The sequence below is a fragment of the Centruroides sculpturatus genome, unplaced genomic scaffold (assembly GCF_000671375.1).
Source record: "Centruroides sculpturatus isolate CEXI.00-Female unplaced genomic scaffold, Cexi_2.0 scaffold1379, whole genome shotgun sequence".
Taxonomy (NCBI): Eukaryota; Metazoa; Arthropoda; class Arachnida; order Scorpiones; family Buthidae; genus Centruroides; species Centruroides sculpturatus.
This window is the reverse complement of record NW_019385610.1, coordinates 33,224-105,312: the sequence shown is the minus strand read 5'-3', so window position 1 is coordinate 105,312 and position 72,089 is coordinate 33,224. Positions and strand designations below refer to the sequence as shown.

The 72,089-nt window shown below is 31.5% G+C and overlaps 3 protein-coding genes and 1 pseudogene across 3 annotated transcripts; 3 read left to right on the top strand and 1 right to left on the bottom strand.

The window, feature by feature from the left end:
• Window positions 1-2,812: 2,812 nt before the first annotated feature.
• LOC111640578 (cyclin-dependent kinase 5 activator 1-like) lies at window positions 2,813-5,168 on the bottom strand. The gene has a single exon (XM_023386602.1). It carries the CDS (start codon window positions 4,805-4,807, stop codon window positions 3,767-3,769), a length of 1,041 nt encoding a protein of 346 aa, XP_023242370.1. The 5' UTR covers window positions 4,808-5,168; the 3' UTR covers window positions 2,813-3,766.
• Window positions 5,169-22,795: 17,627 nt separating this feature from the next.
• LOC111640576 (major facilitator superfamily domain-containing protein 12-like) lies at window positions 22,796-37,405 on the top strand. Its single transcript, XM_023386600.1, has 11 exons — window positions 22,796-22,915; window positions 32,095-32,363; window positions 33,495-33,702; window positions 33,776-33,899; window positions 33,968-34,126; window positions 34,201-34,293; window positions 34,827-34,919; window positions 34,988-35,167; window positions 35,252-35,340; window positions 36,424-36,539; window positions 36,606-37,405. Exons 2-11 carry the CDS (start codon window positions 32,102-32,104, stop codon window positions 36,737-36,739), a joined length of 1,458 nt encoding a protein of 485 aa, XP_023242368.1. The 5' UTR covers window positions 22,796-22,915; window positions 32,095-32,101; the 3' UTR covers window positions 36,740-37,405.
• Window positions 28,152-28,855, top strand: LOC111640574 (annotated as a pseudogene).
• Window positions 37,406-60,383: 22,978 nt separating the features above from the next.
• Window positions 60,384-64,383, top strand: LOC111640573. The gene is made up of 4 exons (XM_023386597.1): window positions 60,384-60,411; window positions 62,095-62,155; window positions 62,247-62,377; window positions 63,682-64,383. The coding sequence occupies exons 1-4, from the start codon at window positions 60,384-60,386 to the stop codon at window positions 63,927-63,929; spliced, it is 468 nt and encodes a 155-aa protein (XP_023242365.1). The 3' UTR covers window positions 63,930-64,383.
• Window positions 64,384-72,089: the final 7,706 nt, after the last annotated feature.

Genomic DNA, 72,089 nt, shown 5'->3' with positions numbered 1-72,089 from the left:
AGAAGATCCTTTCTTCAGTTCACTAATGGCCTTCTACAGTTTTAAAAACACTTAAGAGCATTTATTTAGATTTATCAGCATGTATTAAGCATAATTATTTTTAAGTGCTTTTTTTTTGTAGAGAGAAAATTGAAGGAACAAATTAGAATTACTCAAAAATTATAATTATTCCAAATATTATTCTGTATTAAAAGTAAGAGATTTGAAATGTCTAAGTGTAAAAACTAAAATTGTTAATAATACAGTTATAAAATATTAAGTAGACTTTATACTGTTTAGATAAATAAATTATTAAGTTAATATTAAGCAATATCTGTATTAAAACTTATTAAATATATATATATTTTTAAATGAGAATTTTGTATGAGAAAGCCAAAATTCCACATTTTATTTACCTCTATTGGAATATAGGAACCGTAAAATGTAGGAATTCCACATAAAACACATTTCAGAGTAGTCATAAATCCTATAATTGCTTGGATATAGTCCAAATCTTAAAATAAACTTTTTGTATAGAGGGATAAAGCTATTATATATATATATATATTTTTAAATTGAATACAGTAAAAACCTTTAAGACTTAAAATTCAAATAATACTCATGTATTAATAGATAATAGGAGGCAATTCCAATTATAAAAATAATTTCCTTTTGTATCTGATATTGGATTGATGCCGTATCCCATAACTTTCTATTCTACTTAAATGTTTTCTTTCTTTTTGGCATTTTTCCAAATATTTCTCTTGAGATATTTCTATAATTCCTCAATTTTTAGATTTATCCTCCTATTAAGATTTTTTAAACAATAAATTATAAAGGATTTTACAATTTTTAATGCTGTTTAATGTATAAGTTATGCCTTTTTTTTTTTATTACAGAATAAGACTTTGAAATTAGAAAATTTAATTTAATTATAATTAAAAGAAAGGTTATTGAATTTTAAATTTACATTAAAATATTAAATAAAATTTTCTTCTAATTAGATTCTAATATTCATTAATTTTATATATTATTTAGTAGTTTGAAGTATATAATTAAGAAATTTAAACAAGTTTTCTATTTAATTTACAGAAAAATATATTGATTAAATTTTTAATAACTTAATTTGTATTCATTTTTAGTTTATTTTTAAAGTAATTCTGTTCTAATATTCAATACTTTTATAGGTTCTTCAGTAAATCTAATGTAGTTTTCTGCATGTGATTAAGGAATTTAAACAAGTTTCCTGTTTTAATTTATATGAATATTAATTAAATTTTTTAATATTTTAATTTGTAAATATATAATTTATTTTCTCAATTAATTCTTCATGTTTGTTGATTAAAAAAATAAATTAAAAAAAAAAGGTTATTCAGAAATAGACAAGATCTTTTATTATCAATATTATTGTTCAATTTGATCTACACTATTCAGAAACTGATGAAAAGTGTTTTGAATATATATTTTTTGAACATTTTTAAAAGTCAAAATTCACATTATTTTGTCAAAATTAATACATTTTACTATAACTTTTTTTAAATATACATAAATCTTAAAATTGTAATATTTTTATTTTTTTTTGTATTTAAAATATAAATTAATTCATTTACAGTATGCATTTTCATGTTTCTGTATGATGACAATATGGTAAATTTTTCCTCTTTCATTAAAATGAGTCCTTATGATTATCTTTACATAATTTATGTACTGGCCAATTAGGAACATTTTTAACAAAAAAAAATGAATCCTTTAAAGGTCAGTCAAGTGTATTTATCAAGAGTAATAACATTAGCTATAGGCCAAGTTTTTAATTTTTGTTAATATCATATTAAAGTAATATGATAATTGAGAAGAATTGAGGTTTATTCTCCTCAATGTTTTTCTAATAGAAGGTAAGTTTCTGTCAATTGAATATGAAGTCTTCACTTAATACATGTCATATCAATGTTGTATTTGAATCATTAATCTTTAATGATACATACAATAGACTACATATTATATTTCGAAATAGGTTTAATGTACATTATATACAAGAATTGCAATAACCACGGATCTTTACTTCACTTCACATATTCATTCATAAATCTCTATATACAAACAACACAAAATACTCTTACAGACATGGAATTAAAATTTGTTTTTTTCTTTTTTTTTTATATCCTTTTTTTTTATACAAGCACAAGGGAAAAATTTCTATTGGCAATTGCTAGAAAAAAAAAAAAACATTTTTTTTGTCTTTAAATTTACAGCAATAACTTTGACAGACTCTTTTATAAACACTATTCTAAAACTACTTAATTAAATGTGTTTATTTTTCAAAATGACAAAAAGTAGGGAACTATTACACACTCTGGCTTTTTTCCAACCGTGTTCTGTGATGGCCAATTATTATATTTTTAAAATATTTTAAGGATTAAAAAATATTAATAATTAAATTCTAGATATATATATATAATTAAATATATCAACCCAATTAGAAATTTTTAGGTCAAGTTTAACGGATACAAATTCAAATCAATATCACGCACACGCACACGAACATGTAAAGGTAATCTGATTAATGTTTAATAAAAAAATAAATAAGTAATAGGATTTATATTTTAACATAAGCATTTTTTTGTCTTTACTTTAAAATTCAATTAGATATTTTTCTCTCTTACAATAAACACATCATGTTTAATGTTGGATAGAGAATAGGATGGCTTGGATCTTCATTTTTTTTTCTTTTTTTAAATTTAAAGAATAAGAATTAAACTTAAAATATAATATTTTGTCTTATAAATGGACATTATATATATCATATGATAGTAAGATAAAACATTTAATTCTCTATCTATAAATTAATTATGAAAAATTATACATTTATGAACTAATTTTTTTTAAAATTAATAATAAAGTTTAAAAATAAATTTTTAATGTTAAAAATATATATGTATGTATATATATTTTCCTAAATGGCAACATTTAATTTGGACGAAAACTTTTCTTGATCAGAATTGGCTGGCAATTGCTTGAGACTGTTTAACAATTTGGGCTTTTAAAATACATGTTTTGTTCAACAGTATAAATAAGAATTTCAAATTAAAATGAGAATTTTAACTAAATATATTGCTTTTAGATACCAAAAATATCAATTTTTTTTTCTTATTTTTTTTTGTACTGAAGGTTTTTATTCTTTTTTGGATTTTTCTTTTATTTTAAACTATACATTTAACAAATGTATAATATACCTAACAGGATAATTTATCATTATAGATCAGTACAAGGGATATATTAAAAAGAGATTAACAGTAAAATCAACATTAATTATATCCAACAAATTTTAACATTTATCATCACAATGAACGCATTTCAATGATTGAAATACAAAAAAGAGATATTGTAAAGTTTTATATATATATATGCTTATTTATATATGTATATATATATATACTTACTTCGTATACTGCTTCATAAAACGATATATGACGATAATTTCACAAAATTCCGGACGATTTTAACTATTATTAAAGATTGAGGAACGGTAAATACTCATTATACTCCCGCATTGCGCCAGAACTTAGCTTCCCAACAGAACACTAAGTCCTACAGTGAAGCACGCTTTACAGGGGCACTCACTTTTTTTCGATGAACATATATCAAACCTTCTATTGTAGAAGAAAGATAAATATTATGGGATATGATTCTACAATTTTCATTTACAGTATATTTATATTTATATATATATGTGTGTATGTATATATAAGTAAAGTTTTTTTTAAACCGTTAAACTATTATTAAAGTCTGGTTATGCCGTGATCGAGCAGCCTTTCAATTCGGTAAAAACTTCAGTAAAATAGCTTGGTTCACTATTGATTTTCAACATCTTTCCACTCAGTAAATTAATAATTAATAAGCATCTATCCCAGAATTTTTCTTTGCTATCTTCTACTAAGAAAGGCTTTAAGGGATAAGAAATCTCGTTACCCATATAAGCGTAAGATAAGTATAGACAGGTTAATACGATAGCCTGAAGTTCACGTTCAGTTTCGATATCGTCGTTAACTAATTCTCTAACCAGCATATAAAGGAAGACTACGTTAGCTGGATTTATAAATGCTATATCTTGCCAACCTTGTAGAAGTAATGATCTATCTACGCTTCTTAACCACATAACAGCATCGGATGGTTGAAGTTCTCTCATCTTTTTACACTTTCGACAGAGATATTCCCCTAAACATCTTAACAATTCCGATGTGGATGCCTGTATAACTGTCTTTTTGTGCGGGCTAGGAACGGTATGATCCCCTGTAACGTTGTTTTTACTTACTACATTTGGTGGTGCTCTCAGGGAAGGGCCGCATGCAGTAAAGGCATTGATGGCTCCGGAAGTAGTATGAGTAATGGGTCGAACCAAATTATGAGCCGTCAAAATTGCAGGTTTCGGTGGCAATGGAGGTGGTAAAGGCTTATGAGGTTTGTTGTTATTCCTGGCAACTACATCCAAAGGCCCAATGGAACTGGATTTCAGGTTGTAACATGCCAGAGAGTTCTGGATATTTTTGTTATTATCCACTAAAGTATTTATATTATCTAGGGGATAACGTAAATTCTGGTTTTTATTCTTTTCGCTCTTCTTCTTGTTCGAGACGTTGAAGTGTTTCCAACTAAGAGCATTGATGAAGAGGGAATGCTTCTTGAAGTTATGGTTATGGTGATTGGCATTCTTCTCAAGCGTCTTCTCCTTGTTTTTCGCATTATTCAACTGCTCGTACGTGTACTTATTCAAGTTATAATCACCATACGACGGCTTACGTTCCTTTGGTGAAAAACTCAATACCGTGCCCATAGCTGGATTAGAGAAATCAGCATTTAACTATCCGAAGTGGTAACAATACCCGTTGATGAATTGCACTATCATGTATGAAATTGTACGATTGTTCACCTCCATCCAACGTTGAAAGATGACAATCCACAGCACCAAATGGTGTCTAATGTTCAAATGGACACGTCGACCTTCGTCTAGCCTGCAACACTCGTCAGCCGATCGATGAGCCTTTTCCTAGTTGCTATGACTACGAGCTGCAGTCGATGACGTCAACTTAGTTGTATTTCATTGGTAGAGTAACTTAATGCGACGATCCTTAGTGATCGATGGAGTTAACAGAATGGCAGTTTAGGATAAGGGCGACTTGTAATGTGTAGGAATGGATTCTCATTATTAGTTATTAAAATAAATGTACCTTTTCTATTACTCCATACAGCTTACAATATTTTTCAATTTTTACTAGAGGAGAGGAAAGCCAGGAAAGGAACGTCAGCCAATAGGAACCATTTAAAATTCGAGAAAACCAGAAGAAAAAAAATAAATAAATAATTTCATTACAACGTGTACAGAAGCTGCACTTGTCTGGAGGAGCGAGAAGCGAGTAGGAACAGCATTAAATTTAAGAGATCTTGTTTAAAATAACCCTAAAGTTAATTGCGTGACGGGTAATTTGCATTGGCGTGCGACTGTTTTACTCAACAGCAAATTTGATAAAAGGTTGACATGCAAGTGAAAATTTCGTATTCAAGTAATCCAAGTAATTAAAATAAAAATTGAATAATAATAAAGGATTGTTACAAAACATTTCCTATTATATTCCGAACCGAATATGTCGTTTGATGGAAGACAAACATTAATAATTTCCTAAGTAATTTTAACAAGTTATGGCAATCCATTTAACCGTAACATTTTTCCATTTGCATAAATTGTATCCATCACGAATAAAAGTAATCGTAACGAATTCAATTCTGTTATAATAACTTCATTATGCCTTGGAGTAGAATTTGTAATTCGAATTAGACACACGCCTGAGTACTGTAGTGATTAGTCAAGGAGTTGAAATACGGAAAAAATCTTGTAAAATTTACTTTTTTTTTAAAAAAAAAGAAAAATAAAATAAAACGGTTGTTGCGAAAACACTCCTGTAGAAAAAAATTCCCTGTAAGTTGTCCTTTTTGGTGATTTTTCTTGTTGAAACGTCTTCCTGAAAAGACTCTTGTAAAATGTATCTTCTTAAAATGTCTCTTCTAAAAAAATCCTCCCTTAAAAACGTCAATCTTAAAAATATTTCTTACAAATTCCTCTGTAAAATATATATTTTTGCAAGATTTTCACAAAATATACTGTTAAAACGTACAATACGCGATGATAACTTACCTATAAAAAAGCTATTCTTGTAAAATTAAAATGTATCTTCTTTAAAAAAAAATCTTTTTTGTAAAATATGTACAGTAAAACCTGTCTAAAACGGAAACCTGCCAAACCGGAAAACGTAGTACTGGTCCTTTTTACACAGGTTTCACTCTACTTACAATTTTCTTCTTAAAATATCTCCTGTATTTAAAGCTAATTTTATAAAATGTCTGCTATAAAATGCTATTTTTTTAAATAAATAATTTCCATAAAAAGACTCTTATAAAATAATTTACAGTAAAAATTTCTTTATAAATTATTTTTAGTATTTTTTTATTATTATTATTATTAGAGAATAATTTTTAGTCGATTTTCCTTTGATAAAGATACCCATTCGAGAAATTTTAATTATCTTAAAAGAAAATATGGAGAATTAGATTAATTTTAAGTATTTATTAATTAAGTATTTGTTATATTTAATTTATAGAGTAAAAATCCAGGAGTTTTACGTGAAACGAAGAAAAATGATAGGCCTAAACCTGGCTTCATTCACAATGAAGAAAAGGACTTCTCTAGGTTTCATTCAATCGATAATTTGTGTAGCAAGTTTACACAAAAGCAAATAGTCTGAGTGGATGAATAATAAACTCGATTCTAGGCTATTAACTCTACCTTTTTACATAATTAAAGAGCTAATACGCAATAAAACCTGTCCAGAACGGAATCTCGATAAAATGTTAACCTACCTAATCGGAAAAAATCCTTAGAAACTCGGCCATGTTAAAAAAGAAAAACCTGTTTAAAACAGAAACTACCGCACGAGTCCGTCTTACACAGGTTTCACTGTAAATATTTATCACGTATAGGCCTAAATAAACGAAATTTCCCTACAAATTACTGATTAATTTAGTATCTTGTACCGGATTTTTTCCACAATTTTAGGGATTTCTTCCTTGTTTTTAGGGATTTTCCATTTATTTTAAAAGGATTTTAGGAATTTCCCCCTCGTTTTAAGGCGTTTTAGAAATTTTTTCCTCGTTTCGGCGATTTTCCCCGTGTTTTTTAAGCAGCTCATTTCATATTCTGATAGTTTAGACACAGAAAAATCATTGTTTCTGTATTTCAATCAGGAATCTGTTTAGTCCGGAACCTCAATAAAACGGAAAGCTGTCTAAACGGGAAAAACCCTTAGAAACTCGACCATTTTCTGTAAAAAAAGAACCTGTTTAAAACGGAAGGTACCGGCTTACACAGGTTTTACTGTAAATACTTATCAAGTATAAATAAACGAAATTTCCTTACAGATTACTGATTAATTCAGCATCTTGTACGAGATTTAGTAGTCCATGTTTTTAGGGATTTTTCCTTTGTTTTCTAGGGATTTTCCCTTTGTTTTTAAGGATTTATAGGGATTTTCCCCTCGTTTTTAAGGATTTTTATTATTTTTCCCTCATTTCGTATTCTGTTAGCTTAGACACTTAGAAAAATCAGTGTTTCGGTAGTTTAATCAGAAAGCGATCAGCTGTATCGCGTGTCGAGTGAGGAAATAATCAAAAACTCGTAAAGATGTGTGATAGGGATGTTTATAAAAGTGTAAATCTGTTGACGTCACCGGCGATAAGATAAACAGAGAGAATCCATTGGGAATTTCGTGACATTAAACCCGCTACCGGAATTGCTTTGATCGATAGATGACGTCATCTCGCCGCATCCCTCCCGAAAAAAATTAAAAAAAAAATTTTTTTTTAATTCTTAAAAATAGGAAATGTATCTTGGCATCTATATTATCTTCATATAGATGGATTTTTATGTTGTATGCCCACGTTTCGCTTGGAAGCATAAGTAGAGTAGGAACTTATGCAAATATCCTTGATGTTTAGCTGTTGTGGCGTGTGTAAACTTATGATAAATGGCAATTTAAATAGTAGGAGATTGGCTTTGCTGGACTCGAGCCAGACTCTTGTCTCAGTTTAATGCTTACTACTCTAATGATGCTTCCTAAATTTAAATTATATATAAATTTCTCATGCTTGATCCTCTTTAAAACTATGTAGAAAGTGTTTTAAACTGGATTTTTTTTTATCATTTTAAAAAGTAAATGGTGTTGAGATACTTCTTTAATATGGTTTAAAATATATTAAAGTATCTTTTATTTATAACTAAGTAGCTGTAAGTCTGTTTATCCGCGTTTAAAAATTAAAATTTATGTTTTATTTACTTTGTTTTTCAAATTTATACGATTTTTTTTACAGGAAAATCTGTTTAATCCGGTATTTCGGGGTACCGAAAATTCCCGTTTACACAGGTTTTACCGTTTTCCAAATAGTTTATTCCGTTTTAGGCAGGTTTACGTTTTATTCGGGTTCCGTTTTTGACAGGTTTTGACGTATTCGTAATGGTATTTTTACGCAGAATTTTTTTTTAAAAATTTAAATATTTATTTAAGAATAAAATTTTTATAATGTTAAAATGCTAACGTCTTTATTAATGTATAAATTATTCAGATAATCGTCGGTATGTGTGTCTGTTCGACTTTATCTCGAAAATTATTAGAATTAAAGTTATTAAATTTTTATTCCATTTTCTAATTGTGAATTAAAAGGAATTTTCTTATCGTTTATCTTATTTTACTCAAAAATTAGAGATTTGGAAGAATAAAATTCCACTCGTTTAAAGAGAATTAAATGAATTTAGAAACTTTATTTACTTATACAATAAAACCTGTCCAAAACGGAAGAAATATTCGGTACAGTACGAGTCCGTTTTACACAGGTTTCGCTGTACATAAATTTATTCATTGTTAAACCCTAATTAGAGTACAGTAAAACCTGTGTAAATTGGACATACGTTACCGAATATTTTACCTGTTTGTCATGTTTCCGTTTTAAACAGGTTCTTTTTTAACACAGAAAATCGCCTAGTTCCTAAGAATATTTCCAGTTTAAGCAGATTTCCGTTTTGGACAGGTTTCACTGTATTAATAGTTACAAAAGCCAATTCAAACAAAAATTCTTAACGTCGGATGGAGGAAGTTCTTTCTACTTTACCTTAATTATAATTAAATTAACTAATTTTAAAAATATTTTAAAACAATTTATCGCAAAACCTGTGTAAACCGGACCCTTAAAATACCGAATAGTTTGGCAATTTCCGTTTTGAAAAGGTTTTTTTTAACACAAAATCGTTAAGTTTTTAAGAATTTTTTCCAGTTTAGGCAGGTTTTCGTTTTATTTATGCTCCGTGTAAGACAGGTTTACTGTAATATTTTTCTCTGCACGTCATTTCAGTGAAATAATTTTAAAAATAATTATATAAATGGGTTATATTTAAATGGCGCTAAACGTAGTTATAGTAAGTAAGGTTAGACTTTTTGAAAATGGTTCCAGGGTCAACTCGTTCCATTTATTATCTTGCTTCAGTGAACGACTTTCGATTGGAAAAAAAGAATCTTCTTCACTGACAAAAGGGAGCCTGGAGCAAAATTTCCAGAAATTTTCCTCTTGCTCCTGTTCAAAAATAGAAAATCGATCCCTTTTTGCACGCCGGAGAAACATTCTACGGATAATTTCTCCATTAAATTCTTCTTGGTTGATAAACCCGGATAAAAAATAAATAAATAAATAATAATAAAAATAAATATGCGTTAAATCGGTTTATAGGCAGATTAACCTCTTCTACAGCGATAATCGAGTCTCGTTTCGTCGTGATAACCGTAGATGAACGTTAATTGGGGGGTTTTCCTTCTGTATCTTCGATAATACGTTAATAAATCTTCATCTTTAATACCTCGTTAAGGAAAGAAAAACTATATTATATAACTTGTATAACAAAATAAGGTTATTTTAAATAAGTTAAGTAGGGATTATATATAAAATTTTAATTAATATTAATTACAATTTCTCTTTAACTAATGGAGTAATTTAATTAATAAATTCGAATTCCATTTGTAGAAATAAAAAGGAAACAATTTATAAATTGTATATATAATTGCTTGGTTTACTGTCTTAAAATGTACGTTGATGTGTACAGGAGTGGACCAATAGTCAGTTAACTGTCGTAAGATACTTTATTATCCGTTCCGCACAAAATTACAATACTTTGACGAACTGAATTACTTTTTTAAACAGGGCCGTCGACAATCTGTATGGGGCCCGAGGGTATAACGGGCCCCTTTAGCAATTTTTACGTTAAAGAACGAAATTTTAGGCGCGGTTAACTGACTTATGGACCACCTGTTTAGTTAAATATGTATATATTTTATACCAAGTCGCACGTTACATTAAACTATGCAAAAACTTAGACAAGCGTACATTTATAGGGTTGCCCAAAAATCAATTACCCGTTTGTATAAATTGGTGTCCTACATATGTAGGACGCTAGGCAAATACAGCAGACGTAAATATCTCGAACGAAACTCTAATGAATCTTTAGAAAATTATAATTTTATTCATATAAAAGTAAAACAGCCATGCATACTATTAATACAAAGTTAAAATGCGAATCTTCTTACCATAATTGATACAATTTACATTTTTGTATAAGTAATGAAGCACTTTGCGTATAATCCACATCTTGTTGCACATTTTGCATGGCATTTCCTACGTTTTTTTTTTATTTTGTTGTTTATTTTCTTGTAGAACAAAATGATCTACAAACTATGAATCGATTTTCAGATTTTCTTTTCGAATGTTCAACGTTTCTAGAATGTGCTTTGACGAAAAATCTAATAAGTCGCATTCGAGTCTTCGGGGATTCTTCATCAATTATGTCCTTTCTTGACAGGTTGTATCAGATTCTCACCGAAAACTTGCATTGTAAAAGATTTTTGTTGAGGCACGAACCCGCAACTAGTACGAGTTCGTGCCTCATCAAGAGCAGACTCACTAGTGACCGAGTGGATAAAAATTAAAAACCACCGAACACTGGTAGTTTAGTCGCGGGTTCTCACCTCTCAACGGCCCAGTTCCGTGTTTTCTTCGCGTGTTTAACGTCTTAACAGAAACAAGTTTCCTGTATTAAGTCCTCATAGAAGATACACCCTTGACACCACGTGCATAACACCCGAACAGGAACTTGTTTCCTAGAGAAAAGTCTTTCCGGAAGAGACTCCTTGGCATCACGTGTCTAATATCTAAATGGGACTAGTTTCCTGTAGAAAGTTCTCTATGAAGAGACCCTCTTTTAGCAGTTTGCCGATGTGTTGCCATTAATCCTAGAATCCTTGAGGTGCTTTGCCCTGTCAGATATATTAAAAAATTTTATAATACAGCGAAACCTCTGTACAACGGCCAATGATAAGAACATAAAAAACTGGCCCTCTTTAGGAGGTATCATTATTTACAGTCTATTTTGTACGCGTTTTTTTGTTCGAATGAAAAGTTCCTGGAAAAAATGGCCGTTGTTTAGAGGTTGCCGTTGATGGAAGTTCTACGTATTTAAAAAAAAATTAGAAATAAAAAGTTTTCACCTTCACTTGATTCCAGTTAAAGAGTAATCAACGGCTTTTATTACGTATTCGGTACAAATTTCATGTTCGATTTTCCAGCTGAAGTTTTAAATTTCGTGCCTGACTTTATTCTAGGTTGCACGCAATGTAAAATAAAGTTTTCACACGAGAAAATTAAGCCATTCGACATATGTAAACAAAATATTACAAAATGCAACACTTTAATGACTTTCTATAGCCATTTTCCTATAGAAATATTACGAAATCCTAACCTGGCTTAGATATAAATGTACACTTATCTAGGACTTAAATAATATATGAGTTATATAAACGTTCTTTTCTTATTTAAGCACATAAATTACATCGAAATACTGAGAAATATTGAATAATTTTCATTATTTTTAGCGTCACAGAATTTAATTGAATGTATATTAATTTGTAGTNTTCTGTTATCAAAGCCGTCGAGAGGGGGAAAGGTGTAAAGTACTTTACACCTTAAGGTAGAAAATACTACAGGCCTCTTACTTTTCGTCGAGGGGGAAAGGTGTAAAGTACTTTACACCTTTCCCCCTCGACGAAAAGTAAGAGGCCTGTAGTATTTTCTACCTTAAGGTGTAAAGTACTTTACACCTTTCCCCCTCTCGACGGCTTTGATAACAGAATTTCAGTTCTAAACACAGTCGAATCTCCAACAAAGGCCAGTTTTTTTATATTCTTCTCAGAGACCGTTGTTCGAAGGTTTGACTATAATAAAATAATCTTTGGTTTTTCATACACATAAGCTTTCTTTATGTTTTAAATATAGTTTACGTTTAGTTTTACTTTTTTCCCCCTCAGTTTCTAAGCATTATCACGTTGTTAATGTATCAATTTCGATGAAAGGCACGATTGTGTTGAAAGATAGTAGAACTCGTAAAACTGTAAGTTATTTTGCTCTCCAGCCACACGTCTAGAAATCAAAGATACCTCTATCCAAAGAGGGACATTTAGAAATAGTATATTTTTACTTAATTTATTGAAGATATAAACTAATATAGTTTAAAATATTGTAATTAATTGTATATTATCTACAGTCTAAAGTTATTCCTTCTATATCATTTGTATTACTCCCTCGGTGATGTATATGTTTCTGCTTTTACTCATAAACTAGAACGTTGCTTCAGTAGCAATTCTAAGCAATTCAGATTATAATAATTTAATGTGCCATAGTGGTTTAATTTAGAAATGTCTTATTCATAATTTACTCCGCTACACTAAAATGGGGTTAATTTATGAAATTTATATAGTCTAGTAATATTGATAAAAATTCTAATTGCTGATGTAGTAACTTAATAATGTTATAATTTATTAATTAATTCTGGTGCAATAAATGTTTGTTGCAAAAAGGTTAATAGTTAACTGATATAAAGATCATAAAGAAACTCATAATTACAGATAGTAATTCCTACTCCCATGCTTTATGTAATTCGTAAAAATATATAATAAAATCTTCATTAAAAGTTTGCAAAATGCTTCAATTTAAAGTATTACTTGGCTTTAATTTGAGTATGTTTTTCGCGTTGGAACGAATTATTTGGTTTTACATGTAATCGTATGGGAGAAGATGATCCACCTTACGACATTTTCATGATACGATCTCAGTTTCGGAACGGATTAATTTCGTATCCTGAGGTACCACTGTATTCGTGAATAAAATTTATACATTATTGTTAGGAAAAATTTTTAAATTGATTACATACGGGGCCATTGAAAACTAAACTTAAGGTCTAGGGATTGAAACGGGCTTCTTTTGTCTCTTATCGAGTCTTTAAACCAGGCCCTCCATTGATCTGCTAGCGGCCCGCCTCGCCATTATTTTAACTATTAAATAATGCCCGCGCTCTAATATATTTGATCATAGCTTAATTAATTAATTAAAAATTAATACGAAGCTACAAATTCCCGCAATAAAAGTTATTTACGTTCTATCGGACGTCTTCTATGTGCTCACAAAGTTTCGTAATTATATATCCAATAGAAATTTTGTTTTTGACTTTTTCCCGCCTTTAATAATGCTGTGGATGACTGAATAATCGGTAATCTATTTAGGTATACTCTGCAAAGTCAACACATACAGTAAGATAGATAATCTCTACGTGGAAATTTTTGAAGCTTCCAGCAAAAAACGATTAACAGTTGTGGTAGATAACTTTCAAGTACTCTTATTGGTGGACCAACCAAAGTCCTAACAAGTCAGCACATCCCTGCTCTAAACTATTTCTATATCTATAATTTATAGGGTAGAAAATACTACAGGCCTCTTACTTTTCGTCGAGGGGGAAAGGTGTAAAGTACTTTACACCTTAAGGTAGAAAATACTACAGGCCTCTTACTTTTCGTCGAGGGGGAAAGGTGTAAAGTACTTTACACCTTTCCCCCTCGACGAAAAGTAAGAGGCCTGTAGTATTTTCTACCCTATAAATTATAGATATAGAAATAGTTTAGAGCAGGGATGTGCTGACTTGTTAGGACTTTGGTTGGTCCACCAATAAGAGTACTTGAAAGTTATCTACCACAACTGTTAATCGTTTTTTGCTGGAAGCTTCAAAAATTTCCACGTAGAGATTATCTATCTTACTGTATGTGTTGACTTTGCAGAGTATACCTAAATAGATTACCGATTATTCAGTCATCCACAGCATTATTAAAGGCGGGAAAAAGTCAAAAACAAAATTTCTATTGGATATATAATTACGAAACTTTGTGAGCACATAGAAGACGTCCGATAGAACGTAAATAACTTTTATTGCGGGAATTTGTAGCTTCGTATTAATTTTTAATTAATTAATTAAGCTATGATCAAATATATTAGAGCGCGGGCATTATTTAATAGTTAAAATAATGGCGAGGCGGGCCGCTAGCAGATCAATGGAGGGCCTGGTTTAAAGACTCGATAAGAGACAAAAGAAGCCCGTTTCAATCCCTAGACCTTAAGTTTAGTTTTCAATGGCCCCGTATGTAATCAATTTAAAAATTTTTCCTAACAATAATGTATAAATTTTATTCACGAATACAGTGGTACCTCAGGATACGAAATTAATCCGTTCCGAAACTGAGATCGTATCATGAAAATGTCGTAAGGTGGATCATCTTCTCCCATACGATTACATGTAAAACCAAATAATTCGTTCCAACGCGAAAAACATACTCAAATTAAAGCCAAGTAATACATTTAAAAAAATAACTGTAGTAAGAAAAACAAATGAAAAATGCGAANCTTTTGCAAGTGTCGCAAACATAAACGGAACTGAGGTCTTTGGAGGTCCCTCCAATGCTCCGAGCACAATTCTTATGAACTCTCATCGCACACGACGAACATAATATTACGTGTGATTCATTCAGATTGCGTACACAAACAGAATAAGTTTCTTTCTCAAAATTTCCCTTCTGACTTTCGTTTATTTCCTCAAAGACTTCACGTTCTAAACTGCTTTCCTTAAGTTCACCAAATTTTCTTCACTATGAAGAGTGTAAAATTTCTGGTGAAATATTCGTTGACTCTAATCCTAATTTTGGTTCTAAACCAGAGTGCTGTATACGATATATAAATGTTTAGTAAATTTTGTTACGAATAGATAAAATAAGCAGATTTTAATGAACTTCGAGCCATTCAAAACTCTTGAAAACTAAATAAATTTTGTAAATAACATTGTAAATATAATAGCATTTAATTCAATTTATTATTCATGCTTCTTTTGTAGAATGTACAGTTAATAATATTTTAGTTGTACTGTACATAAGAGAATTGCAGGGAAAGTATTCTCCCGCTCCATTAAATTACCGCTATTTTATTTCAAAATGGAAGTTATTTAATGAGGCAAATCATATCGTTCCGAAATAAAATTGCAGTCATTTAAAAGAGTATTCCTTGTTGCGATGTGGCATTAGCTCTTAAAGAGTAGCAATTGAAAACTATGTAAAACGAATTGCGTCGATCTGAAACAATCAAAGTACAGTGGTACCTCAGGTTACGAACGCCCCAGCATACGAAATTTTCAGGATACGACATGAAATTCGAACATATTTTTGCTCCACGATACGAACAAAAACTCACCATACGACGTTACATTAGTTCGCATTTTTCATTTGTTTTTCTTACTACAGTTATTTTTTTAANTTTTGCAACAAACATTTATTGCACCAGAATTAATTAATAAATTATAACATTATTAAGTTACTACATCAGCAATTAGAATTTTTATCAATATTACTAGACTATATAAATTTCATAAATTAACCCCATTTTAGTGTAGCGGAGTAAATTATGAATAAGACATTTCTAAATTAAACCACTATGGCACATTAAATTATTATAATCTGAATTGCTTAGAATTGCTACTGAAGCAACGTTCTAGTTTATGAGTAAAAGCAGAAACATATACATCACCGAGGGAGTAATACAAATGATATAGAAGGAATAACTTTAGACTGTAGATAATATACAATTAATTACAATATTTTAAACTATATTAGTTTATATCTTCAATAAATTAAGTAAAAATATACTATTTCTAAATGTCCCTCTTTGGATAGAGGTATCTTTGATTTCTAGACGTGTGGCTGGAGAGCAAAATAACTTACAGTTTTACGAGTTCTACTATCTTTCAACACAATCGTGCCTTTCATCGAAATTGATACATTAACAACGTGATAATGCTTAGAAACTGAGGGGGAAAAAAGTAAAACTAAACGTAAACTATATTTAAAACATAAAGAAAGCTTATGTGTATGAAAAACCAAAGATTATTTTATTATAGTCAAACCTTCGAACAACGGTCTCTGAGAAGAATATAAAAAAACTGGCCTTTGTTGGAGATTCGACTGTGTTTAGAACTGAAATTCTGTTATCAGAGCCGTCGAGAGGGGGAAAGGTGTAAAGTACTTTACACCTTAAGGTAGAAAATACTACAGGCCTCTTACTTTTCGTCGAGGGGGAAAGGTGTAAAGTACTTTACACCTTTCCCCCTCGACGAAAAGTAAGAGGCCTGTAGTATTTTCTACCTTAAGGTGTAAAGTACTTTACACCTTTCCCCCTCTCGACGGCTTTGATAACAGAATTTCAGTTCTAAACACAGTCGAATCTCCAACAAAGGCCAGTTTTTTTATATTCTTCTCAGAGACCGTTGTTCGAAGGTTTGACTATAATAAAATAATCTTTGGTTTTTCATACACATAAGCTTTCTTTATGTTTTAAATATAGTTTACGTTTAGTTTTACTTTTTTCCCCCTCAGTTTCTAAGCATTATCACGTTGTTAATGTATCAATTTCGATGAAAGGCACGATTGTGTTGAAAGATAGTAGAACTCGTAAAACTGTAAGTTATTTTGCTCTCCAGCCACACGTCTAGAAATCAAAGATACCTCTATCCAAAGAGGGACATTTAGAAATAGTATATTTTTACTTAATTTATTGAAGATATAAACTAATATAGTTTAAAATATTGTAATTAATTGTATATTATCTACAGTCTAAAGTTATTCCTTCTATATCATTTGTATTACTCCCTCGGTGATGTATATGTTTCTGCTTTTACTCATAAACTAGAACGTTGCTTCAGTAGCAATTCTAAGCAATTCAGATTATAATAATTTAATGTGCCATAGTGGTTTAATTTAGAAATGTCTTATTCATAATTTACTCCGCTACACTAAAATGGGGTTAATTTATGAAATTTATATAGTCTAGTAATATTGATAAAAATTCTAATTGCTGATGTAGTAACTTAATAATGTTATAATTTATTAATTAATTCTGGTGCAATAAATGTTTGTTGCAAAAAGGTTAATAGTTAACTGATATAAAGATCATAAAGAAACTCATAATTACAGATAGTAATTCCTACTCCCATGCTTTATGTAATTCGTAAAAATATATAATAAAATCTTCATTAAAAGTTTGCAAAATGCTTCAATTTAAAGAAGTGTAATTAAAATAAATTAAAAAGAAATGTCAGGTAGATTTGTATACAGATCAGGTAGGGTTTATTATTAAATACGCAATCACTGTATACAACAGAAATTTTCTCTTGGGATTATGTAAAATATTCCTTGTCGGGATTTTTGTGCTGCAATTTTTTATGGACAATGTCAGTGTGGTATTATGTAGTTTAAAGTTTATTTCCACGAATGGAATCTCAATTTATAATGTCAAGCTTATGAAAAAAATCAGAAAAAAAATCATAAATTGGGGCCGTGTAAAACATGCTTTCGTAGCCATTACGGAAATTCCGGATAAAGGTTTAACCGCCGTCCTACAAAAATATAACAATAAATATTATTGTTGTAGGCGAATTGGAAAATCAGGCTCATTTAAAAGAGCGCAGTCATTTTACAATAAGTCTGGCAAATTGAAAAATCATCTATTTACTATTCAGCCTGACGTTTCTTAGGTGTTTTGCAATCAGCCCATGCTATTAAGAAAGTGAAACTTCAGTTTGTTCAATTAGCCTGAACGATTCTAGACTTATTGTAATACGCCGAATAAACGGAAGGCTTATTAGACAAACAGCGGACAGATGTGTAAGAAAGATTATTATTGTAAAGTAATCTTAAATAATTAACATAATACAACATAATAATGATAAAAAAATGAATACTATATACATACGACTGGCAAATCTTTGTCCCCCAAACTTTAATTCTTTCTCATAGATATACATATTTTTCTGGGATTGCTTCAAGAATTTGAGTTCCAGAAATCTGGAAATCACTTCTACTGAACCAGGTCTTAATTATGCCACCTATTGTTCCAATTTGATAAACATTATTTGTTACCTCCAGAATTTTTACATTTAGGCAGTCTAATGGCTCTCGGTTAACCTTTGGAACGTTTAATAAAATAAAGTCCCCAACTTCAATAGGTTTTAGTGTTTTTATAGTAATTTCAATCATTTTTTCTGCTGCTTTGTGTGATTGTTAACATTCCTCTGCAATTTTTTTCTTGTCTTTTGCAAGTGTCGCAAACATAAACGTAACTGAGGTCTTTGGAGGTCCCTCCAATGCTCCGAGCACAATTCTTATGAACTCTCATCGCACACGACGAACATAATATTACGTGTGATTCATTCAGATTGCGTACACAAACAGAATAAGTTTCTTTCTCAAAATTTCCCTTCTGACTTTCGTTTATTTCCTCAAAGACTTCACGTTCTAAACTGCTTTCCTTAAGTTCACCAAATTTTCTTCACTATGAAGAGTGTAAAATTTCTGGTGAAATATTCGTTGACTCTAATCCTAATTTTGGTTCTAAACCAGAGTGCTGTATACGGACTTCTGCCTATAACTCGATGCTCAGAAGGGTTCTTTTGCAACTTGACGAAACGGAAGCCATTATCCAGTTTGTACTACTAGTATTATCTATACACGCACGTAAGATATTTTCAACATAATGATTGCATCGCTCCTCTACACTCCCCTTGTATTGTAGATGTCGGGTTCTTCCGTGCACTATTTTACATTCAGACCGTATAACTGGAAGTTGCCCAATGGCACTCTCTTCCGTTGTCACTCTGCAAAATATAAGGCGCACCAAAGTCTAAAAATATTTTCAGTAGTTCCAGTGCAACTTCTGCTACACGTTTTGTTTTTAAAGGCAAAGATCACAACATTTTGTTACATGATCTTGATGGATCATTAATCATTTGCAGTCTCTACAAATGATTAATGATCCATCTAAAAAATGAATACTATATACATACGACTGGCAAATCTTCGGGGCCAAGTTGTAGTCTTTACAGGGAGTAGATTTTCAATCTACTCCCTGTAAAGACTACAACTTGGCCACGAAGATTGAAATCCTTCGTAGTGATTGGTCGTTTGGTTTCATTAAGTTATAGCAACGCAATACTTGGGCGATCTGCCTAGAGAAATGCCTTCCGGGAGGTCTTTTTAAGGATAACTGGTCCATATTCACGTGGAGAAGACCCAGAAAACTCCACGGTGTCAGCCCGTCCTAGCGAGGCGCGAACTCATTTTACAATAATTATTATTTCTTGAAATTAATTCGATTTTTACATAATTATTTTAAGTGTAACCCCTAAATCTGATCAAGATTTTATTAAGATACAATTTAAAACAAACGAATAGCTACGGATATTTTAAGTGTAACCCCTAAATCTGATCAAGATTTTATTAAGATACAATTTAAAACAAACGAATAGCTACGGATATTTTAAGTGTAACCCCTAAATCTGATCAAGATTTTATTAAGATACAATTTAAAACAAACGAATAGCTACGGATATTTATAAAAGTAACCAATACTTGTTGAGTTTTCATTTAAAGAGATTTTGTTCTTATTCGACGGGTACAGTGGAAGAAGGCCGGAAGGCCGGAAGGCCGAACGGTTACGATAGCACCTTATCGTTCTGGTGTACCCGAGATCGAATTCGGGTCGGTCACCAAAATTCTAACAATTATTCGGGGAGACCCGTCTTTCAATACCAGGCTTCATTGTAAGCCTGCCCGAACCCAATGGGCTTGTTAAAATGCCTAGTTGTCCACCAGTAGCCGAGTGGATGAAACCACCAAACACTGGTAGTTGGTCGCGCCTGGCCAACTCGTTGGCAGGAGCGAACACACGACCTTAGTGCAGTGATTTTAACCATTCGTCCACTGTGTGGGCTTATAACATGAGAATAAAGAAAACTCTGCTTCGTAATTTCATTTTTCTGGTAATTTTTTCTTGTATAACCTAATTCATAGCTCTCATTAGACGAAGCGTATTTAAATGATTTTCGGATGATCAATACCATTAACTGAAATTAATTTATTTTAAAATGTTTTATACCTACTTTTTTGATTTATTCAATTTCATTTGATTAACTAGATTTGACTTTTTTAAGTTTATATATTACTTTTGTCTTTTTAAAGGATTTTAGCAGTTTAAAAATAGTTTATTTGTTCACTTCTCTGACTTAGTGTTTGTTGTCTGTCTATTCTCGAGATTTAATGGAAATATATGAAAGCTGAATTAATGAAATTTTCTGAGATAATTACTGGCGCAATCCCCACTCATAATTCTATATTAGATCAAACTTCCATTTCACAACTAGCATGTTTTGCTAAGTTTGACTGTAAAACGAAAATGAAGTATTGTGCCATGAATAACATGTGTTAGTAGCTTAAAAATCAAATCATTTTAAGTAATTGTTGTGTAACGTAATTTGCCACTTTGTCTTTATTCTATTTCGACTAATAAAATTCAGAAGCATTTTATCACTTCTAATATTTGTCAGTGACTTTACTCGTATTTTTTTAATTAGAGAAATAAATCTTTGCTGGAAACTTCGGAGTAAATGAAAAAGTTTCATAAAAGTTTTAGAGATCCAAAAATAAAAGCATTTGTTTGGGACATATTAGTATTACTACTGCTGCTGTTATTGCTTTTATTAGTACTACTGCTGCTGCTTTTATTATTACTACTGCTGCTGCTGCTTTTATTATTACTACTGCTGCTGCTTTTATTATTTCTACTGCTGCTGCTTTTATTATTTCTACTGCTGCTGCTTTTATTACTACTGCTGCTGTGTTAAAGCTTGAGGAACCCTCCACTGGGCCGATAAGTCAACCCGATCTTACGTTTGTGCTGCCACCACGCTGGTATATTCTATGACCAGAAAGCCGACATCAGTAAACGGCCCCCCTAGCACTAGGTGAGTGGTGCCGTGATGGCAGCAGCCACACGGCACCACTCACCTAATGCCATAATGGCCATAATGACCATAATGGCTTAGCCCGAAGGCCAAGCTAAGCCTGAGCATGCGGACTATAGGCCTCGACCAAAGGCAGGGCGCAGAATGCTTCCCGGGCCCTAGAACTCTACTACTACTGCTGCTGCTGCTGCTGCTCTTACTGTTACTATTACTACTGCTGCTGCTATGCTACTAATAATGTTATTCCTTTGCTAATACTGTTTAATATTACTAAGAATGGAGTGTCTGACCTCATCAAATTTTTTTCATTTTAATCTATTATTGCCTTTCTTTTTTTAATAAATTATTTATCAATTTATTAAAATCGAACCAATAATGAAGCGAGGACATTATTTAATCAGGTTCCTTCATACTGAAATTAATTCTCCTTCAAACGAGTTTCAATTCAAATTTTCCTAGTTAAACTAGTTAACGAGCTCTTCTATTAAAGTGATTCAATTAAAAAATTAACTCACGGTAGCTACAAATTTGATTCAAAGATAATAAATGAGTAAAATTATATTGAAATTAAGTTACAAAAAATATGTTGACACCGTCAAAATAAATCGAAACAAGTCTATTTACATATAACACAATTATTCTGCCATTAAATCTTTGTTAATTGCTATCAGTACAAGTAAAAACATTTAAGTGTTCTCTAAAATGTCCTTTACCTTAAGTATGATTCAAGAACATATCTTCCTCTCTTAATTTTTTTTCTAATTATTAATATTTGCTATAGGAAACAATAATTAACACGTGTCAAATGCCTAATATTTGTCTATCTTCTCTCATCATCCTTTTGTAAAATATAACACTTGTTTATTTATTTATTTCAATGATGACGATAACTCAGTTTAAATAAATAAATATTTACATTTGTAAGCATTTATTTGATATGATTTATCATCATTAATTTGTATTTAATAATTTACTATATGTAGTTTATTTAATAAAGATATATGAGCCAATTTTTAAGTTCTATCTGATGTATTCGATTATATTTTAAGAATGTGATTTGTACATATATTTAATAACTTTATTCTGTAATAATACTGCCAAATTATCCCATTTTCCTTTCCAAATTACTATAAATAGAAGTGCAAAACGTCCATCTTGAAATTTAACTGTATTTGCTAATGATTAATTTATGAATTTCACTACATATTTGCATAAATCGAGGACAAGTAATTGATATAAAGCTAACATTTCGACTATATAACGAATGAAAACGAAGGTATATTTTGTTTATTATTTATATATTAAGAATGCATCCCTTTTCCATTATTAAATACTAACGAACTCCTCTCCAATTTTCCAAATTGCAATATATCATATGCCAATTTATGTTTCATGAACTTCTGAGATTGTTGCTGCACAGATTGTGTTACGTGAGGCCTTTCAGCGGAAGTTGCTAGTCAAAGTCACGTGAGGCCTTCCTTGTGTCCGGTAGTCGTCGTTTGAAGGAGCTCTTCTCGAAATTTAATTCTCGGATAATTCGTGCGAAATTTTCTTGGATATTCTCATCTCATTTTCAATTGTCTTTGCAGTTAACTGTGATTTTAAACGAAGGATATCGAGAAATTGCAAGGATATAAGGTAAAAAAAAAAGTTAGGATAATCAATTTATAAGAGAGAAAAATTATATTTCTTTTTTAAAATTTAGTTTTTATTCCTCATTTCTATAGTTTTTATTCTTTCATCCTTTCATCTTTTATTTCAATGTAGTCTTCATTCTTTTATGCTAAAAATTCGTAAGCTATGGCAGGCCTATACATTAAGAAATCACCAATACACTTTCGTAGGTTTTAAGTATTATTTGCGTTTGTTTGTATGTCTGTAGGTAACGATTAAATCTGTAATAATATTAACTGAAAATGCGCTTAAGACTAGGTTTTAAAATAACTCTTAAGATCGCCTAAATGATCGGGTTATAATTCGGCAATTTTAAATAATTAATTTGTATTAATTATTTAAAATAGCCTAAAAGTAATAAGATTTTTATTTAGTAATTTGTAGTTTATTATTACCTGTCGTAATATACATAAAACTGGTATAATTTTCGTATATTTTACTATATAATTTGCATATTATTATTAGTAAATTATATATACAGTATAATTTGTGTATATTATTACTTAATTATAGTCCTGTGTATAAGATTTTGACTATTTCGCAATCATACTGTTCTTGGGGTAATCTAGCTGTTCTATAGTTATAACCACATTGTTCTAAGGAATAAACACAATGTTCTAGGAGGTAAATAAACTGTTCTAGGGGGTAACCACGCTGTTCTGAGAAATAAACACGTTCTAGGGGTACACAATGTTTTAGGGGTAACCACGTTGTTCTAGGAGTAACCACGTTGTTCTACAGATAAACCACATTTTTCTAAAGATTAATATCTTATCATATTACTGTATGGAAACAAAATTCAATTTTCTTTCTACTTTTTCTTCATACTCTAAGAAATTGTCATCATTCTTTTTCTTATCTTTGTTGGAGAGAATGGTGAACTGATAATACTTTCTCGATTAAACCTGACTTTCTCACGATGAGAGCTCAAGCCTTGCACATTCAATGCACTTGAATCCATCATTTTAACAGAGCAATTACTAATTAATACCTTACACATAATATATTATATTTTTTATGTTATCAATGCGGAAATATGTAGGAATATTATTAGATTTTCAATGCGATTTGTTTCGAAGACGTTAGATTAAAATTTATATGAACTTAATTGAAGCACAAGATAGGTTATTAAAAATATAGTTTTAAACGTCTCGAATTGACTTTACAGCTCTCATGGTTTAATTGATGAGAAACACTTCTAGTGTAGATCGTATTGTCCTGTTGCTTACCTCCTAGAAACTATTTATATCAGTGGTTCTTAATTAGAGTACACGTACCCCCAAAGGCCTGTAGAAAATTTTCGGGGATCCGTGGACTTTGAAGTGTAAAAATTAATATTTAAAAACATTATTCCGAGAAGGGGTCCGTGACTTTCACCTGACATAAAAAGGGTCCATGGATCAAAGAAATTAAGAACCCCTGCTTTATATTTCTGATGGTATTTAATTATTGTTATATTATTCAATTAAAATTAAAATTACGTACTAAAAGAAATAAAAATACAGCTCAGAAAGTCGAAAGTTAAAATGAAGGACAAAATTTAAACTGGATCCTGCAAAGATATTTTGCTTTATATTGTTTTTATTGGAATTTAAAGCGTTATCTCGCACCTTCGAGATAACGCTTTTACACCGTCAAGGGGTCAGATATGAAAATGACAAATGGACTTTTGTAACGAAACTCTAATCTATGATTTATTATTAAATAAACAGCTAACAAAATCGTTAAATTTAATTGTTTAATTATATATTTTTTTTAGATAATTTTAAAATTCTGCCTGTTTATCACATACTGTACATACGAGTAAATCCGATACTGCCCTTCACTTAAGGTCAAAGATAACAATCACCCAACCTGTAATTTTGGGAAGGCTTAAAAAATATATTCAAATTTTAACGTGTTTAATCAATATAATATCTTGTTTCCATAGTTTCCATTAATGTACAATACATTAAAATATAGAATTAAATATTGTATAAAGTAGATCATAAAATAAAATATAATATAACGTCAACACCTGCAAAGTTAAACTTTATACAGATGCCTGGGGCTAAATTCTCTGCCTTCTCGAGTATCCGTCAATTTAGATTTTTTCAGACGTAAAAAGCATGAAACGTTGACGTGGCATTAAAATTTTTTATCGAAAGAATTAATTTTCTAGAAGAAAATATTATAAATTTATTATTTGAGTCTTTAATTTACTGATTTAGAATGTATTCAAGATGCTCACCTTTAAATGTTTGTGAGGGGCTAGCCGGGAATAAGGAGTAGTACTCGTGTACCACTCGTGTACCACTTAAAACTCGTGTACCACTTAATCGGCAACTATTCTTGTGAACAGCCCTCTGTTTGTCTGAAAAGGGTGGTTTATCTATTTAAAGAAATCGAGTGTGGAGGGCTTTAACGAAACTTTTAAAAAGAAAGATCTAGACGGTAAGGTCCATATCACATCAGGATCCTTGACACCAGTTAATCAGATTTATACCACGCGGATTAACACGCGATAACCCTAACTTGTGAGTAAGAGGAGCGAAGGAAATTTAAAAACAATATTAACCAAACCATTTTTCATATAATAAACAAACATTTAATGAATCAGAATATAAAACTATACATAAGAATAAATCTAAACCTAAACATAAATCACTATCTTATCCTAATATTATGCTAAACCTAACGCGTGAGAGAGAGTTCACATCGATCTGACCTTCCACAGGTTTTTCATATATTCTCTGTATCTATATGAGGGTATTCTTCTTTTCTTGATTACTTCTCCTCTTATATTTTCTATGGACAGTTCTTTTAAATCTTCTCTTTTAACAATCTTGTATACTTCGAATGTAGTACAATGTTTTATGATTTCCTTACGGATTCTTATAACAGCCTTGTATGACGATATCTTATTTCGTATGGCAAACCTCTTTTCGACGGACTGCCTTTGTCTTATGGCTAGTTCTCTTCGTGTGACAATACCTCCCTTCGACGGACTGCCTTTGTCGTATGTCGGACTTTCTTCGTGTGGCAACCTTTTTCCAACGGACCGCCTCGAGTGGCGAGAAAATGTCCCTTTTATTTGCTCTCCAGTAACGTGTGAAAAAACTCATGCGACTCATCATGAGTCGGCCTGGGAAAGGAAATCAACTTCCTTTCAAAATCGAAAGTTTCATCCGTTTTTTTGTAAAATTCGTTGACTTAGAAAAATATTATTTTTCTATTAATTTTCTAATCTTTTCTTCACCTTGTAAATCTTCAGAATGACCCTCTCTGAACTTCCCGACTCTTACATGTTAATTAAATTTTAACTGATTACAATTACATATTCAGCTGTATTTCGTGTGTAAGTATCAATATTGCTAGTGTATCGATGTGATAAGTCGATCGATGGGTCAATATTAATTAACGAAACATTCATCATACTATTGACATATCTCTAACCCGAACCAGATCTGTAAACGGCCTAAGCTTAGATCCTCGCCTCTATAATTTAGGCCTTCTATTTTTACACGTAACTTTATTTGATAGAGGAGAAGGCCCTGTAATGTTACAGCTTAGAACCACACAAGGCCAGCCCTCGATCAAAGTCAGTGGTTCTAAAACTGGATGTCACGAAATTTTAAATTAGGCTCCATTTGATGGAATAAAAATAAATCTTCATTTGTTCTTCTGTTCAGTGCGGCGAGTATTATACAAAAATCATGTGTCTTTTGACATGAATAATTTTTTCATTAAAAAAAGGTGAAGATTCTAATGATCAATAAGTGACTTCAAGTAGCCACTTCTTGAGCATTAAAAACTTCACTAGCAAAGCTAACGAACCAATTAGCACTAGTAAATCATCAGAAACTGGTGGCTCTATTAGTTAAGATTTGAGTATTTTTAACGTTAAGCAGCAAACAATCACTATTGAAACAACAGAAACAGAAACGAAGCCTCATACAGCAATTATGAGAACAATTTTTGGTGCCGAAGCAGAAGAAATAATGAAGATTCCTTTGTCAAACGACACCGTGAATAGATCGATCAGTTGATATTAAAAAATTAGTTATAAGTAAAACAATCGAATCGAAATTATTTAGTTTGCAATTGGATGAGTCAACTGATATCGGTGGTAAAGCACAATTACTTGTTTTCATTCGATATATTGAAGATGATAAAATTATGGAAGAACTTTTATGCTGCTAGGAATTCGAATAAACTACGACGGGAAAATATGTTTTTGATATGATGAACACATATTTTAATAGAAATGGTCTATCTTGGAAATCTTGCGTGGGTATATGTATGTATATGTATAGATGAGGCCCCTTCTGTGATTGGAACTATAACAGGGTTTGTTTCGTACGCTAAAAAGCAAAATGGAAACATTGTAAATCATTGGTAGCAAAGACAATAGGCCTGGAAAGTATATTAGAAGAAGCAAAGACAATAGGTCTGGAAGCCTAAAAAATGTATTAGAAGAAATCATTAAAATGGTTAATTATATCAAAGCTAAACCATTAAAATCGCGAATACTTGCAAAACTTATGTGAAGAGATGTAATCTCACTCCAATAACCTTCTTCATACCAAAGTGAGATGTTTTTGAACTCAAAAAATAAATTAGTGACGTACCAAAAATAAAATCATTTATGTATTAAATACAGTGAAACCTGTTTAAAACGGAAATCTGCCTAAACAGAAAGAAACATTCGGTACCGATTTACACAGGTTTTACTGTATAAACAAAGTAAGTTATGATGATGCTTTATTTTGTAATATCTGAGGCCCAAATTATCCACATTGCTTATATAATCTGATGGCAAAGTCACTGAATATTTTTTCTACGGTAAATCTTGAATTTTCCCCATATTTAATGTTATTATGTTTGTTTTTAATCACCTTACGCTGAAAACCTGTGTTAGAAATTCTCATTAAAGACTCATTCGGGGCTCTGGATGACAGGAATTTAAGTCAAGGTAAAACCCTCAACGATATTTTATGAGCAGACACGTCATGTTTATCTCATTTTTTATCATTCGGCGGCTTCTATGTGAGTTTGTTCGAAAATGAAAAATGACAACGGGCATGGAATTCAATGTCTGGAAGAGAATTTGTATATGAAATGACTTCACTTTTGTAACCTAGATGAAAGTCTTTACACGGAAGAAATTGTTATGTATAAAATACTAGTTTATTTAGAATTCCAGCTAAAAACCAGCTATATGTTTTGCTGTTGGAATCTAGATTTTTCCGACTTACGGCACTTAGCTTATCAGTTAACAGAAAAATACGGATTGAAACATAGATTCAATAATGAATCTCAACTGGCCGGATGGAAATGGTATTATAAATTTATGACGAATCACACAGAAATATTCTTACGCACTCCAGAACCAAAATCAACGGCTCTCTGCAAAGGATTCAACAAAGAAACGGTAATGGGGTTCTTCGACAAATATGAATCAATCTTAGATGAAAAAATTTATAACATGGACGAGACTGGTTTAAGCACGGTTCATAAACCTTCTAAAATTTTGGCTCAAAAAAAAAAACACCAGGTTGGAACTGTCACTAATGGCGAACGTGGTATCAACACCACACGCATCTGCTTTATGAACGCTGCTGGAGAATTCGTGCCACCCATGCTCATGTTTAAACGTAAAAGAATGACAGATGACTTAAAGCGTGGAGGTCCACCGAATACATTGTACAGTTGTTCAGAAAGCGGATGGATTCTGAGTACATTATTTGTCGAATGGCTTAAACATTTTGTGTGTCTGAGACTGCAAACATTCAAGTTCTCATCTTATACGGTCATTCGACGCACACGAAGAACATTGATGTTATTCATCTTGAAAGGGACTATGGAATAATCATGCTTTCTCTGCCAGCACATACCACACATAAGTTGCAACCACTAAAATAGGTTATTTTTCAAATCACTAAAACTGAGTTTTAGTGCTGCTTGCTCATCGTGGATGCGAAACCATTCTGGTTCCTTAAATAAAGCAAGCAAACATCGCGGAAATTTTGGGAGAGGCATATCCTCGAGCCGTTTGTATGAACACAGGCATGCATGGCTTCGAATCTTGCAGATTGTGGCCTCGCAATCGCTTTAAGAGCAGAGTTGAGGAATATGTTATTCTTGACGAAGATACTAATCTAAGTGAATCGGCGGAAGTCTCCCAGAATCTGGCAGCAAGAACAAACAGATACTTTAACGTGTGTGGCACAATCCAATCAGACTACTGAGCAAGAACAGACTGAAGAAGTTGAGTACCCACAACTTCCTGATGTGCCAACGATTCACCCTTCGGTAAAACTGCAAGATCAATGTCTAGAAGAGAAAGCGAAGGAGTGTCCTTTAGGTATCAAAGTAAACATTTCTAATATAGAGACAGTTCGAGCGACACTTGAAATAATATTTCCAATACGTGCTATTCTTGGAAATTCAAAACAAATAAAAAGAAGAACTACAGGCGCTCTTGTTCTTACAGAAAGTCCTTATAAAGAAGAGCTCGAGAATAAAATAGAAGAATTCAAGAAGAAAAATGTATCAAAGAATCTTGATGTAAAGCAAAGTAAAACTACTAAAATATCACAAAATGAGAATAAAAAAAAGAAACAAGAAGAAGATGAAAATAACAGTTGGTACTGTAAATTATGCCAAGAAGACTTAAAAAAAAAGTATAATCAAATACACGCAATGTGAAGAGATATGGGTACATGTACTTTGCACAGGAACCAATAAAAAACAACGGATTACACTGCGATAACTGCCAATAATTAATGAAGACCATCCACCGAATTTGTTAAGAGTAAAACTACACACGTATTAATACATTATTGATTAAGATTTTGATTCTTAACATTGCAAACCAAAGTACGATTTCAGATGAATGGTCCTAAATCGTACTTTTTTAGTGTTTTTTTTAAATTGTTTATTTCTCAGAAGTTTATAAGATTTATTGATTATGGTAGTAATAAAATATTTCCCAAAATAAAAGTTACTTAAAATAAAAAATAATAATTTGTTTATTAATCTCGATAATATGATGGATGGTTTTTTCTTAAGGGATACGAATGAGGCAAGTGTACCCTAGTTCCATGTCCTTGAATTCGCGTGATACGTAAGCGTTGAAAGTAAAGGATATGTTTTCCTGTTAGACACGAAAACATTTATCAAACTTGGAGAGACGTGAAAAACCGGTTTATCATATAATATAACATCAAGATATTTCGGTTTGTAGCTTTAATTAATCATTTTTTTATTTTATAGCTCTTAAAAACTCTTTACCTGTTTAATTGCATTTCAATTTCCAGAAATTATATCTTCTGCATTGAAATAAACAATAAAATTTTATATACTAGAATGTCTTTTCTATATACTTCTAAACTCTTTGCGCGACGTTCGAGTATTACGTTAGCAGAAATTTGCCTTTTTTGATCCCCTCCCTGCTATCATCAGACATCATAAATCAAGGTACCTTCCCTTATTATGCAACAGGACAGAAATTAAAACTATTAGCTACACTGCTGGTTATTAAAATCTCTACACCAGGAAGGAAAGACATACCATACCATAATCATGTTTATTGTACACTACAGTATAATAGGAGGAAGACGTGATTAAATTGGCAGGTAATTTTGAGGTACAGAGCATCCAGCATGTACCTTTTATGCAAATTTCGTGTTTGTTGCGTGCCGCCTTCATGGTGTAGCAATTTTAATGGCCAGCAGTGTGTTTTCAGCTGTATCTGTTTATTGAGGCAGCTACAAGATGGTAATGAACTGCACGCGCGTGTATCTTGACTGCAAAATGCATGCAAGGTACACGCTGCAAGATGCAGACAAGGTGCAAATAATAATTTTAAATCCACAGTGGCAAATGATACTTTTTCCCGAATACCATCTCGCCTGTATCGTTGCTGGGCCAAATCCACTTCCCACAATGAGTCGAACCATTTATTGAAATTGCCATTTTCAGCTTCTCGATTGCTGAGAAACAAATTTTATTTATTAAATATTTAAAGATGAATTATAACAAGTTGTATGAATTTTTCAGAAAATTTACTTGCCATGCTTCGTTGCAGACTGACAGAAAACACAACTTCTTATGGGGATATGAAAGACTCGTTATAAGCCTACGATATGTAATTTAAAAGGAGTGCCACAATAATATTTCAGCCATCTCCTGACAAAATTACATGACAACCGAAGAGAAAAATAAACGACAGGTGCAATCTTACGTCATAAAAAAACTCCTCTTTCCTATCTTCAGCAATTGGCAGATACGAACTAATCCCTTTTCCCCATAAACTAGTGACTCAATAATTAAATGGCCCCTTGATAGATCTGCATCCATTTTTTTTATTGTGACTCCCTAGGACATGCAGAAAATATAGATTGCAGTGTAACCTCGAAACTCTCCCTCTCCTATTGATATTTCGTAATAAACATGTAGGATAAAATAATAATAGGGTGAAATAGTCAACGGTTATAATACGGTACCGACCGCTTTTATTTTAATGTTGCCCTTACTATTGTTTTGCTCGGGCGTATCTGTTAGCAAAATATATAAATATGTATAGTAAAACCTCACTAAGTCGGACACCTGTGATGAGGATCCAAAGTGTCCAGGTTAGAGGGGTTTCCAACTTTTAAACTTTTACTGTATAAAAGTCAAAATGTGTATGTCTGTTAGGTAAAGGATTCTATACCGTTCAATGTATCGGCACCAATGGCACGGATATTCTTCGATAACCTAGAAAAATACTATGGGAATTCCCACCCCAACAATCTCTAATGGGAATTCCCACCCCAACAATCTCTAATTCCCATTCCTTTTAGCAGTTTGTCTTGCAATTTCATTCTTGTAAATATTCGGATCAATAAATGTACTGTACATTTTAGTTACTGTTTAGCCCATTGTTTTTATCCCTCCTTCTCCAACCTAACCTCACCAATTCCTCATCCCTTCAACAGCCCGAGCAACACCGAACACACGCAGCTAATTCAAAATAATTCATGTACTGTACGTCTGTATGTATCTTAACCCATTTATACCTTTATATGAATTTATATAATTACATAGATCTGTCATTTACGTGTTAAATTTTAATAAGAAATTGATTCTTAAATTACATAAAATTAATTTCGTTTCAGAACAAGCATGAGATTGTCGTGGAACACGCGAATATCGTTCGGAGTGGGACATTTTCTAAACGATTTGACCGCATCTATGTGGTTCACTTATCTCTTAGTCTATCTGCAATTCGTCTTGTGTTTCGACACTGGAGTTTCCGGTTTCGTTCTGTTAGTTGGTCAAGTGACAGATGCCATAGCAACACCCTTACTAGGATACGAGACGGACAGTTCTCATCATTTAGGAATATGCAAAAAATATGGAAGAAGAAAAGTATTATATCTTTTCGGTTAGTGTATATTAAAATATAAATAAATACGTACGATTAAAATTAAATTTTTATAGTTTCTAATACTCTATTATTTCATTTGATTTTATTATTACAAATCAAAAATAGATGAAAAACTAATCTAAAAATCTGTATAGAAAATAAACATTTTATGACTTGAAATGAACATATGTCGTCTTCTGCGATATATGTAAGATGTCAAGTGTAAATGATTTTAATCTCGATTTTGACCATATTAATGACTTAAATCTTTAGTTTTAAGATGAAATTGGTAGAATTGTAACCGTTTTTACACCTGAAATCTACCAAAATTTATTTTAAGCCGTCCCAAATCTCGATATCCGCTCACTTTTCGAGCGAACATAGATTTAAATGACTTTTTCTATTCGTGGATACATTCCTTTAGACTTATTTACTAACCTGTTTATAATGCTTCGATCGATCATTTTTCAATTGAGCGATCACTTTTTTAATTTGATCGTATCGTTAACTATCTTTTCGGTGATCATTTCAACATTTTTTTTTTAAATTTTTATTTATGGAAAATATCTTCACACATAGTCCAATAAAGTGATAAAAATACTTTCTCCTTATGCAATTTAAATTACTAACCAAGCATTCGACTTACTTATAAACAAACCTGTTTAAGGAGAGTAATTAATATACAAGTAAAAAAGAAATAAGCAAGAGTTTAATTACTTTAATTATACGAGGTTTTCCAGATAAGTATTTTGTTAGTGTAGTGTATAGTACAAGTATACAGACGTTTAAAAAATAGTAGATTAGACGGGTTGTATAATTAGTTACACGTGGATCATACATACTTCAACATAAAGACCATTAAAAAAATTTTACTGTTACAAAATGCAATTAAAACCGATCGCCTAGTCTAATGCCATTAGGAATTTTTTAATCTGGCCATGCAAAAACAGTCTTAAGATAATTAAACTTTGTTCTATAGATGATTTTTGTAATAAGATTATAAAACTAAAATAGAAGTTAACGTTTCCCGAGTTCATAAATCGAATTGAATGTTGTATCACACGTGATGGGGTTATTATATCGGGGTTTAAAGTGTAAGCCTGATTTATAATCTTTGACTTAAATGATTTTATCTATTTTTTTTTTTAGGTGTTTCTTGCGTATTATTTAGCTTTCCATTTATATTCATCCAGTGTCCAGGATGTAGTAATAGTAGTCAATGGGCTATGGTGGTCTATCTGGTTCCTCTAGTGGTAATCTTTCAAACAGGTTGGGCTGCCGTTCAGGTTTCTCATCTGGCACTCATACCGGTCATCACAGATGATTCTTCCGAGAGAGATTTTCTAAATGTTATAAGGTAAAGCCAAGAATTCCAATTAAATTATGCTACTTTATGATAAAAAATTTATGATTTCAATTACATTTTTTAGGAATGCATTCGATGCGGTTGCCGATTTTAGTGTTTTTACAATCGCGTGGATCATTTTTGTTACTACCGTCAATGGCCCTACCGATGCTCTGTCTATTGCTGAAGATGATAAGACCAAATTTATGGTAAAATTTGTAAAAAATTAAATTATAATTTATCGTTCGTTAATTAACATTAAATCACTTATTTAAAGATTATTGTTATGACGATAATCTGTATTGGATTTTCGACATGCGTTATATTCTACTTGGGAGTGAAGGAAGTAACACCCGTTCAATCTTCTACCACCTCGATTGTTCAACGTCGAACATTAAATAATCGGAAAATATTCAAGGAAAAAGAATTTTATAAAGTATGTTTCTATTGAAATTTCTTTTATATTTGCAAAAATATGAAGGCCTAATGTCAACGTTTTCTCTCCCGCAGATAGCTGTTATATATACCACAGCGCGATTATTTCAAAACTTTAACTTAGTTTTCATCCCTCTTTATTTACAAGAATCTTTAGGAGCAACTCAGGTTAGTATATTGTTTATTTTACAGCATTCTTGAGCCCACTGATCGGTAGATAAACATTGAACATAAAATTAATCACGGGTTTGTGCCTGGTCGTCGAGTTTTCCGGGTTTTCTTCACTCGTCTAACACTTGAAAAGGGCCCTCTTTCTCATAGAAAGTTCTCTAGAGAGGCATCTCCATCTTGAAGATGTATTGTTGTTGCCATTTCTATCCAATCCATTACATTCCTAAATGTAATCTTGCTCTTTAAATTATTATTATTTGACAGCCAAAAGCTTCTTATATGTTATGGCTTAAAGCCACATCGAAACAAAATCTGATCCAGTTTACAACTTTCATTAAGTTTTACTTACTTTAATGATCTTTTTTTTTTACTGTCACATTTTATTGCTCCTTCATACTTTCAATTTATTCGTCGGTTCCGTTTACCTGACCAGAAATTATCGAAATAAATCTTAAATAATTTATGCTTTCGGGTTATTTATTTATATCTTAACAGCAATATCTTACTTGTTGAATTTTTATTTAAATTAGGATTTTATAGCTAAAATACCACTCCTAATCCATGTTGCTGGGTTTGCATCATCATTCATAACGCGTTATCTTATGAAGTTCTGCGGAAAGAAGGTGAGAAAAAGTTTTAAAATATTTTATTTCCTTGAATAAATATTGAATTTTATTTATTTAAATTGTAGTTATCATTAATATTTGGTGCAGTGATTGGTACAGGAGGGTGCACTTGGATATATTTCGGAGAAGGCCCATCTTTCTGCTCACAGTATATATACGTGGTAGCTATTCTTCTAGGAATTGGCTCCAGTATATTAGTTGTCACCAGTTTGGCTTTAATACCGGATTTTATTGGACTCGATACTGTAATTACGAAATTATCATAATTATGTTTTTCCTAATTACATTGGAAGTAAGTAACTTTCATGCATAATTCATTTCCTTTAAAGGATATTGGTACTTTCGTGTACGGAGTGATAAGTTTCTTTGACAAGTTAGCAAACGGAATTGGTATATTAATTATACAATATTTACACGAGTAAGTCCACTTTTTTATTACGTGTACGCTTATTTATTATATAATTAAATATAATAAAATATAAATACAATAATTGGATCATTAGTATTGTGATTAAACATAATATTCCATAAGCTAATTTCATTGAACCAGGGAGGAAGGCCTGGAACTTTATTCGAATCTTAATTAAAGAGCTCTGTGTAGAAAGAATTATTAGGTAAATTGCGACCAGATTTGATATACATAATGTCCCGAGTATGCAATTTCGATTTTCGAAAAAATAATTTTAGTTGAAAATTAGGCCGTCAGGATGAAATTTGGCGTTGCTGTTTTCTTAGCGTGCATATTGCGAAGCGCAGTAATTTTATTTCAATTGCATATGTGGAATGTGGAATTGATGCACGATCATGCAAATTGAGAACCATGATTGTTCAACTGTCCAGGATGGTGAAGATTGCTTTGCGACCCCTTTTACATCTTCAATTTGTTAGAAAACGTACGTAATAATACATTAAAGGGAAATCGGCGCCAAATTTTGCCTCATCGGCTGAATTTTCTATTCAATTTTTCCCCAAAAATCGAAACCGTATACTCACGATCAGCAACGCCCGCACACTAAATACTGTAAAAGGAGGCACAAGCTACAAAAAAAAAGGCATCATACATTATGCAAGAGGCTTTAAACTATGATTCAACGTCGAATCAGCGCTCCTACAAGGTGGTACTGGTTGCAATTGGAGCCAACATGGCTTCGATTGCAACCAGTTGCTCGAGTTTTGGGACAATCGACAATTATAGTTTTTTTTACACTTCCAGAATAGGCTAGAAGTCTAAATTTTTTATTGTTTGTTGATAATAGAATTTGGGTTTCCTTGGGTATTAGGAAAAAGGGCAATACAGACGAAAAGGGCACGCGCTCCAAGTGCCCCAATGTACGGGCATCCTTACTCGGGACACTACATTTCACAAATATGATCAAGATTTGCCCAACAGTTCTTTCTGCAGGGTGCTCCGAATATCTATTATTTAATTATGATCATCCTGTATTTTCCTTCTGTGAAACTTAGTTTAATATTCTACAATTTTCTCTAATTTTTATTTTAGTATAATGTGTGATAAATGCGACTGGTTTTATCGTCACATAATGTCTATTGGAGTTGGAAGTATAGGTGTAGCAATGGTTTTAATGATCCTATTAGAAATTAAACTAATACACAGAGGTATGATTTACTCATATTTTTATTTATTAATTACATTAAAATATAAAATATCTACTTTTCTTGCAGAAAATACTTGCAGAAAACGCTTTATTGCGGAGAATAAATTAAAAAATGAATTCGTAAACAACAAATCGGAGATACAACCATTGCTGAGAGAAAATGGCATGACTCATTTTGCATTACATAGTTCTGAGTGCTGAAACTTATTTATCAAAATGTGTTTTTATATATATTTTACTAACTCAACGCATTAATCTTTTATAGAAGAGAAATTTAGCCATAATTACCTATAGATATTTCAACTATTCTTCTATAGTATTCAGTCGGAATTAACTGAATATTCTAATACACTCTTCTAGAGAATTCAATCAGAATTAACTAGAATTTCACACTATTTTTCTAGAGAATTCAACCACAGCTACCTGTATCAAGCCAAGTAATTTTTTGAATTAAATTTAATTCACCTTCAACTTTAATTCTTTCAATTGTGGAACGTCATAAGAAATCATAAAAGATCATACCTCGATATAGTATTCCCCTGAATAGCGCCACACCATAAAGCACCAGTTACTTGCGAATCGATCTTCTCTGTGAATATAAAATGGAGAAGACTTCATTATCTGTGAATTATTAAATGCATGATTTTGCATTGTTAACAACTTTATCTAATCATATGATTTTCGAACCCGAAATCATTGTACAAGGTCTCATTGTTTCAGCTTTATGATAGTGCCATACTCGATTTAATACTAATTACAGGCGATTCATCAGCATTTATCCGTTCAGAAGGCTTGCGCTTTACGAAGGTGGCGTTATTTAGAGAGACGATATATCGAGATTTTATTGTACAGTACTTTCTAATTCGTTTACTTTGTATATTAAGGTATTATAGTAAAATTTCATTTAAAATATAAATTGTAAAAATGAAGGATCCCTTCAATATAACAAATTATTTACTTTTAATTTTATATAATTTACAAATTTTTTTGTAATTGTTTTAATACAATGTTTAAATCGTTTAATAAATTTTATAATTGTTAAATTACGTATTTTATATAAAACTAGTCGTATATATAACAATTAACTCATGGTCAGGTCACAATGCCGTGCTGCAATTTTTAATCATATTTTAATTTAAAAAATCATGCGACTTCCGATCCAGACCGAATGTTCGTATACAGTTAATATACACAGATTCTTATGGGGCCCATGGGCGAGTGTCCATCAGTCCCATGCGTTAATACGGCCCTTCTTGTGAATACCGCTGTGGAGGTCATTCAGTACGAAGTTATTAAACGTGAAGGACATTTCAGCAAATGAGACCATTTACCTGACACAATTATTTTTTATAAAGAGTAAATAAATTTACATCTTATAAGAACATTCTGAAAATATTTTTTTCTAATTTCTTTTGCCTTTAATTCGAACTTGTACAATAGTTAATGCAATAAACTATACTTCACCGTGCTCTACCCATTGTGGTAATTGGATATCTTCCATATCTAATTACCACAATGTTCTGTTTTTACTTTCTAGATTTTTATGTATACATAACAAAGAAAAGTATTGGAATCGTGTGAAGTTTGACCTTTTGGGTCTTTTGCAAATCTCCTCCTGAATTCAAAATGTCAAAAAAAAAAACAGGAAATTCTCTGATGTGTGTGTTGTGTACAGGAAAATGTACAAGGTTCTTCTTGAGAATAATTCACAATTACTTTTGCACTGGATAAAATTCCAGTTTAGGGAAGGATGAGTGATGTAAACAAAGTTTGCCTTTAGTAGGAACAAGATTAAAANTGTAATTGTTTTAATACAATGTTTAAATCGTTTAATAAATTTTATAATTGTTAAATTACGTATTTTATATAAAACTAGTCGTATATATAACAATTAACTCATGGTCAGGTCACAATGCCGTGCTGCAATTTTTAATCATATTTTAATTTAAAAAATCATGCGACTTCCGATCCAGACCGAATGTTCGTATACAGTTAATATACACAGATTCTTATGGGGCCCATGGGCGAGTGTCCATCAGTCCCATGCGTTAATACGGCCCTTCTTGTGAATACCGCTGTGGAGGTCATTCAGTACGAAGTTATTAAACGTGAAGGACATTTCAGCAAATGAGACCATTTACCTGACACAATTATTTTTTATAAAGAGTAAATAAATTTACATCTTATAAGAACATTCTGAAAATATTTTTTTCTAATTTCTTTTGCCTTTAATTCGAACTTGTACAATAGTTAATACAATAAACTATACTTCACCGTGCTCTACCCATTGTGGTAATTGGATATGGAAGATATCCAATTATTACAATGTTCTGTTTTTACTTTCTAGATTTTTATGTATACATAACAAAGAAAAGTATTGGAATCGTGTGAAGTTTGACCTTTCGGGTCTTTTGCAAATCTCCTCCTGAATTCAAAATGTCAAAAAAAACCAGGAAATTCTCTGATGTGTGTGTTGTGTACAGGAAAATGTACAAGGTTCTTCTTGAGAATAATTCACAATTACTTTTGCACTGGATAAAATTCCAGTTTAGGGAAGGATGAGTGATGTAAACAAAGTTTGCCTTTAGTAGGAACAAGATTAAAATAATTGAAATATTTATAAATATTTTCAAATTTTCTCCCTTAAAGATACCTTTTTATATAATTAAACTTGTATTCTTGTATAATATATTTATTTATGCGAATTAAAATTAATCCGGTCGATAAACCGAGTGAAACATTCGTCCATCCTGATAACAATTGAGGAGGGGGGCTGAACTTCTGTGCCTGGCGGTCTGTCGGTCGGGGTTAAGTTATATAATTTTGAAAATCATATTTTTTTTCCTTTGTGATGATAAATTATATAAATATATATTAAAACATTCTATGATATCAATTTTAAATAGAAATCATGAGACGACTAGTTAATTTTGATTTTTAAAAAAATATTAACAATAAAGAGAGAAAATACAAATTTACCTACGTAAAAATTACAAATATAAATATGAAAATTATATAACAAAAAATGCTATAGGCCGATTATTAATTAATGCAAAACGATCTACTAGGCTATATTAAGGCTAGTTTAATAATTAGATATAAAGTAATTTGGCTAAAAATAGGCGGTTATGCCGCCATCTCATGGTAGATTTAATAATTAGGAATAAATTAGCATTTTTAATTTAAATTAGAATATTGCGGAAGAATAATTCGGCCCGGAGTGGGATCTGAACCCGAAACTCTTGCTTAAATTAATTTAAATGCAACGTAATGGTTACTCAGGGACTACTTTAGCGCCCACGGCTCATGCTGGAGTAAATCAATTAATTAGTTGCGGGTTCGAGTTCCTCTCCGGCCGATCTTTTTCTCAAAATAATTTAGATTTAAATTATTAAACTAACCTTAATATAGGGAGATCATTTGTTATCAGTGTTACGTAAAGATACTTGGAGCTCGGCGAAAGAAGGAATCGGATGTCTCCTCTTTTACTTGGATAAGATATGATGGATGGAATAAGACAATGCAACACTTGAACGATTTGACAAGGAGGAGGTGCCTCCCGGGAGGAGTTTTTATGAGAAATCCTCCCCTATACAGGTGTTAGACAAGTGAAGAAAACCGGAAAACTCTGCGTGACCTGCTTATTGGTTGGTTTACTTATTTACGTGAGCGATCTGCCAAGATGGGATGCCTCCTTTCTATGAGAAACTGGTCCCTATTTAGGTGTTTCTAACGTGAAGGAAATATGTGGCTAGCCCGCTGGCGCGATGCTATAACCCACGACCAGTGTTCACTGTTCTGTAGTTTCATCCTCTCTGCTACTGGTGGGCCTGCTCGTTGGTGAGGCCCGAACCCTCAACCAGTATTATGTGGTTTTATCCACTCGGCCACTGTTTGTATTTTTAATGTGTAGGCTACACGTTAGTTTCATAACAGAATTTTTTAAAATATTCTTTCATGTCTCAAAAAGGAATTCCTAAAGGAAAGATGATGATAATTCTAGATAAGAAACGTGGAAAATATGCATTGTATGTGACTTTATACCTAGAATATTTCTAGGATAGTAGTGCCAAGGTCTAGTTACTATAGGTTACTATAAATTACTATAGTAATTTATAGTAACCTATAGTAACTATAACTAGAATATTTCTAGGATAGTAGTGCCAAGGTCTAGTTACTATAGGTTACTATAAATTACTATAGTAACCGTTGCGTTTCACCGCACTGATGAACAGTCTCATGAAAAATATATTTAGCGCTCATAAAAACATAACATTCTTCTATTAAATAAAATTACTTAGTTTCTGGTCTTTAATATATAATTTTCCATGTTTTTAACATTTTTTCGGGTACTTCAAAATGTATAATATATTTTTAAATATTATTATTAAATGCATTAAAATATTTGTTACAATTATAATTTAAATTTGTTATCAGTTCATCTATTATCTATTTTTATTGAGTTCAGTCACATTTCTTAGTGTTATAAGATAATATTTTCGGAGAAAAATATAAATTTCGAGTATAAAAAGCTGCAATTTTTTTCAATTATAATGTGAAAGAACTCTTGATATATTGCACATTATTACAGAAATAAATTGCAAATACGTATGCTAAAAATATTAACGACGTTAAATTATTTAAATTTGAATCGATTTTACTTTTGAACTATTCTAGAACACGTAAATTAATATGTTTAAAATAATAAATTTCATGCGTGTTTCTATATAAAAATGCATTGATTTGTTTTATTTTAAAGTACAGAAAGGCCCTCGATNTCTCGAACAGATTAGATCCTGTTTATGCATGTGTGTGAATGTGTTTCTGTTTCCATGTGCTGCTTTAACTCTATAAACTATGATACATCAACGTTTTCTATGGATGAAGTTGTTATAAAATATCGAATTTTTAGAAAGTTTTTCGAAGGGGAATACTGGAAATGATACAGAAAGGAAAAATTAACAGTATTTATGAAAAGGTGGGTTCAGTTTCTTTCATTACTCTTACTGGGTTCGAGCGGAGGAGTTGGATCTCCTCCTGGTCCTGGAGAGTAATTATAAGGAATTTAGTGCGGAATTTTAAACTGTATAGAGAAAAAAACGTACGAAATAACTCTCCCTTTTGTATATAAGTCCCTCCTTTTCAAAAACATGGGCCCTGATCGTTCCATCAATTAAGAATTATATAAATGAAACAGGTCCTTCTAGCTATGTAAATAGAAGAAATATATTCCAAAGCTTTCGTACACAGCAAAACCTGTGTAAACTGGACTAGCAGGTTTCCGTTTTGAACAGGTTTTGCTGTATTTAAAACTAATTCAAATGAGATATATTATACCATTTAATAATAACGCCTTCGTGAGGACCTACTTTACAAATAAACACATTGCATCTATGTAAACTTATCTAAGGTACTTTAATTTAGCGTTTAATGATGATGCTAAATCGAAGGGTGGATGTAGTTTTGTAATTATTAATCGTCCTCGCTCTAATCTTTCTCTCTCTCTAAATGAAATTAGTGAAGAAGATGCGGGATTGTCTCGCCTTTTGTACGAGTAATTAACTTAAATTTACTATAAAAAATTAAGCTGAGTACTGTTCTAATTTCAAGGCTGTGTCCGAATATATTTTAAACTATGTATAGTTTTGGTTTACTATAATCGATTAGTATATAAATCCATAATCCAGTTGTCATAACTGGAAAGAAAAAAAAAGATATTTAAAAGGTTTCCATGGTGAATACATTAACGTTTCACGTACGATGATTAAAAATTACTTAAATATTTAGTTTAAAATTGTTTTAATAATCGATTAAGCAGTAATTATCTTTAAAAAAAACGCATAATTAATTTTCTTTTACGAAGATTCGGTCTTTTCCTTTCATAATCACGATTAATGTAAGGTTAAATCGAATCTAGGTCAATGGAGCAAGTATGAAACAGTCTTTATATAGTAATTTACATATATAGTCTATACTTATCATTAAAACTTGTGTAAGCCGGACTCAGCTATAATAATTTGCATATAAACACTACTCGTTATCTTTCATACGTATTTTAAATACAGTAAAACCTGTGTAAACCGGACTCGCACGGTGGCCAATATTTCTTCCAGGTTTGGCAGATTTCCGTTTAGACAGGTTTATTTATTTATTTTTTTTTTTAATACGGAAAAACCTTGCGTTCCGAAGAGAGTTTTTCCCGTTTAGACAGGTTTCCCCCCCATACTTTCCCTCTGTCAATATATAACAGCCNTTTAAAGTACAGAAAGGCCCTCGATTTTACGAATCAGGGGGAAGAGATTTGGGGGTACTTTTAAAGTACTGTACTTAATAATTTATTAAAATGTTATTATTCGATACAAAGTGTATTGAGCAAATATATTCATTGACATTTCAGTATTGGCTCTAAATTTTTTGTCCGTTAAATCGGAGTTCATTAAATCGAGGGCTTACTTATATGCAGGAGTAGTTGATCAAATATATTCTACGCATTTATTTTGATGAAAAATGTTAAATAGACATACAAAAACACGCTTTCCTTCGCACATACGGCAAGTTTTCTAATACAAAAATGCGTCTTACAGATAGGAAGGACCCTCTCTATAATCGTATTGTTCTGAGATACGTTGCCCAAATAAGGCCCACTTATCACATTTGATGATGTAAGAGAAAATAAAGTGGCGTAACAACGATGATTGAAACAGATATATATTGAACCATGCGCAAACAAAACGTACAAAACAGTCATTAGTGTTATAGAAGTGATGTACTGTACTATACAGTACCAACTGTGCTTCAGCAGTGACCTTTTCCCCAATCTCATATCCTGTTTACCTGTTTTTAAATGGCTCCCTATAGTTTTATGAGTTAAACCTTCTAGCTACATTTCATATGGCCGTCTTTATTTTGACAGCATCCAGGTCCTTGCCATATCCTCACGAGTCCGGTTAACTTTTTTTCCTGTAGCAGGTATGGTTAACTCTGGAATAACAAATTTTATATTGTTTCTAATACGCTACACATCATTGAGGTGAGCCTTATTAGGAACACACACAGTGCTGTAAATTTTAGCCTTAACGAATATGGAGTGTCTTCTTTCCTTCATGTATACACTACTACTCTTTCTCCTAATTTCATCCACAGCCCAGATATTTTATGACCCCTTAAATGTACTAAAAATAATTTTGCAGACAGATATAACAGCCTGCCAGGATCTCCATGAACTTTGGATAAATGTAGACAGTCTCTTGTTCAACAATGAAACTATCCACACAAGTGACGATACTGCAGTATCATCTGCTTGCAGGCAACTGCGTAACGTGTTAATACATCATTTGGGTCTTATTAGGAGCTGGGCCTTGTCTCTGTTAAAAATCTACAAAATCAATCGATATTTTGGTAAGTTAACTTACACAGGGCGCTTTTACAATTAATTTGTAATAACTTATATGTAATTAAATGTAAGCTATATTGCTTATTTATAGGAGACATGTTCGTAACAGTATCCACCCATCCACTTATCGACTTTAAATTTGATTTTTCTCAGAAACTGTTAAATAAATTAAGTTTATACTTTTGATATTGCTTATATAAACTAAAATACTTGACTTAAAACTTAAAAAACGATTTTTAAACCTTTAAGAAAATATTTTATGACACTTTAAAGTGTCTCTATTTAAGTAAAATGCTTAACTCTTATACATAAACACAAGTATAATTTCTTGTGTCATAAATACAAATATACTTTATTGTGTTATAAGCACAAGTACAAGTATATTTTCTTGTATTTTTAAACACAACTACAAGTGGAAAGTACAGTACAGTACAAAGGATACTTATGTTTACCACATACAATACACTGTATTTTACTATTTAAACAGAATATTTCTATTATTTTTTCTGTTTATAAAATAATATAATCTCGTCTTCAAACGTGCGGATATTTATATTTTAAGATTAAAATACATATTCTGGTACTTTTGAAACCGTGCTTGTAGTTATTAGTAGTAATTCATATTAAAATACATAGAATTCTAAAAGTAATATTCGAGTAAAAAGAGATCAATCAAAACATTAGTTTAATGAGATTGCACTGAAATGAATATTTTTGAATAAAGTACAGTAACCTTTGAGTACAACGTTTCAACATAATATGAATAAAGTAAATGTTATAGGCTAGAGATTCCCAAAAGGGTCGCTATAAACCCCCTGGAGTAAATGGAATTTTGTAAGGGGGTGTCGATGGAACTTGAGAAATCAGCTGGGGATCGATAGAAGTCAGGGGGTAAATGTAATATCAGATAATTATTGAAAAAAAATATTTTCTTTATGGGGGTCAATGCAAGAAAAAGGTTGAAAACCCTTATAGATCTATAGGATTTATTTATAAAAATGCATTAATCTGTAAGGGAAAAATTTTCTTTTAAATAAAACTAAGCGTTAAGAATAGATAACTTTTTTTATATTTTAAGATAAAAATACTTTATAATTTTTTTTTTCATTTTTGAACTGATAAAGTACATCTATCGAGCATTAAAATAATTCGTTTGATTTATTTGAAAAGGCTGAAGACGTTCATCAAACAGCTACCAGTGGCCGAGTGAATAAAACTACCGACAACTGCCGGTCGTCGAGGGTTCTCACCTCACAACGAACTTCGCGTGGAGTTTTGGGCGTGTTTAACATCTAAATAGGGTCAATTTCACCATAGAAAGGCCTCCAAGAGTTACACCCCTTGGCAGATTTATTCACGCTTTCCGTTGCCTTTTATCAATCCCATTAAAATCTAATCGTTCATCAAACCGAAGATAGTAAAGTTATTTCGAAATTTCTATTTTACCGTACTAAAGTTAAAGAAGATTTCTTAAAATAAAATCATATTTAACATAAATTAATTAATTTTTTTTAAATTTATTAGCATTTAATTACAATAATTTTAAATATTTTAAATGGTCCACCAATCTCGAATTTTAGAAGTAATTATAACTAAATTTAATTCATAATTGAAAAGGAATATTTTTAAATAAATAAACCAGCAATAAGTTGCTAAACTTTCCAGGCAACGTTTAAAATTTTGGCGGCGCCATCTATTATCATGTTTTATTTTAAAAAAACTTTTTATATTTCTAACTATTATAAAATGGCAAAAAGCTTAATTTTGACAGTAGGGATGTGTTTAAAAAATTGTAAATGCTAATAACGAGTAATTAAGTTCGATCTTACTGCAGATACGCGCCACCCCATTTATCTATCAATCCCCTCGGCGTTTAACCACCAAAACTTAATAGCATCAAACCCCCTAATACACGAACCTTCCTGCAAAATTTCAGAAATTTTCGACAAAAACCACGGGAGTTATTAAGCTACAAATAGGGTGAACAAAATCGTGTCCCCATACACACTTAACATTCATACATATAGAAATAACTCACGAATTTCTTTGAATTTCTCGACGTTTCAAGGTGTCCTATGTCCAAAAATGTAAAATCCTTGAGGGTCAATTTTTTTTATCAATCCCCCATACTTTCCCTCTGTCAATATATAACAGCCGGGAGAGTAAAAATTCGTGCAATAACAATTTACCTTCCATAAAAATTTCTTAATGTTTAATTTGAACGTTCTTGAACTTTATAATTACTGTAGGGTATACCTTTCTACTAAGTTATAATTCAGTAGAAAGATAAATGATGATTCTAACGATGATAAATTGTATTAAATGATGTGGTTCTTTAGTCGGAGTCTATAAACCATAACGTAATCAGATTCAAATCTATGCATTATTTTATTCTTTTTTTTATTAATACTGATCAACTGATGTAGATATTGCGAATTGATAAACACGTTACAACACACGAAAAACTAAGAAATTAATAAATAAATACGATACAATTCTGGGTTATTTTAGCCTACCGTTATTATGTTTGCCACAAGTGCCAACGGGGATGAAATCGAGGAAAGGAGTGGCATATTCAGGTTTCCTGGTAATCTGTTTTCAGCAGGGTCTACAGAGTAATTATGACAAATTTTGTACAGATCGGTTTAGAATTGTACAAAGTATATACAGACGAAGTTATAGGTCTATGTAGGCTATATTATCCACTAGACTCTAGTCAACAAAGTAGTTTCATTATAGTCTATTCCCGCAGGGATCCTAGAGAAATTTTGTGCATATCAGACAAACAGACAGACGAACAGACATTCTAGATTATCCACTAGAGAACCTTACAGTAATAGTTTAATTCATTAAAAATTATATACCCAAATTCACAAAAATATTCAAATAAGCAAGCTTTCTTCAAGATTACATTAATTATTCCATCGCTTTATAAATTATCGGATCTTACAAAGGGATTCGAATACGGCGACACGTTATAAAATAATAACGCACCGCAAAAATTATCACTTTCTTTTGTATCTACCAATTAATTTCTTTTTTCTTCGCACGTCCATTCGCTTTTCAATAATCTGAAGTCGTCATAGCAACAAGAACGTCAACAGTTATTCACCATTGTCTATCCAACTGGTCCATAAAACTGGATAAACGTCGGATCAATGTTACTAGAGCGCCATCTGTACACTAAGAAAAACTCTCGAACAGATTAGATCCTGTTTATGCATGTGTGTGAATGTGTCTCTGTTTCCATGTGCTGCTGTAACTCTATAAACTATGATACATCAACGTTTTCTATGGATGAAGTTGTTATAAAATATCGAATTTTTAGAAAGTTTTTCGAAGGGGAATACTGGAAATGATACAGAAAGGAAAAATTAACAGTATTTATGAAAAGGTGGGTTCAGTTTCTTTCATTACTCTTACTGGGTTCGAGCGGAGGAGTTGGATCTCCTCCTGGTCCTGGAGAGTAATTATAAGGAATTTAGTGCGGAATTTTAAACTGTATAGAGAAAAAAACGTACGAAATAACTCTCCCTTTTGTATATAAGTCCCTCCTTTTCAAAAACATGGGCCCTGATCGTTCCATCAATTAAGAATTATATAAATGAAACAGTCCTTCTAGCTATGTAAATAGAAGAAATATATTCCAAAGCTTTCGTACACAGCAAAACCTGTGTAAACTGGACTAGCAGGTTTCCGTTTTGAACAGGTTTTGCTGTATTTAAAACTAATTCAAATGAGATATATTATACCATTTAATAATAACGCCTTCGTGAGGACCTACTTTACAAATAAACACATTGCATCTATGTAAACTTATCTAAGGTACTTTAATTTAGCGTTTAATGATGATGCTAAATCGAAGGGTGGATGTAGTTTTGTAATTATTAATCGTCCTCGCTCTAATCTTTCTCTCTCTCTAAATGAAATTAGTGAAGAAGATGCGGGATTGTCTCGCCTTTTGTACGAGTAATTAACTTAAATTTACTATAAAAAATTAAGCTGAGTACTGTTCTAATTTCAAGGCTGTGTCCGAATATATTTTAAACTATGTATAGTTTTGGTTTACTATAATCGATTAGTATATAAATCCATAATCCAGTTGTCATAACTGGAAAGAAAAAAAAAGATATTTAAAAGGTTTCCATGGTGAATACATTAACGTTTCACGTACGATGATTAAAAATTACTTAAATATTTAGTTTAAAATTGTTTTAATAATCGATTAAGCAGTAATTATCTTTAAAAAAAACGCATAATTAATTTTCTTTTACGAAGATTCGGTCTTTTCCTTTCATAATCACGATTAATGTAAGGTTAAATCGAATCTAGGTCAATGGAGCAAGTATGAAACAGTCTTTATATAGTAATTTACATATATAGTCTATACTTATCATTAAAACTTGTGTAAGCCGGACTCAGCTATAATAATTTGCATATAAACACTACTCGTTATCTTTCATACGTATTTTAAATACAGTAAAACCTGTGTAAACCGGACTCGCACGGTGGCCAATATTTCTTCCAGGTTTGGCAGATTTCCGTTTAGACAGGTTTATTTATTTATTTTTTTTTTTAATACGGAAAAACCTTGCGTTCCGAAGAGAGTTTTTCCCGTTTAGACAGGTTTCCGTTTTGAACAGTAAAAAGATCGATAAATAATTTGCATTAATGGATTTTTTTTAAAATAAAAACTATTGAAAATGTTTTTAGTAATGTGTTAATAAATAATTATGAATATATTAATTTTAATTGCGCTTATAATAAATTAACGAGAAGTAAATTTATAATTTATTATAAATTCGCTTTAATAATACTAATAATAAAATAAGTCGCAATTTAATGACAAAGGAGTGTAATTCCTATCGACTTTCATTTTGTAATGTTTACTATATAATCGATCAATTCGTTTATCAATCTAACAAGCTGCTCGATCTGTCACGTGATACGCTCACAATGCTCTTTTATTATTGTTTTCCTCCTCCCTACCCCTTCATTTATTTCGGTCTACGAAGCAATAAACGACGTAATTTGCATTAATGTTTATTGCATTAATGCAAATGCGTCGCATGCGCAATGCACGTGCCATCAATAATTTTCTTACTGATAATTTTTTGCGAGTAATTAAGCACGAGCCTAACCTGTTTTACCTCCTTAAATACGTTAAAAATATGCTACCCCTCAACGTAACCTCGAATCAATCTGATAAGTAAGAAAAAAAATGAGTTATTCATCACCTTTAGTCGTTACATTATTTTATTTTTTTTTATACGAGTATACGTTAAAATAATTAATTCTTATATACAGTAAAACCTGCCTAAAACAGGACCTGAATAAAAAGGAAACCTGTCTAAACGGAAAAAAGTTTTTATGTTAAAAAACACCTCGTTCAGAACAGAAACCTGCCAAAGCGGATAAAATATTAGGTACCAAACGATTCCGGTTTACACAGGTTTTACTGTAATTGTATGACCCGTACTTTAACGTTTAATCGCCTCTAAAATTTGGCCTCCTTAGGCAGGTGTTTAATGGGCATTTGAACCTCTAATAACGACTTACATTTCGTGTTTTCGCCAGTGGCCGTTGTTCATAGGTTTGACTGTAATACACAAGTTTTACTGTTCTATTATGTTACTTTCACGTTTTATCACTTCTAAAATTTGTCCACCTTAGGCAGGTGCTTAATGGATAGTCGAATCTCCAATAACGACCTTCTTTTCCTGGTTGCTTTTAACAGGTTTGACCGTAAAACTTTGTAATGCCATACTACAAATACACAGTAGGCCTACATGTATGTAGTAGCCTATCGTATGTTTATATTTCGTTTTATGTACTGTACAGTACTGTACAGTACATATTTATATACAAAGCTTAAAATTAATTTTTTTAATTTAAAATTAATTTTAAATGTTACATTTAGTGTTGCTATAGTAATGGTAACACCTCTTTTTAAGAAGACTTAATGATAGGCTCCATCAATCATTTATTATTAAACCACGCCCATTTTAATACAACTGGTTTTTTCGTGTTAGCCAATAAGCGATACGAATCGATAAAAAATCTTTCCAATTGGTCGATAGACATTTTAAAATTTTTATACTGTCAATAGTACATTATCCAATTAATTAATTCGTTTTATTTATTATTTTATCAATTTATATTATGTTATATTATTAAATATGATTTGTAGATATTTATAAGGCATAAAACTGAGAAAATTAATGTTTTAAATTAAACAAAATACTAAATACTAAGTTCGGAAAGACAAAATAAGCTGAGAATGGCTACGGGAGGACCGAAAACGTTTGTTTTTTTAAATTCTCTCCACCCTGTACACACTAAATAGGTCTTGTTTTTAGCAAGTCTATTATGGGTTCGGCTAGGCCCACAGTTATAAAATACAGTATTGTATCTATACAAAAAGATAGACATCGTCCCATGGTTTAGTGTGTAAGGTTACACCCTAAACCATTATATTCAAATTCCTTTTATGGAATTATTATTCGATCATAGGGGACAAGTGTTCCTTTCCACCCCTCTGCGGACGTCCATGGTGTCAAGTTTCGCATAGTTTCGTGTTTTTCTTTTTTATAAGTGGCGACAACCTGTAATGAAAGGTTCAAGTTATGTCCTAAAAATTATCTTAAATTAATTTTTTATGTAAATTATTTTTGGTCTTTATTGTGTTAAGTTGTGTAAGATCCTGTTTAATATTATGGGGAGGCAATTTTAATTTTAATCTTTTAGAGAGGAATAAAAATTATTTTAAAGAATTTTCATTACAAACGACATTAAACTTTTGTGATTACAGAATGTCTGTCTGTTCCCTTTAGGGATTACAGAATGCCTTTTACAAAGTCTGTAGAGACTATAGAATGTCTTTTAGAATGTCTGTTTCTTATAAGGTCTATAGAATACAGTTTATAATGTCTCTCTGTTTCCTATAGAATCTACAGACCCGATAGGAAACAGAAGAAATACTAAAAGGCATTCTACAGTTCTAAACCCTTTGACCGATCTGGATCAAATTTTCTGTAGTTATTCTCTAGAACACCAAACTATATGAAACCTGGACACTCCCTGATTTTATCCCCATGACATTTTTTTATAATTTAACTTTAATGAATATTACGTGAGAAAGCATTATGTAATAATTAATGAAACCCTATGGCGCCTTCATTACACAATAAAGGCGCCACAGGGTCCATGAATCATATTCATAGTGATTATTTCAAAGAGGGTCTTCAAGGTCTTCTGGATTTGGAAGCTTCTCCGAAATAAACCTAATTGATATGTTAGCCGAAAATATGGTTCATAATTATAATGTTTTTCTTTATTACTTTTCTCCCAGGCAACTGTTACGACTTAGTTATGGATCAATACGTAACAATCGTACTGTATATTGTTAGAATGACGTAATTAATCCATAATCTATAGGTGTAATTTCATACTTTTCTACGTGTAGTCGAACCTCCGTAATGTCCAACTATAAAACACTACTAAGTAATGGACTCTGACCACTAAGCTTTCAGTATGTGATTTCTCTGTTCTGTAGATTAAGGAAGAACGGACGACAATGAAAATTTGAATTACAGTTCAATGGTAAATTGCAGCTTTTAGTCGGTAATGAAACTTCTGATTTTGTTTTATTGGTTTGCTTCGTTTAATTTTATGGCTTTCGGAGTAGTTGGACCCTGCATACGTGACAAGTCAGGCCCTCTCTAAACACCTGAAGCATAAATTAACCACATGATGTATTAGGACCAAAACGTGTTAGCAGGACATCCGTCTAAATCTATAAAAAAAAGTGTTGACAGTATATGAAATATAATTACAGAATTTAGACTTTAACACCTGATAATTAATGATATGAAATTTTTTTAAGTGTCATGAAAAGGGTGAGGCATTGTTTCCTAAATTATTACCACGCTTACAAACAATAGCAATTACATTCTTATAATTTCTGATTATAAAATATTATTACTCATCTTCAGATCAACGAATGTGGGATGAAATCAGGTGTCAGATTTAAGTGAAGAATTGTCCTGAGATACAAGATATATAAACAAACAAACTCACTGTCAGTGTCATAATATGTTACTAATTTAATAATTATAAGATATTGTCTTGTACTGTACTTGAGGATAAAAATGCAAGACTTGTATTTGGTTAGAATAGAGATCTTAATGCAAGAAAATGCAAAAAATTTCTTTCTTAATCAATTTATTAGCTGAATAAATAAATGTTTCCAGATTCGAATTACAATTATTCGTCCATATTAATGAGGATCATTCGGGATTATCTCTCAGGAATAATAATAATTAGCCTACTTTTGTTTGGTGTTTATTAATTTGTAGTAGCCGTGTGTTTGACTGTTGAAGTAGCCATTATTGTAGACGACCTTGGAACGTATACACGACACACGTCACACTTTTCAGTTGTTGTTTCCTTCCATTAAAATTACATATAGAGAATACGTTTATGCCCTTGTACTGTACTGTACGTGTCGTTTAATGTGTTTAAATTCGTCGCACACGTTTCTCCGACTGTTAAAGTTCTATGCACTTTTCGTAGCCTATAAGTAAATATATAATTAAACCTCGATATAGATCTCTCCTAAATAGAGCCATTCTCGTGAAGAACTAATGAATATCTGAGAATGGATGTTATACTAAATATTAAATAGATAACCCTCCAGTATCTGTGATTTTGGAAAATGGCTATGTATCACCAAAACCACACTATACGTAATTCTTATTGTATAACATACTTCGGTTTAGTGCTAATTTCAACGACGGCGCTAAATCGAAATGTGTGGCTGTAGTTTCGTAATTATAGACTTTCCTGGCTTCAACCTGGCTCAAAATTAAATTAATTATTAATAAAATAGATTTTTAAAAATTCATTTTGACTGTTTATTTGTTTAAAATGAACTTTACGACGGACAAACAAACGGGACTTTTTCATCGTATTTCTGTCGACTCGATCGATTAATTATGTAAACACTAGAATTTCATTAATTCCTTTCTTTGATTTTCTTAATTTATTTTCTTTATATACATATAAATATATAATAAATTAAATTTCTGCCGTAAAAGTAGAAAAATCGAGTTAGATGCCTTCACTTTATTTTTTTTTTCTTCCTGCAGGTTATAAAAAGACATAAATTTTGTTTAGGGTGTCTGCAATGAATCATTATCATCCTAATTAATTAAGTTTCATCTGACACCGCTTGACACGATGATGATGATAAATTATTGCTGTTTCTTCTATAAGGTTTGATGTAAGCCTTTGATGTATCAATTTCTAAGGCTCTGTAAGCTTTTGATCTACGAATTCCCCCCTTATTATAATTTGTTTACCTTCTTTGAAACATTTTTTTTCATTTAAACTTACTTAAAATCTTTTCTTTTTTTTAAATTTATTAAAATTCAACTCTAAAACACGCGAATTAACTGAATTAAGTGTTTTTTTAAGGCCTCACCTTAATTGATTTATTATAAAATGATTCAAAAGTGAGTTAACCGAAAACGTATCATTCGTGATAAATTTGGAGATGAATAGAGATGAAATTTGGAGATGAAAAGACAATGAACCTCGGTTAAATGACTTTCGAGCCACCCTTTGTATATTGATAAAATGCCCGCCAGATAAAAATGAAAGTATGTTTTCGTTAAAAATGTGTCTAAGGAAAAAGTAGGAGCCCATGATGAACTAAGCTTTCTCGATTTTCATCTCTCTAACCCCGTTCTCGAGACTAACGAAGGACAAACAGACAGGCAACAGTCAAATACGAACGACAGTGAGAAAGTATAGGTATGCGGTTTGAAAATTGCAGACCAAAATGATGTGAAGTAGAAGATCTCAAAAAAGAGTGCCCAGTGCCTTACTCTCTTCAAAGTTTCAGGTCGAGCTTGCTGTCAGGAACCATACCTACTTAGAAACGTGCATTTGAATGTACTGAGTAGGGTTCAGCCCTATTCAACACAATATATATTAGGGTTTCAGCCGTATTACGTGACATTTTCGGGTCTTGTTCAACAGCCATTAAAGCCACCGCGTTCAAACCGTTAAAATTGGGTAAAGCGTCATAAAATTGTATTTGGACCAAGTTTTCATCGGTATCGCATAGGTTTTAGGGGCACAGAATCGTAACGTGTGACAAAAATTCGTTCATAAATACGCGAATATCTCGAGAATCCTTGAATCCGACTAATTCACGTCATTCGACTCATCTCCTTGCCCGTCTTTTGAGACGAGTTCCATCAGTGGTTTGGGCTTGAACCCGTGATGACATTTTACCATTTGTTTGAAATGCCTGTTATATTCAAATACAAAGCACCAATTCATTTTATATGGCTGAATTTTAGGAAGGCCACTCCAACAAAACAAAATAATTAGTCGAAATTGTACTACTGAGGCCTGAATAATTTGGATTTGAAAGTTTTCTAGCGTTGTAGATTTTAAAAAAAAGACTTAAAAATAGCTAATTAATAAATTATAACAACCCTTTAAACGAATGCATCAAGGCTATTGTTTTGACCGAAGTTCTACTGTAAACAAAAATCTCCTAGTGACAAAACCGTGAAGTTTGCGTGAGGAATCGAATTTGATTTATCGATAAAGTAACATTTCGAGAAGTCGAAATAAATAAATAATTTATTCTCTATAATGTTAACTCTTCTAAGATCATCGCACGGTTATTTATAATTTTATTAATACCAAAAAGAAATCTATTTAGTTACTCCTTTCTAAACAAATCTTCCCACCAGTGTAATGGCGTGTTAGAGCGTCGTGGGGCCCGGAAAAATTTGAGTTAGGGGCCCCACGTATAGTATTTATTTCAGACATTTTTCTTCGGGCGAATGTTTCCTTATAAAAGATTGGTTTGGGGGCTCCCTGCTGGCAGGGCCCCAAACAAATAGAATAACGCAAGTGGATGAAACCACTGAACATTGGTCGTGGGTTCGTGCCAGGCCAATGGTTGGCCACGTGTTTTCTTGTTTTTTTTTACGTTTCTAACACTTAAATAGGGGCCAGTTTTTCGTGATAAAGGAAATTTCCACGCTGCCTTATACAAAACAAACAACTAAACAAATCTGTTTTCTGTTTAATTTGCTATAAGCTTTCTTTATATTGTAGATTTCTGTATTAAACAATTCGCTAAGAAGTCAGTTGCAAGTTATTTTTTTCTGTCTTCTGTTGTGTAATCAGAGATACGATCTCTCTACGTTAACAGCAGTTAAATTGATTTGTTTCCTCCATTATTTTTTCTGGTCAGACATTTCTACGTTGATAAACAGTTAATGTATGGCCAAAAAATAGCCTTAGTGAAGGTCGCTGTCGTCTTCATTTATCATTTATTTAAGTATTAACAATACTTAATAGAGTTCTCATCCATCTTTAGCACAACCGATCTTATCGGTTTCTTAAATTATAGTGATAAAACCATGAGTTATTGTGACAAGGGGTTATTTAAAACTTCTCAAAAGTAAAATATTAGCTACTACAGAAGAATATTTTTATATTAAAATTTATTATAGAAAGGTAGCATGTAAGCGAAGTAAACGAGGACAGTTTTTAAAGAGCGAGTGAAAAAATGGGCCTAAAAATTAATAAAATTAGATTATTTTCTTAAAAATTATTTGTATATTGACTCGTGAGTTGATTCCATTTAAAATTTAACACGAAAAATCAGAAACCGTCTTGGATTTTTCCTATTCTTAACACCGAATCTTCAAGGGGGTGGCTGATTGATGAAGCGAGGTTCTACTTATCTGGGCCCAAATATACAGTAATTTTAATGTTTATTTATTAATTAAATTCATAATTTTCTATCGATAGATGCCAGAGAAGATTAAATTTAAAGAGTTTTGTACCACGCCATTTCGATTTTTGCATTCATTTTAAATTAATGTCGTGGAACTTGCTTACAAACATACAACGAAAAAATAAATAAAAATTAAATAAAATGCTCATTTAAAATGCAATAATAATCTAATGGACACTTTACAAATATAGCATGGAAGCTTTAAACTAAAGCGTGGCATGATTGGTTAGGAACTAGAATGTCACGACAGCAGCTTTAAAAATTACATGTGGTACAGTACATTTATAATTTTTAATATTAAAAAAAATATTAATAATTCTAAATAAATTTTTACATTTCATAATAATAAGAAAAGAATTTCGATTTTCTTAAAGCGTATATTAAACAATTTGTAGAGGGTGGCCCAAAAGTCGTTTAACCGTGTTCCACTCTTAGTGAATTTGAAACAATGCTTGTTTTTTTTGTCATATTTTGGGGTTTTTTACGGAAGTTTTCTTACGTGACCGGCTCTTTTACGGTGCGAACCCGCGACTAACCCTCAGTGTGTTCGGTGGTTTCAGATTGGAGTGGATTAATGGTGTAAGTGCCAAGGAAAAAACATCTCTCGAGTGGACTAGACACGTGAATAAACTCGAAAAAGTCCACGTGGGCAGGCTCAGGACCCGCGATCAACTATTATTAGTGTTCGGTAGTTTTATCCATTCGGTCATCAATGGATTATCTTAAGAGAAGATATTGTCATGAGTAAACTTTTACTATTAATCCTGAAATTAATTTATTTATTACAACTGAATAATTGTATAACATAGGATAGCAACTGAATGCATTAACTGAATGCATATAAACAAAATTTATCATTAAAACAATTCCTAAAAACAAGAAGAAAAACCAAGAATGGAAGGCATTATCATCGTTCTCCATTATATCAAAAAGCGCTTATATAAATTTAGTGTGCCCTCCAATAACCGAGTGGGCATACTAGTAGATGGTCGTGGGTTCGCGCATGGCCGATCACGTGGAATTTTCCTGGTTTTCTTTACGTTTGAATCACCTAAATAGGGGCTAGACTATGGAAAATCCTCTCAGGATATAAAGAAAGTGCAATATTTTATAATTAAATCAACCGAAAGCAATTTTCTATAATTCGTTCGACATAAAAAACATGTTTTCATTGGAGAAGTAAGCTTCGTTAATGTAATTTAATGGAAAAAAAAATACATTTATAGGATAGATCAAAAGCTCCACTGAAGAGTTACAGTTTCCAAGTATCAGAAAAGTTTCTAAATGAAACTCTCCCGTTTGTGGAGATAATTGAGTTTATGGCTGATAAATACCTTTAGGGTCATCCTATATTTATCTGTTATATGAGAAAAATATAATAAAAATAATAATATTCTACACGAACGTGGTCTCGGGTTCGTGCCTGACCAAAAGGCTGGAGTTTTGGGTGAACTTCCAAAGGGGGTGCTCCTCGGGAGGCACCCCTTTGGCAGTTCACTCATGTGATGCGTTGCTTTATCTCATAAATGAGCAAAAGGCTGGCCCAAAAGTCAGTTAACCGAAATGCACCTCTTTTAAGAACAGTTAAAGCCGATTGGGAGCAGTTAAATTCTCGATTCGGCCATTTCCAAAAAAGTACAAGTCCATGAGCACTAACCTTACTCGTAATGGAATGCAATTAAATATATAGGTTAATGATTAATAGTAAATATTATCTAATTAATTATTAGCGCTATAGAGGGGTAAATGGAGGTATAAAATGGCTCAGTTATATAATTGGAAGTTTGGTTTATTCCCTAAAATTTTCATAAAAAATAAGTGGGAGAAGATATTTAATGTCAGTAGGGTGAAGCACGAACAGAAAAAGAAGAAAAATATACCGTAACAGTTAAATATATTGATAGTAGTCTATTATTAATTCAATTTCTATTGTGTTTTGAAGGTTTCGATGACGTTACATTACAGGATATGCTGCACACGTCATTGTTTACAGGAAAACAAATATTATAAGTCACGTAATATAGGGTCTGGTGTAAATAAATCAAGAATATTCAGAATTTTATTTTAATAAAAATGAATAGAAAATCGAATAAATTTCGGTCAAATCTCTAAATAACGGCCACTGACGGGAACATGAAAATGGCCGTTTTTACAAAATTATTTTGTAAATAACCTTGTAAAAACGGCCATTTTTATAAACAAGAAATTTAACAAAAAAGAAGCTTTTTATAAACAAAAAAATTTTTGTTTATAAAAAGCTTCTTAAAAAATTATCGCTGTTTAATAATGGCCATTATTGGAGGTTACAACTATTTTAATGTAAATTGCAGTTATAAACTGAACTCCAAGACATAGCTGTAAGGAATATACAAGATACACAATGCCTAAAGATTTGGCGAGTGACCGTGCTAGATATAGATCTTACTATCGATTTAGGTGCTAGTGGACAACAATAATCGATTGTTCTTTTATCTGTAAGGATTGTTGTCCGCTGGGGGTCAATGAATCGGACTTCAATCGTTGACCATTGCGAGAATTGTCTCCTTAAAAATACCATAAATTAGGAAGGGATATGCAAACTGCAACTAAAGCTAGGTATGTAATAGAGTAAATGAAGACATAACAGTAAAAAAATTAATGAAATCGATTCCATTAGCATGAACTTTGTAAGGGTTAAAATACTAAAAGAAAAGAAAATATGGGTATAGGAAATCAGTAAATTGTTAATGGGATATCGATATAAGTCTAGAAAGTATTGAAGTAAGTTGGAGATTGGTGATAAGAGAAAACAAAGAGAAGTTCGCATATGACACGTGAAATTCGCGAAAATATCAATAAAAACTTTTTAAAAAGTTGGTAACATTGTTGACAGACTTTCCAGGCATTCTTTATTTGTTTTCGTCTCTAATAATTACTACAACTACCTTTAAGTCTTCAGATTAGTTCGGGAGATATTAAAGAGACAATGTCTCTCGAACCAACGGTCCGATTTTCCCGAAAATTTCTAAAAATATTTTCCCCTAATACGCAAACCTTCCTAAAAAATTTCATAAATTTTTGACAAAAGGCACAGGAATTATTAACCTTCAAAGCGAGTGAAAAAATCGTGCCTCCCCTCAGGCCTAATACTCATACATAAAGAATAATCTCCCAACTTTCTTGCATTTCTCGTCGTTTCAAGGTCCTCTGAGTCCAAAAATGTAAAAATCTTGGAAAGGGATTATTTATTGACCGATCGCCGTACTTTCCCTATGTTATATATACATAACAGCCAGGAAAGTAAAAACAGTTACTCGGCTCTAATTATAGAGATAATTCGTCGTGAACTGAAAAGAATTTCTATTTCCACAACACAAATAGCATATTAGAAGTTAAATAAAGAACAAGTAAAAAACTTATATAAATTGGAAAATAAAATAAATAAATTGATTGGAAAGAAAATTAGTTAAAGAATAAGTGAAAGGTAAAATTCTTTTAGTTACGCTCTAAATATTTACAGAACTATTAAAAATCTCTAAGTATGGAGTTAGTAGGAAAGCATTGTTAGTAGGAAATGATTGATGCATTTTGTTTCTACAAATGAAAACTGATGGAACTGCTTTATATATATATTTCTTTGCTATTTTAGAACTATAAGTCGATATACTACTGATCAGTGAGATGCGAATAAGTCTATATTTACTTTATTTATCATATATTTGACCTTTTCTTTAACTAATTTTTAGTTTTTCTATGTAGAAAGGTGAGAAATAATCACACACTTAGTTTATAAACAAACAAGAATCACTCTCCTTACAACATACTAAAAGCCAATATTTAATCTAACAATATACTTGTATAAATCACGAATTAATCTAATTTATGCAATTTTTACAGTCAAAAATAAATAAATAAAAAAAAACAGTTGGCAAGGGCTCTTGTTCGACTTTCCAGGCCTTCGAACAGGAGGTTAACCATTAGGAAGTCCGACAATTTTCAAATTATACTATGATATAAAATTTAAGTAATAACAAAAGTTTAAAAGGAGTAGTTTTGTTTAATTATAATAAAAACCTCTCTATTTAAAAGAATATTTAAGTTTAAAATAACACTCTGACACTAGCTCAAAGTTAAAATCGTATCTAGTACCTATGTTACGAGACGTTATTAAAAAAATAACTTTTATATTATTAATTATTATAAAACGTTAAAAGAATCTTAATTTTGAATATAGAGATGAGTTTTAATGATATTGTTAATGCCAATAACGTGTAAAATTTCATTAAATCTTACACCACTGGAGTATGACACGTGACACCCCTATCTCGAGCTCCGTATCCCAAAATTAAATAGCATCGGTGCCTCTTATATACAGATTTTCGTGCCAAACTTAGCTTCTTAAACTTTATACCCACACACACACAAACACACACACCCATACACACCTACACACACACAAATCCAGGGAGTTTATTTCCTTTTTTCACTTTTTATGGTTCAGGGATACGTCGATATCTGCAAAAAGCCGGAGGGTCAAATTTGACACGATTACAATACTTTTCCTTATAGGCTATAAATACTTTTATTTTTACTACTTAAATTATTTGCAATAAATCAATACATAAAATGTTTTACAACGCTAAATGTCGAATGAACTCTCACGTCTTGAGCGTGAGTCGAAATCTTAATGTCGAGTACGTTAAACTACCTTCAAAAACTTCGATTTATCGCCACGTTTCGTTTAATTTAACTCCGAAATCGGCGCTAAATCGAAATACAGTACTTCAAATAATAGGAATTATGTAGGCTATACTACAATAAGGAAGTGTACACACAAGTTTGAGTTTAAGTTAGCTTTCTATTTAATATTTATCAGGTATTTAGAGGGGCGTTATATCGAGGTTTAGTCATATACATATTGAATAAATTTCTAGTTTAAAAGTAGGCACAATACCGGCAACTTTATATAAGTTACTGGTGTGAACGCCCGTATTTTCACATATTCTTGAGATTCACAGAATTAAAAATCATTAAATCTTTGGTTACGCCCATGTTAAGAAATTCATAGAAATATATATATATTATAATCCTTGGCATCATTTTTATAAAAAGAATTCTCGAAAGTACGAATTTATTTTATCACATTTATGATGATTGCTAGCATTTACAATGCTCAAAATCGTTTATCGTTGGCCCTAATTGTATGTATTTGAGTTATATAGAATTATTGTGACTACGTTTTCGTGTCAAGGTTCGGAATTTTTAATGACTCAGTTACTATTTTTTTATCCTAGTTTCATGGGAAAGACTTGTATCGCATGATCAATAGGTGTCCAGTCACGACATTTGATGAATAAACTGCGCCACTGATGCATCTTATAAAACAACACAGAGTTATCTATTTATAACACAATAAAATTAGAATAAAAACTGTAAATTCAGAAACCGTGTCCTAAATAATAAGTAAATAACATCAAGATAAGTTGCAAAAGAAAGTAGATAAGTAGCATGTCAATCATAAATTACCATTCAACACAGGATCGATTTTTCTAAAGATAGTATGCAATGCTTTATGGCATTGCATAACTACGTACGTCAGAATTGTGTTAGACAACTGTGACGTATGTAGTTGCATAAGGTGGAATTATTTTTATTTTTAGCAACAGTCATTTTCTAAATATAGATTATTTCTAAAAATAGCCTATTAAAATATTAAAATTGCAAAGCTTTCTGTATTGTTTTCCTTCGAATTAATCGACTGCAAATTAAGTTATGGCACGCTAATGTATTTTTTAATACGAAGCATTCACATTGATTGAGATTACTTTAGTAGAGTAGTTAACTACTATGTTTTATGGTGTATAATAGAACAACTCTAAGAGTGAAGAGTTGGTGGAAGAAGATTTCATCCATCGACGAAAATTGTACCAATCAAAACTAGTATGCGAATGCATATTGTACTGATTCTTTAGTAGAATTTTAGAATTCTTCGTAATTATCTCCACCAGTATGTTAGGCAAGTGTTAGGTCTTAGGGCCTTCTAGTCTCATCCCATCTTTCAGGGCCTGTCTTCATCTCTTCGTCCATTCTACCAGCATCCTTTTTATGTAGATGTTGGATTCGTCGATTTCTGTATTCTTTTACGTAGTTTATTAATAACAATGAGGTTCCAAGTTCTTTCAAAATGTCTCTATTTTACTTCTTATCAATTGTGTGTCTTACTGTTCTGCGGATGAAACAAATTTTTGCACTTGTAAGTTTCCTCAATTTAGAATTGTATACTCTCCATTATTACTATAGTAATCTTGTAAGTATTTTCACACGATGTTTATACAGAATATTTTTCGTGTACAGGTTTTCCCAGTTGGCAGTGTGAGGGCACACTGGCTCCCTTTTATTCGGCTTGGTATTTTTGGTAAGTCACTTCATCAATTTAAAATTTTAATAATAATAATAATAATAATAATAATAATAATATAAATAATTATTAGATTTCTTTCTTTCAGGATTGCCTTGTTGGTGGTAATTTGCGTGGTTGTAGCATTAATAGTTATTTGCGTCATGTGTTGTCGAAAACCGAGAAAAGTTGCAATGATAAGATGTTGGCAACCGGTACCCAATGCCGTATTAAAAACAGGTACAGCATAAACATTTCAATTTTTATTATCGACTCTTATTAAGTTGTTATTTTCTATGGGCGCATCAAATGTCAGCCAAGTTAGTAGGCGTAAAATCAATATCGTTAACATTTATAATACTATTTACATCGATCAGTCACAAATTAAACAAGGTATTTTGTAGAAAGAAACCTTTATGGATTACATATAATCACATTAATAGGGTTTCTTATACTCTCATTGATTGCTCTCTATCAGAGCAATTCCTTACAGTAGCCACTTCCGAACAATGGTACTTATTGTTCCCGTCAGCTTCCAAAAATTATTCAAAATGAGCCCTTTCCTGTTCAATACACAAATTGTAACAATCTGATACATTTTCACAGATTTTAATCTTAAAAAAATACGGTTAACGGGCTTTTGAGCCGCCCTGTACTCTAGTTTAACACGATGTTAAGCTGCATCGTTAAGTTCTAGCGCGGAATAAATAATTCGAAATTTTAGATAAGAATGAATTAATTGATAAATTTTTCGCTATTTGCTAGAGCAGAATTTAAACGTGTTTAATCCCATTATCTTCATTAATTCTGGACGAAATGAGCGATACAATTATATAATTTAATTGCAATAGTTGCAATTTACATAATGAATTGTATTCACTACAGTTATTGCACAATTAGTTGCTTCCAGCAGACTGTGCAATGAGAGAATTGTAAAAAAAAAAAAAAAATTTTATAAATTCCTCAGTTCTCATGATCTTTTTGAGTTTCTATAGAAATTTCTTTCGTGAATGTCATTTAAAGTTGTATTATGTTAACTAGTTTATAACCTATAACTTATTTTTAAAAATATTTATAGTAAAATAAAGTAAATATTCAAAATCCCAATGATGGCACAAAAACCAAACTTTCAAGTTGTAATTAATATACTGAGTACTTTTTCAGTCTTGGCTCTCTGTCCAATGGGCACTTAGTTCCTTTTAATCGTACCATCATAGATTTGGCCAGACCCATAATGGGAACCATCTTAACTCAACACATCACCCATAACCACCCATAAAACCCATCACCCATATCACCCATAAAAAATTCCTTTGGAGCCGCTAGCTTGGAATCAATCTTGAGTTCCCTAGGGCAGTGTGCCAATTTTGGAAATAGGTGTTTATGGCTAACCACCTATTTCCAAAACTGACAAGTCTTTTCACTAGCATTCACAATTAACACGAGATTATGTAGCATCTTCTATATAAATACATAATTAAAATATGATTATGAAATATTGCATTAATTTCAACCATTTTTTTATTCTGACGAAATCTACATAGCACAAGATCCTCAAGGCATTATTCAACCCGATGTGATCTTCTACAAGAAACCAGCGGGTGGTACAGTAACTGTTGTGGTACCGGGCACTCCTAGTCTTCGACTAACAACACCGATGAGACCTTTAACACCAGCGTACGAACCCACTCAACCCGTTACTATAAGGACCACGAGGGCTGTAGCAACGACCAGCAATGAACTGACTTTGCCACCAGGTTATATACCAAATCAAGATCCAAAATACCAGTGACCATAGAGACATTTAAAAAATTTAATTTTTAATAATAAAAAAAAAGTTATGTACATATATATATATATAAAAATACATGTCACGTGTTTCTGTGTGTGCAGCACATGCCTTAGGAAAAAAAATCACTTGCCAGATGTGAGAGGTAGGTTAACCTGGCGCCATCTATGAGCGACATCGTTCTCTACATGTTAGTGGTGCCATCTATGATCGATAACGTTTTATATTTGCCATACTTGTGTGGCGCCATCTATGATCGTTATCGATCGTTACTTTAATCTAGCATGATTCCGTGGTGCCATCTAGTGGAGATACGTTTCTTTAGCTGCGTGATAGGTGGCGCCATCTATGAGAGAAGTTTTCTAGTTGCGTGTGCGTGGCACCATCTATTGTGAACATTAAATAAAACCGAACATTTTAAATTTATTAAATTAAAAGAAAAGGAGAACAATAAACGACGAAGGGAAGATTTTATTAAAATTAAAAACTGTAAATTTAAAAAAATATAAAAAATTTAAAATGTACATTGAATTAACTGAAACCGTGTCCTAAATAATAAGTAAATAACATCAAGATAAGTTGCAAAAGAAAGTAGATAAGTAGCATGTCAATCATAAATTACCATTCAACACAGGATCGATTTTTCTAAAGATAGTATGCAATGCTTTATGGCATTGCATAACTACGTACGTCAGAATTGTGTTAGACAACTGTGACGTATGTACTTGCATAAGGTGGAATTATTTTTATTTTTAGCAACAGTCATTTTCTAAATATAGATTATTTCTAAAAATAGCCTATTAAAATATTAAAATTGCAAAGCTTTCTGTATTGTTTTCCTTCGAATTAATCGACTGCAAATTAAGTTATGGCACGCTAATGTATTTTTTAATACGAAGCATTCACATTGATTGAGATTACTTTAGTAGAGTAGTTAACTACTATGTTTTATGGTGTATAATAGAACAACTCTAAGAGTGAAGAGTTGGTGGAAGAAGATTTCATCCATCGACGAAAATTGTACCAATCAAAACTAGTATGCGAATGCATATTGTACTGATTCTTTAGTAGAATTTTAGAATTCTTCGTAATTATCTCCACCAGTATGTTAGGCAAGTGTTAGGTCTTAGGGCCTTCTAGTCTCATCCCATCTTTCAGGGCCTGTCTTCATCTCTTCGTCCATTCTACCAGCATCCTTTTTATGTAGATGTTGGATTCGTCGATTTCTGTATTCTTTTACGTAGTTTATTAATAACAATNAGGCTTAAAAAAATAAATTTTAAAATAAATAATTTTTTTAATAACAGATGGCGACACTTTAGACAGACTCCATTTTATTAGTGGTATTGATATAATAATTAGCAAAAATGGAAGAGGAAATTTAAATATTAAAATTTTTTAAATTAATTTAAAGTAAGAAATGAATAATAAGGAAAGAATTTAGTGCAAAGTTAATCGATACTCGTTAATTATACGGGTTATCTGCAAGTGAAAATTGATACTGTTAACATTACTGATAGTATCTGTAGCCATAGTTTATAGAAAGAGTACTATTGTGGAACTAATCAAATGGCGCCGTCTATCATAAACACGAGTCTGAACCCTTTTTTTAATGTGTGGTTGCGTCTGGTCAATTGGCTCCACTGTTTTGTAAATTAAAGAGTCTGTGTGTCTCTGAAAAATACTTTGCGAAGGGGGGAATAAAGAAAGTAGATATCATTTGGCATTTATTCCAAATTGTGTTTGTCGAGAATTACAGATAAAAACTATTCGTGTTAGCTTATAAACAGTTCTTTGTTAAAGCGTTACGGCGCCACATAAATAATTAAGATCGTTAATCAATTATTAATGCAATTGATCATGATTACAATTGGCAATTTCAATTATGTCATCAATCCTCGTATACCAATTACCACGAGACAATTTCCAGTGACATCGACGCATTACGGTTGACGTCACCATATTTCACTACTGTATTTTTGATGACATCATCGCATTTCGTCCATTTCACTTCCAATCGCATCATCCGTTACTGCGATCCATTCCGGTGACATCATTCATTTCGATATACAATTTTTAATGTCGTCATAAATATTTTTCTATTCTATTTTTAGGGACGTCACCAATTTCTCTATTATTAGCGACGTCAACGCACTTTAATTCTCGATTATTATGTCATAATATAGTAAATACCTTTTTAAGATGGACTCGTACTTCCTTAAAATATAGGATGGAGAGGATTGAGGAAGAGTATATAAAATTTTAATTATGTACTAAAGACAAATACTGTGTTTTTAAAACACTTAATTACGCTTTCCTTAAATATTGACTGCTTCCAGTAGTGAAACTAGAACCGATATTGGGAGAAGTTAGAACGTTCAAGCCTATATTTATCCCTGTACTAGTATCTGTAACCACTAACAAACTGTTATATGCATGTATAAGTGTACAAATCTTCTCCTGTACTTAATGTTTCTAAATTTATTTACAAATATAAGGTGGCTCGGGTCCCCCTTACGTTTGGCCTGGTCCCTGGTAAAAAAAATCGGGCCTCCCGGTTACTCTAATGACTGATTCCAATTAAGAATCCAACTTAAAAAGGCGTCCGGAATATAGGAGGACATTTTAACACTTTTTATTTACAAAGGTAAAGGTTAAAATGTATAATTTTCTTTATTATACAATTTGATATTCGTTAGTCCAGGTTAAAAGAGGGGTAATCAAATATGGAAGAAGTTTTAACTGTAGTGACACAGTACTTTTTTAATAATTCTGTATTAAGATAAAGCAAGCAAGTACGATTTAGTAGAATTAAAACGCAAAATAAAAGGTTATATACTGTGTATGTATATAATTACACACAATATAAAGTTTGATACTTATTGTGAATTCCAATAAACCGCAGAGCGTCACAGCTGGTTTCTTGTCAATATTTGGATCCACTTACTGTATGTGAACAGGTGTTTTCCGTGTATAAATTAAAGACCCGCGATCGAACGAGACACGAATGCACTTATGAGGACTTTGGTTTATTTTTTAAATTTGTTTTATTCTAACTTTATAATTTAATAAATTCTTCAAACTGTAAACTTCCTAATTACGGTAGCTAAAAACACATTTAACGGAAATTAATATGGGTCGTGTCCTTCGTAGATGCAATCATCTACTTTAATTACAAATAGAAAATATATATATTTTTTTTTTATTTTAAGAACGAAAAATGTTTACTTCCTACTTCATATTTTCCTTGTTTAATTGATATAAAGGTTTAAAAACTTCTTTTAGGGACTGCTCTTTAAGGGTAACGGAGGAAATTTAAGCTGCAAACTGATAAATGACAAATTTACTACGTATCTAATGACCCTAAAAATACCTTATAAACCTTCAGAAAAATACTTTTTCTACAGCTTGTAAGAGCCATCTTTTATATTGCACTTTAATGAAATTGTATATGGATATAAACAGAATTTATTGAGCTAATTAATTCGATATTCAGGGTAAAAATGGAAGCCATTACCGAGATTGGCACAACTGTCTGTAGGGACTTCATAAAGACAAACTGTATTGAAGCAGTTTTTCTCATACAACTTGCTGTTAGATGCGATAAATGCATATTTGAATTGTTATATTAATTAGTTTTTTTCTTGGAATTTCTATTTTCTTAGTCATATGCCATGTTAATGGCTAAAAATACGCCTATCTTATACTACGCGCTACATATACCGGACTTACTCGTTTATAAATTTTCGAAATGAAGCGAAGACGTGACTGATCGCTAACAGATATCATAATTGTAATTACATGCTCTAAGGAAAATTTAAAAAAAAAATTAAGAATTTTATTTAAAACAGGAAAGGTTACGAACCCGACTTTATTGATGATAAACCCCAAAAATCGGCCATTGCACCTTTTAAGTACGTAAATACGGATTCTTTTATAGAAAAATACTGTTATATTATACGGCACGATACAAAAATAACCTTTGACCCTCCGTGGATCAAGCTGTCTATCAATTTTAGATAACAGGTTGACCCGAGGATTAAACTTCCCACAACTTTTCATCCACCCACCAGATAGCATCAATGAAAAATGGGTACACTTCGGTAGTCTTGGATTATTTATTTTAAAATAAATTGCAAATTAATAACATATTGTCAGAGATTTGCGTTGTTTGTTTTCGGCTTCCATTTTTTCTTTCTTCTTCTTCCTTTCTTCCTTGCTCTCTTAATAAACTAAAATAGAAAATTCACGTGATCCTGCCAAGGATAATGGCTCCTTTATTCATCTCTTTTTAACTGTTTCGATAACGTTTATACAGAAATTTTGGGAGAAAACTTGAATTAAAAATAAATCTTTTTGATAACTTTCTCCACTCCTATATTTATTTAAATAAAATTTATCAAAATTATTGTTATTATTTGAGTGTGGCACCCGTTATTATTTGAATATATGCTAAATTTTCCAAATTAAAACCATGCAATTAACACTATCCTCGGCATTAAAATTACGCAATTACAACCATTCAATTAAAATTGAGTATGGCACCCGGGTGCCATACTCAATTTCTAAGGGATTTTGCATGGTTTTAATCGAAATAAATTCTTGACATCATTTAAAAATTAGTGTTTAAATGATCAAAATTATTAACACGATTTGGATATGATTCCGGGTTCAAATTCATCTTACGAGTTCAAATATTTTTGTGGTTTTAATTTAAATTCTACTTCGTAAAATTATTAATCAATATGTTACGAAACGTTAAACGTAACATTAATTGCATCAGAATTAATTAATTTCTAGATATAGTTTTTCATCTCGTTCATATCTAATCATATAAATTGATTTATATCGCCGGAATGGAAGATCATGATCCCTAATTGGAATCGTTCGCGAGTTGTATCTTAAACATGCGCCTATAAACGTGATTAATGGATCATGATCCTGTTTAATCCGCCCAAACACCATGAAGAGATGAAGTTAACCATTTATGCCTTAGAACTGTCATGTATAATTGATTACGCTGGATTAAATGTCCACTTGTTTCCATCGAGACACGTTGCTCGCGTCATGTCACGACTCCTGGCCACCACTTAGCTAAAAAATGCATATATTATAAATATAATAAGTTATAGCAATATGTTATCACCGGAAATTGCCCATAAAACACATTAATTTCTAATAAATTCTGAAGACATTTTCAAATTTAACATAATTTGAAGCACGCATTGCAATGCATCGCCGCACGCGTTGCTCGCTTTCAAAGCGATAATGGAAAGTTAAAACCGACGATCTTTGACTTTTGCCCCGTATAAATTAAATTATAACATTTATTAACGATTAAATTATACGTATGCAAATGGTAACTCGTTAGTAATGATCATGCTTAACGCTTAATATGTAATTAAATGATTCGCATGCTGACTAAACGGATTGATTGGGCTAATTTAATCAATCTATAAAACGTGTTTAAGTGATAAACAAACGTCATTCATTTTTGCATCTCTTCTTTCGACGTTAGAAGAGTCATTGTCCCATAGAAGTCATGGCATTTGCGTTCACCGTCCTTGAAAGTCACGGTTCAACCATTGTTATTCTTTCTACCGAAGAAGTGCCGTGTCAACTTCAGTTTTTTACCTGTTTTAAACCAAATGTTGCCTTCTATTTTTTTTAAATAATCGCCTTTTCCCCCTCTCCTACTCAAATTCCATTTTTTTTTCAAGATCAATTACACAGTAACATTGTCCGGTATACAAAGAACAATGCCAAATCACGTGCTATTGATAACTTATCGCGGGATATAATAACGAAATTGTAATATATCCTGATTAATCTTTTACCTTAAATTTTTATAAATCTATAAAACACGAACACAATTAAATATTCATTTTAATGTTAATTAAATTTAACCATAATGAGTCGTCCTTTGTTAATAAAACAATACGTTTAACCTTAATTTGACTTAAATATAGAACATTTCAACCTTTAAACAATGAATATATTATTGTATATTGCGAAGGATTATGTGTATAAGTCTATATACAAATTATATATATACATAAAGGCAAATTCACCGTAACCCTGACCTAAATTTTCCAGTGTTTGGCCCCCCTAACAGGTCCATTCGAACGATAATTATTTATTAATACACACAATCGAAGGGGTCATTAGAGAGAAATTCTTTACTTATATCAATACAAAATACGGCAAATTGTTCGTATAAAACATAAAAAAAAATGCTCAGTTTACGTGACTAATTTATCCTTATTAACAGAGCTTTTAAGCTATTTACGAAAACAATACGAAAAATATATATATATATTTTTTTTATTACAAAATAAATTTCTAATTAGATCAAAATTCCATTGTGTAAGGGGTCACGTTACGGGCGACATCTGGTTTTAACTAACTACGTCATTTCCCGTCATACGTCACGCCAGTGTATCTTCTTCCCCCCCCTTTACAGTCACGATCGTTTCTTCGAAAAGCCAACCTTGTATGAAGAATTATCATTATTTTCTATGATTAAAATAATAATAATAATAGTAATAAAATATGAACGATTATTATAAAAACAAAATGCTTAAGTTTTATTAATAGAAAACTAAAAGCTCTTATCTATGTAAATCATTATGTTATTAGTGTAAAAAGGTGTAATTCGTCGATCATTAAACATTCATGGGCTCATGGTACATTTTATTACGTCATAAATTTTAATATATGATCTATCCTGTAAGCAATGACGGCTCAGACGTCGGTTTTTTCGGGCCCCCGGACCGAGTTTTCGCGCTCAGAGGGGCCCCGCACTTTCAAACTTATAAGAAAAGTTTGTTTTTTTTAAGATATTTCGGGGCCATACTAATCTCCAGCCGGCCCTGCCTGTACCAAGGTTGGTACACATTTATGTCATATACTATAAAAAATTATATAAAAATAAAAAATTCCACTTATTTTTATATCATTTTTTATATACCGCATCATCATAAGTGTACAAATAAAAAAAAATTTTGTACAATTTCATGTAGAATGCACTAAATAATGTTTAAATAACTTTATTTTTGAAACAAAATTCTTTAGAATCGTGTTTAATATAATACTAATAATTATATGTAACTTATAAAGATGAGGCCTATCAGATATCTAGAGAGGCCTCATCTTTTTAAGGATCTCAGTACATTAAAAAAATTCCTCATCATCCTTTACAGATTGTTAGAACAATTGTCTCCTCCGAAAAAAATTTTATTATACATTTTTAAGGGTTTTCCCCCCTTTTAATATATAAGAAATACAATGGAATGAATAATTTGTAACAAATATTCTTGAGGCCTCCTAAATGTGAGGTCAGTATTTTAAATTTGGCATTTAGTCTACAGCTTAGGGCCTCAAATTTTTACACGTACCATTATTTTGGTGTCGGGGAAGGGCCCACAAGCTTAAGGCCACAACAAATCTAAGTTTAAACCCTGATTTGTTCATAAACGTGGTCTAAACAAGCTACAGCTTAGGGCTTCTCGTTACGATTCTAAAGCTGAAAGTTTCACATCAGAGAAAGGCCTGTTATGTGTTATAACAGTAATCGTAACAAATCTAAGTCCAGCCTTGGGACATGGCTAATGTATTTTGAGTGTTTTCAAGCTATCTGAAAGTACAGTGCACTTTAATCTTTTATTTACAATATATATAATATATTCTATAAACACACATCAACTCGACTGCCCTATAGATATGTGTTTTTATATATATATATATATATATATATAAACTATATTATATAATCAGGAAAATATAAATTAGTATCTAAATTCTCCTTACAAAGTTTCAGATTTTATTTTAATCTAGGTTAACCTAAATTTCTAGACTGTCTAACATTTACATAATGAGATAAGAAAATTAAGTAAAGCTCAGATAACGTTAAAACTTAAATAGTAAAGGGCAGTTGCAACGTAGTATTATCGATAGAGTAACCTTCACATGAAATCACTACAAATGTACTAAAAGAAAAAAAAATCTCCCTTCTATGCGTGAGAAAATGCTTTTTAGCCATCGAGCAGACAAACTAACAGCCTCTCTAAAATCTTTTATTTAAGTATATTTTCGAAAGCGTTTAAAAACCGGAAGTTATACGACGTTCACTCACGTGATGAGGGGTATACAAACGTGACGTCT

Excerpts from the sequence above, each read along its gene's own strand:
- LOC111640578 (XM_023386602.1), bottom strand. The coding sequence starts at position 4,807 with ATGGGCACGGTATTGAGTTTTTCACCAAAGGAACGTAAGCCGTCGTAT.
- LOC111640576 (XM_023386600.1), top strand. The coding sequence starts at position 32,102 with ATGAGATTGTCGTGGAACACGCGAATATCGTTCGGAGTGGGACATTTT. Across the intron at positions 33,900-33,967 it reads ATGATAAGACCAAATTTATG|ATTATTGTTATGACGATAAT; the intron begins GTAAAATTTGTA and ends ACTTATTTAAAG. Across the intron at positions 34,127-34,200 it reads AGGAAAAAGAATTTTATAAA|ATAGCTGTTATATATACCAC; the intron begins GTATGTTTCTAT and ends TCTCTCCCGCAG.
- LOC111640573 (XM_023386597.1), top strand. The coding sequence starts at position 60,384 with ATGTCGAATGAACTCTCACGTCTTGAGC. Across the intron at positions 60,412-62,094 it reads TGAACTCTCACGTCTTGAGC|GTTTTCCCAGTTGGCAGTGT; the intron begins GTGAGTCGAAAT and ends TTTCGTGTACAG. Across the intron at positions 62,156-62,246 it reads TATTCGGCTTGGTATTTTTG|GATTGCCTTGTTGGTGGTAA; the intron begins GTAAGTCACTTC and ends TCTTTCTTTCAG.